Source organism: Zingiber officinale, chromosome 6A (assembly GCF_018446385.1).
Source record: "Zingiber officinale cultivar Zhangliang chromosome 6A, Zo_v1.1, whole genome shotgun sequence".
Classification (NCBI taxonomy): Eukaryota; Viridiplantae; Streptophyta; class Magnoliopsida; order Zingiberales; family Zingiberaceae; genus Zingiber; species Zingiber officinale.
In genome coordinates, this window is record NC_055997.1 from 150,420,719 (window position 1) to 150,490,637 (window position 69,919).

At 41.5% G+C, this 69,919-nt stretch overlaps 7 protein-coding genes and 1 long non-coding RNA gene across 8 annotated transcripts in view; 4 read left to right on the forward strand and 4 right to left on the reverse strand.

Moving 5' to 3' along the window:
- The first annotated feature begins 1,861 nt into the window (after window positions 1–1,861).
- Window positions 1,862–3,877, forward strand: LOC121998775 (60S ribosomal protein L37a-1). Its single transcript, XM_042553826.1, has 5 exons — window positions 1,862–2,003; window positions 2,461–2,500; window positions 2,607–2,695; window positions 3,188–3,270; window positions 3,608–3,877. The coding sequence occupies exons 1-5, from the start codon at window positions 2,001–2,003 to the stop codon at window positions 3,669–3,671; spliced, it is 279 nt and encodes a 92-aa protein (XP_042409760.1). The 5' UTR covers window positions 1,862–2,000; the 3' UTR covers window positions 3,672–3,877.
- Window positions 3,878–5,639: 1,762 nt separating this feature from the next.
- LOC121998773 (glycosyltransferase-like At2g41451) lies at window positions 5,640–12,132 on the forward strand. The gene is made up of 11 exons (XM_042553824.1): window positions 5,640–6,133; window positions 6,443–6,592; window positions 6,721–6,773; window positions 7,584–7,692; window positions 7,882–8,016; window positions 8,093–8,137; window positions 8,637–8,824; window positions 9,024–9,165; window positions 10,158–10,204; window positions 11,464–11,551; window positions 11,665–12,132. The coding sequence occupies exons 1-11, from the start codon at window positions 5,801–5,803 to the stop codon at window positions 11,908–11,910; spliced, it is 1,536 nt and encodes a 511-aa protein (XP_042409758.1). The 5' UTR covers window positions 5,640–5,800; the 3' UTR covers window positions 11,911–12,132.
- A 146-nt stretch (window positions 12,133–12,278) lies between these two features.
- On the reverse strand, window positions 12,279–14,138 carry LOC121998774. Its single transcript, XM_042553825.1, has 4 exons — window positions 13,816–14,138; window positions 13,306–13,425; window positions 13,153–13,223; window positions 12,279–12,748 (listed from the first exon to the last, which is right to left on the reverse strand). The coding sequence occupies exons 1-4, from the start codon at window positions 14,011–14,013 to the stop codon at window positions 12,517–12,519; spliced, it is 621 nt and encodes a 206-aa protein (XP_042409759.1). The 5' UTR covers window positions 14,014–14,138; the 3' UTR covers window positions 12,279–12,516.
- A 115-nt stretch (window positions 14,139–14,253) lies between these two features.
- On the reverse strand, window positions 14,254–16,033 carry LOC121998772 (sugar transport protein 14-like). The gene is made up of 2 exons (XM_042553822.1): window positions 15,895–16,033; window positions 14,254–15,792 (listed from the first exon to the last, which is right to left on the reverse strand). The coding sequence occupies exons 1-2, from the start codon at window positions 16,031–16,033 to the stop codon at window positions 14,366–14,368; spliced, it is 1,566 nt and encodes a 521-aa protein (XP_042409756.1). The 3' UTR covers window positions 14,254–14,365.
- A 15,565-nt stretch (window positions 16,034–31,598) lies between these two features.
- LOC121994569 lies at window positions 31,599–32,352 on the forward strand. The gene is made up of 4 exons (XR_006115782.1): window positions 31,599–31,638; window positions 31,729–31,791; window positions 31,941–32,003; window positions 32,219–32,352. It is a non-coding gene; the product is annotated as an uncharacterized LOC121994569 (long non-coding RNA).
- Window positions 32,353–61,887: 29,535 nt separating this feature from the next.
- LOC121998781 (rop guanine nucleotide exchange factor 9-like) lies at window positions 61,888–63,799 on the reverse strand. The gene is made up of 5 exons (XM_042553831.1): window positions 63,718–63,799; window positions 63,496–63,650; window positions 63,358–63,432; window positions 63,012–63,278; window positions 61,888–62,695 (listed from the first exon to the last, which is right to left on the reverse strand). The coding sequence occupies exons 1-5, from the start codon at window positions 63,782–63,784 to the stop codon at window positions 61,922–61,924; spliced, it is 1,338 nt and encodes a 445-aa protein (XP_042409765.1). The 5' UTR covers window positions 63,785–63,799; the 3' UTR covers window positions 61,888–61,921.
- A 702-nt stretch (window positions 63,800–64,501) lies between these two features.
- Window positions 64,502–67,349, forward strand: LOC121998776. Its single transcript, XM_042553827.1, has 4 exons — window positions 64,502–64,708; window positions 64,836–65,776; window positions 65,879–66,008; window positions 66,710–67,349. The coding sequence occupies exons 2-4, from the start codon at window positions 64,856–64,858 to the stop codon at window positions 67,318–67,320; spliced, it is 1,662 nt and encodes a 553-aa protein (XP_042409761.1). The 5' UTR covers window positions 64,502–64,708; window positions 64,836–64,855; the 3' UTR covers window positions 67,321–67,349.
- Window positions 67,350–67,624: 275 nt separating this feature from the next.
- Window positions 67,625–69,919, reverse strand: part of LOC121998779 (shaggy-related protein kinase eta-like) — a 6,417-nt gene continuing 4,122 nt past the window's right edge. The window contains exons 10-12 of the mRNA XM_042553830.1: window positions 69,576–69,659; window positions 69,365–69,466; window positions 67,625–68,132 (exon numbers count right to left, since the gene is read on the reverse strand). Of these exons, the coding sequence (XP_042409764.1) occupies window positions 68,037–68,132; window positions 69,365–69,466; window positions 69,576–69,659 (282 nt within the window). The 3' untranslated portion in view covers window positions 67,625–68,036. The remainder of the gene's footprint in view (window positions 68,133–69,364; window positions 69,467–69,575; window positions 69,660–69,919) is intronic.

Genomic DNA, 69,919 nt, shown 5'->3' on the forward strand with positions numbered 1-69,919 from the left:
AGTTAGTTGTCTGATGTATGCCATGGTTTGCACGAGACCAGATTTAGTGAAAGCAGTTAGTATGGTGAGTAAATTTTTCTCAAATCTTGGTCGACCACATTGCGATGCAGTGAAGTGGATTTTTAGATACTTGAGAAATACAACTGATTATGACATCATAATTAGTAGACAATTGGAAGATCCTTTAGTTGATGGATACGTAGATGTAGACTATGCAGGAGATTTAAATGACAGGAAGTCTACTATAGGATACATGTTCACTGTGGCAGGAGGACCTATCTATTGGAAATCTATGATACAATCTATTATTGCATTGTCTACTATGGAGTCAGAGTACATTGCAGCAGTTGAAGTAGCGAAGGAAGATTTATGTATTACAGGGTTGGTCAGAGAATTGGGCGTTGAATAAGGTGAAGTCAAGTTATTATGCGATAGTCAGAATGCAATCTATTTAGCAAAGAATGAAGTTAGGGATGTAAATGAACCAAACGGTTCGCGAGTTATTCGAAGCTCAGTTCGTTAAAAAGCTCGTTCGAGTTCGTTCGTTTATCTTATTGAGACGAGCTTGAGCTCGACAGTTTTATCGAGTCGAGCTCGAGCTTAAGGATATTCGATCTGTGAACATGTTCGTTTGTAGGCTCACGAGCCAAAAAAATGAGCCTTAAATCAAGCCAAAAAATGAGCTCTAAAACAAGCTAAAAAATGAGTTTTAAAATGAACCTTAAAACGAGCTTTAAAACGAGCTTAAAACGAGCCAAAAAATGAGCTCTAAAATGAGCCCAAAAACGAGCCCGAGCTCGCTTAACAAATTGAGCTCGTTAACTATGATAATCGAGCTAATAACAAGCCAAGCTCGAACTGTTCGCGAGCTTGATAATTCCAAAACGAGCCGAGCTCGAGCCTTGTAATAAAAGTTCAATTCGAACTCGAGCCGAGCTCGAGCCCGAATATAACTTAAATGAGTCGAGCTCGAGCCTAATAATGTTCGGCTCAGTTCGGCTCGTTTACATCCCTAAATGAGGTGTATTACGTGAGAACCAAGCACATTGATGTGAGGTTTTACAAGCAAAGAGCTGATTGCTTTTGGGGAAATTCAACTTGAGAAGGTTCAAACTGCAGACAATGCTGTAGACATACTAACAAAGCAGTGACTACAGAGAAGTTCAAGCATTGCTTGAACTTAATCCATATCTCTAGATGCTAGAGGAAGGAAGCCCAGACCAGAGATTTAGGTGGAGTTTTATTCTGATACTCGTATTCTTTGAAGGGGTGAATATTCGTCAAGGTGGAGATTATTGACATGTGACTCATATTTGGATGAAGGCCAATGCAATGGATGTCATGAAAGAAAATTTGTTAAGATTTTTCATAATAAAATTCTGTTATAATTTTACAGGGTTTAGGGTTTATATAATATTTTGTAAACTTATTGTATAATCACAAAATTAAGTAATATGATTTAATTGTGTAGAGAGAATATTAATAAAGTTTCAGTCGTTTTTTAGATTAGACATGCTGTCGAATAATGGTAACTCTTTTTCTTTCTTTCATCTTCTTTTCCTACCTGTTTGTTCCTTTCTTGTATATATTTGTCTCGTTGCTCCACATGATCTTTTTCTCTCTTCTTCTTCCACATTAGAGGTTGAGAGATGTTGTCTCTTCTTTACACAATATTTTTAAAATAAAATTTATTATTAAAAGTTACATATATATATATATATATATATATATAATTTTTTTTTTTTAAAAAAATTGTTGTTAGGCTTTCTATGGCCTCTATGGAAGTTTTAAAACGGATCTCCATAGAAATGGGGTCCTGAGAAATATCCAACGGTAATGATCTATGGATCCGCATGCTGCGAGTACATCTCCGTTGTACAAATTAGGGTTTACCTATAAAGGCGGATCTATGGCGGTCTGTGTAGGCTTCCACTCTTGAGGATTCTCGCTCGGCGTGCAGATCCTCTGGGTGACGCCGCATCTAGCCGCTGCTTGGGAAGATGGTAAGTTCATACCTGTAAGAAGTTGTTTTGGTATGGATTGATTCTCGAAATAGAAGGAAGCGGTCATCGCTTGAAATTTTCTGGTTATCATTTCTTCATCACGCGACTATTCGAAGTTCTTGTTAAAAAAAATAAAAAATGATCTTTTAGTCTTATTGATGTGTATCCTGTAAAACGAACCTGTTTAAGGATGGTAATTTTGAGTATTTTAGTATTCTAATTTTTTCTAAAATTTTCAGGAAAAAATGTGTTTTTCTACAAGATTATTACGTTCGATTTGCAGCATGATAGTTGAATTTTAAGATTCTGTTTGATTCATTGTAAAATTAGTGCAGGAGATGTCTTTTCTGCTAGGTGTTTAACATTCCATGTGAAACTATTTGTTAGATGCAAAATGTTGGTATGAATTACTTGACTGAAATTTATATATTAACTGTCTCCCCTTACTCTGATCCAGACGAAGCGCACCAAGAAGGCTGGAATTGTTGGGAAATATGGTAATTCAATGGTTCAATATTTTCTGTAACTCGTTTTGATGCTGATGCAAGATCCATCATCATATTTGCAGTTACTTGATCTGATCATGCCTTCTATCTGCTTCAGGTACCAGATACGGTGCAAGTTTGCGGAAGCAAATCAAGAAGATGGAGGTTTCGCAGCATGCAAAGTACTTTTGTGAATTCTGTGGAAAGGTATAACTTCTTTTACATCCAGGCTTCTTTTATTGGGAAATTCCCTTGATTTGTATTAAATTAGACTTATTTCTTTTTGATTGGTTACAATGTAGAAAAATTGTAGTAGTACTATGTTATGAAAGTACTTTTGAAAGTTGAAACCAGATTGGTTGGGTAAATTGTCCAGTCTGCCATGCTGTGACTTCCTGAAAATATATATATATACAAATGAACAAACTGGAACTGAGATATGGAGTTGTTCCTCTTCAAATTGGTCAGTCTAGTTTAGTGATTTAGTTCTCATATCTATGTGATGAATGCTTATTTTTTCAGCTAAGTTTTGTTTCTGTGTGAGTATTTCTCTGATTCCACACTTTGATTTCTTGGTTAGATATTCATTATTTAGGGCGATCTGTCCTTTAGTTTTCTTCTGATAAGAAAACTCACAGAAAAGACAATTCTTGTTATTTTCCTCTTAGCTCATCCATTCATTTCTTATTGGTTATACAGTTTGCAGTGAAAAGAAAAGCAGTTGGGATTTGGGGTTGCAAGGACTGCGGCAAGGTCAAGGCCGGTGGTGCTTATACATTGAAGTAAGTCTGTAAAATTCAAGGAATTCTCTGTATGTATTCAAGGTTTTAAAAATTATTCCCTGCCATCATCATCCAACTCACAGTTGGCACAGTAGAGATTTTGCATGAGGCTTGTGTACTATTTTGCTGTTACATGATGTGGTATTTGCTTGTTGGAATTTGATTGACGAGGTTACAACCCATCGGAACTTTCACAACGAGGCTTTGCAACCTCTTCTCTTCGCCCTTCTTCTTTTCTCCTTGATTTCTTCCTCCTTTTTGATCATTCTAGAACCTTGCATGATTTACAATTACATCTCTTTTTCCTACACTTATCGAGATGCCTATTGTTCGACAGCACTGCTAGTGCGGTGACAGTAAGGAGCACTATTCGTCGCCTGAGAGAGCAAACTGAAAGCTAAGGAGAAGTGAGGGACACAATGCAAACAATCAAGCAATTCCAGAGCAGACTAGTTTGTTTTTTTACAAGGCATTGTATTCTAAGTTCTAACCCCCATGTTCTTATGCTACCCGCTGAATATTTTCTTGGCTTTGCATTGACAAAGAATTAAGTTTGGTTTCTTCAGAATTTGTCTTAATATCGTGGATACGCATTGTTTAGCTTCTATTGCTGGTGCTATGGAAGTGGTTTTAGATGTTTCTTCTCTTGATGGAAATAAAATTTTAGATGATCTCTCTTGGGTTAAAAAAAAAGAGACAGAAATTGATGGTTTTATTTATTTGTTTTCATTTTTTATCCTGTTTCGATGGAAAGGAGGGATTGCAAAGGTAAATCACTTTTGTTAGTTGATGTCTGCAATTTAAAGAAAATGAAGATGTAATGTATTGTCATCAAATCAAATGTTGTCCAAGTGTTTTTTGCATTATTGTTGTGGAAATCTTTTTCCCAATGATGTGATCGGCAACTTGTCATTGTTTATTAAGTATCATTTTATGTTTTTTGATTTATAGTAAGCCTTTGTCTACTTGAGCAGAAGGAAAGGGGCCTCTTGCCTTGAGATTTGAGGTGATAATTTGTAGGGATGTAAATAAGTCGAATTGAATTGAATAGTATTAAGCTTGAGTTTGGTTCATTTAAGTTATATTTGGACTTTAGCTCGGCTTGAGTTCGAATTGAATTTTCATCATAGAGCTCGGCTCATTTTGGATTTATTAAGTTCGTGAAGAATTTGAGCTCGGCTTGTATAGTTAACGAGTCAAACTCGTTAAGGCTCGTTTTATAGCTTGAGCCTTTCAAACGAGCTGAGCTTGGGCTCGAGCTCGCGAGCTTATAAATGAATGTATTCGTAAGCTCATGAACTGAGTATCCTTAAGTTCGAGCTTAGTTCGATAAAACTGTCGAGCTCAGCTCGATAAGTTAAACAAACGAACTCGAACAATTTTTTTATCGAATCAAGCTCAGAATAGTTCGTTAGATTTATTTATATCCCTAATAATTTGGATAGATTTGGATCGAATTAAGAATATTCTTTTAAAAAAAATATAATTTGAAAATCTTAAATTTGAACCGAGCTCAGATAACTGATCAACTTGAATAAATTTATTTTTTATTATTATTATTTTTCTATAATTGTTATTTTTATCTAAATATTTTATTAATGTTATACAAACATTCTGTTATGCATGTGCATAAAACATAATAGTTTTAAAAATAAAATTTAATTTAACTTTAAAAAATTATAAATTCAGATCAGTTCCAACCTGCCCAAATGGTGTAGAAAGGTCAATTGAAGGGATGGTTTCCATGCATTGAGGATTTGCTTCTCGTGCAGGGTAATACTATACTTGCACTCCAACTACTAAAACATTAAGGGGTGTTTAATTTATGAGTTTGGAGGTGTTTGATTTATGAATTTAAGAATGAGTAAATGAAATGATAATAAAAAATAATGTTTGGATTGTTAGTTTGGAAATGATATTTTGGGAATGATTACTAGATTTATGAAAATCAATCAAATTCATAAGTTTAAATTGTGAATTATTTTTATTCCTATTCTCATTCCATCCTACTATTAAACTTATACCCATAATTATTATCATCATTTAATCAAACATCTCCTTAATCAATTATGCGAGCCATTTACGTTTTCGAATTTATCTGAATAGGAAGAAGACCTCGTAATATTAAATAATAACTCTAAAGAAAAAAAATTATTATTTTAAATATTTTTTTAATATTATTTTTGAATTTTTTTATATATTAAAATTTGTATATACTTTGACATTTTTTAAATTTGTTATAAGGTGAACGATGTGAAAAAAATGTAATGTAACGTAAAAAATGAAGTATTTCTTTTAATTTTAAGATTAAAATTTTTGTTTATATTTTGTTTTCCGATGACTTGATATTTAAACCCTAAAATTTCCATAGTCACTATTTTTCTTCCATCTAATCGTGACCTTTTTGTCAGTACTGTTATCGTCCGTCGTCGCCGGCGATGTTATAAAGTCTTCCGGCGATCACCACGAAGCAATAATTTCTCCTCGATTTCGTCTCCTAAATCTTCCTCCTCTCGGTTCGATCGCCCCAATGGCAGGCCTCGACGCGGTCCATCGGAACCAGGCCTTCTCCTCTCGCCTCCTCCTTTTCCTCACGACGCTCTCCATGACGCTCGCGGCCTTGGCTTTCGTCCTCCAGTGGCGCGGCGGCGTCGACGACCCCGCGTCGCGATGGCTCGCAGCCGACGCCCACGGGTTCCCGGGGATGGACAACAGCCCTCTAAGCTCGTTGGACTCGTCTACGCCTTCCGTAGTCTCGCGCTCCTCCTCGGACTGCGCGAGCATCCTCGGCTCGAGCTCGTCACCCTCCTTCCCTTACTTCCGCGGTTGGAAGTTCGATTTCGACAAGGATCTGAAGCCAAAGGTGAGATCTTGCGCGTTTCTGAATCATTCTTCGGTTGAGTTTAACTTTGTACGTGCACAGAAAACGGGAATCCGGATCCGGGTAGAGATTTCGTAACCATGTTGTTTCATTTGCGATTCCATCGTTGAGCAAAGGGATACATTAAACTTGGAAGAATGACTACTAGTTAACATTTCAAGGAGGAGAAGGGTTTAATTATGTTAGCCTTCAACTGATTTGTTCGCCAACTGGAAATTGGGCCTTTTTGTTTTACGCTTGAATCAGAAATTTTATACCGTTTAACTATTGGAGATTCTTATCGTTCTGCAGATATGCATAACAGCGAGCACCTCAGCCGGTTTAGAACAGATTGTACCTTGGTTATTTTATCACAAGGTCATCGGCGTGTCACATTTTTTTCTGTTTGTTGAAGGGAAGGCTGCAAAACCTCATGTTTCGGTTGTTCTCGAATCTATATCTGTAAGTTAACCACCAGTCTTTCTTTTTGGAGATCATAAGATGAATATTATTACTGATTGAAATGATCTAGTTAATTTTAATTTTTGTGAGATTCTTTGATTCTATTCTTTTGATTTATATTTTGGCAGGGTGTCAAAGTCATATACAGAACTAAAGAACTTGAGGAGAAACAGGCAAAAAGGTCAGTTCATTCATTTATTATGTCTTCTTAAGTTCTTCATTCTTGAAAAAACACAAAATCAGTTAAAACTCACTATTTCCTTTGTCCTACACAACGATAATCAAAATTATTCTTGTGGGTGGAAGTATAACTGGTTCATTTCACCTAATATCTGAAACTAAAAACATAGAAATGAATATTTCCATCCATCAGTGGGAATTATCTAGCATCACTTATGCATACTCATTTAGAAGCTAGCCTTGCATCGTGATTTTGAAGCTCTGATGTTTTGTAATACAGTCGCATGCGCTCATGAAAATTATCCAGCCAGTCGGAACTTCATGAGCTGTAACTTTCAGACAACCTTTTAAGTTGAAATTCAGAAGATTTTTCTTTCAAATCTTTTAAGCTTTCGCAGAGTTGGCACAATAAACATACATCTTTTAACAATGGCAAACACAAAATGTAGCATCATGATATATTCTGAATGTGCTTTACTTGAAATCTTAGGATCAAATTAAATGCAGTAGAAACTCATCAGCAAATGTAATAGTATGTTTTTTTTTTTTTGTATCCACTAGTCTCTGACCTTTAGGCACATGTTTACATGATGTAAACTATAACATTTTTTAAGTATGAAGGTACCCCATCAAAGATTTTTGACATTTTTGGATGAATTATCTTTTCCTTGGATTTTCACACACCTAATAGAAACATCAATACCTGCTTCTTAAACTATCAACAGTTTGTGTCTTAGCAAATGTTCGCTTCACATGTTTTCTTAATGTGTGGTAAAATGTTGGATAAAATGCCTTTCGCTTCATTATGCAGCCGAATCTGGCACGAAACTTGGTTGGCAAACTTCTTTTACAAGCCTTGTAATTATGAACTCTTTGTCAAGCAATCACTCAACATGGAAATGGCAATACCAATGGCACGGGTATGAGAGCTTCTGTTGCTATTTCAACATTTTGCAGAATTGCATGACCAGGCATTAATTATTTATGTGCCAAAATTTGTTGTGTTTGTTTAACAATTATATTTTTGGAAGGACTTGAACTTCTTTTAATTATATAGATAACTAAATTTTGCCCCTTTCTATCACTAACTTGATTAATTCTTCATGAAGGATGCTGGTATGGATTGGATTATTCATCTCGACACAGATGAGTTAATGCATCCAGCAGGTGCAAAGGAATACTCTCTTACTCAATTGCTTTCTGATGTTCCTGCCAATGTTGACATGGTTATCTTTCCAAATTATGTATGTAAACTTTTGTACTTGTAATAGAATATGATGTTTTATTGCATGTTTGATACCCTTTTTTTTTTTGCTCCAGGAAAGCAGTGTTGAGAGGAATGACATCAAAGATCCTTTCAGTGAGGTATATGACTTATTGTCCTTTACTTCTTCCTTTAAACCAAGGAGCATAACATATCACATAGTGTGCACTCCAATATCAGTCTATACTTGTTAAACAATCTCCTTATCAATACCTATCAATTCTTCTGGATTAAATCTATGTATTTACACCATTAATTTTCAGAACTTCCCCTAGTTTATAGACCAGATTTCTATTATCCATTACTAGGAGAACCACTCTTCATTTTCTACTCTCCTATTCATCACTATACCATTTAACAGCCCTTTATGCTCAAGATTTTTCCAAGCTTCATAAAAGCTTTCTTGATGAAACAATATCAAGGAGGGTATTAATTTTGATTCTTATGGTCTGGTGTGGTCTTTCTATTAAAATACAGTTTGGGATGATTCCCTAGTTATCTGATGATGCCTCTAATGGTTTTCTCAGCTAAAACTTCATCTATTGCAAATGAAAAAACTTCAGGAACCATACCAGTTCATACTGTGTTCTTTCTCCACAGGTATCTATGTTCAAAAAGAATTATGATCATCTACCAAAAGAGACTTACTTTGGTATGTATAAAGAGGCCACACGTGGTAATCCCAATTACTTCCTTACATATGGAAATGGGAAATCAGCTGCACGGATTCAAGACAATCTTCGGCCAAATGGTGCACATAGATGGCATAATTACATGAAGCCCCCAACGTAAGATGACGTTTCCTTGCATACGATCGCACAACACTCTTGCTTTTGCTGTCGTATATGTTTAGATCAGATAATGGACCATAATATTTCCCAAAACATTCAGGACTTTATTGACAATCTATGTTTTGTACTCTTTTTTTTTTTTTTTCCTTTTTGGCAATCCAAACAGTAACCCTCATAAAGATCCCTTTCCTTATAGTGAGATCAAATTAGAGGAGGCTGCTGTACTGCATTACACATATTCCAAGTTCTCTGATTTGACATCCCGACATGATCGGTGTGGTTGTAAGCCAACCAAGGAGGATGTCAAGAGATGCTTCATGTTAGATTTTGATAGAGCGGTATGTGTTTACCATTGCATTTACTTCTTTAATCGTAAGAGGTGATTATGAGAATGCTCACGTATTGCGAGAAATTACTTTGCTTGTTCCTTTTCCTTTTTTGTTGATGAAGAATGCTGGTTTTTGCAAGATCATTGGCCACTCTACTTCATTTATCTGTAGACAGCTTATTTGTAGTTTTAGTTTCTTTTGTTTTCTTTTGATTGTTAACCAACAGGTTATAATAACCATAACTTGTATATCCTTGCTCATTACTTTATCTTTGTAAATTTCTCGAGCAGTTGTAAACCATTTATGATATATCTAGCTCACTTGGTTTCCATATACCAAGGGCTTCGGTACTTCCCACCAAATCATGTTTACAAAAATTGTAATTACAATGGAAGAGCATGCATTTCCTGTATATTAGATTTTTATATTAAAAAATGTGATAATTGTTTTTATATTTTGGAACAATGATTTGTAAAGATTATCAATCAAGATCTGGGTAACTAAAATGAAGTGACTAAAGAGGTTATATGGTATGACTGTATGCCTTTTATAAATTTATATCAGAAGTTAAACATGTAAAGAGTTTGTTTCATGGTAGTGGATAGCTCCAGAAAGAATATTCAAACTGGTAGTCTGATGGTTACTGATTATTTGAGGATTTATTGAAAAATGAATAAAAAATTGTGTTTCATGCATTATAAGTTGTTGGACAAAATGATAAGAGAAAATAGGTTAAGATAGTATGGAAATGTCAAAGATAATCATTAGGTTTTATAATTATATACATTGGAGATGAAGGTGCAAGGAGTAGAAAAGGAATTTAAAACCAAGTGATTTAAGAGGTTGAATATTATTAGTGGGATAAAGGCTTGATTGTTGTTGCTTGTTGTTGTAATATTGTTAATGATTTACCCTCGCATAAAGTTCCACAACTGCTTTATTTGTCTATACAAGTATTTTTGCAAATTGAACTAAGTAGCAGCCATCCTGTTTTCATTCAGGCTTTCATCATTGCATCAACTGCTACCGAAGAAGAAATGTTGCATTGGTAAGTTTCTTAGCTTTCAAACTGAGTTTTATAAGAATGTATGAAAATAATCAATTTGTTAGTGACCCAAATCTCAAAACCTATTACAACTTTAGATGATATAATGGAGAAAATAAATTATGAATTGTACAGAAGCTGTTCAATGATGTTTTATAAATTTTGTAGTCAACTAGTTGAATCAATCAAGTTAAAGGGTGTGAGACTACTTATGATAATTAAAAGAGATCTGAGTGGAGTGAGCATGATATTTGTCGACATACATTGTAGTCAAGGTGAACGTGCAACCTTTTCTTACAAGCGGGGAAACATGAGTTGTTTTTGTTGTATAACCCACTAATTGATCATTGCAGTGCTAATTCTAGCATCTACCCTAGGATAAATTGCTTATGGATTAATTGATATTTGAGTTTTGAAGCGAGATAATCGAGCTGAAACCACCCCATCCTGTATGAAAGTGTAGAGAGTGATCAATTTATGTTCATTGTCTGAAACTCCATTCTCCAATTGTCTTGATCAACTATCGATTGGATTAGTTAGTGCACGTTAAGATTATCCTAGCATGAAGACCAAAATGTAGAAACCGAAAGCAATGGGCACATACTTGCTAGGAAATGAACTCATTGTCATGCTGGAATGCACTAATGGTCTGAGCTAATAGACAGTATCGAGTGCAGAATGTGTGCCTTTTAACTTTCTTATTTTTGCTAATATTTTGCAATATTCCTGTATCAATCCTTTCTTAGGATCAGGTGCAAGCAGATTGATGAAAAAAAATGTTTGAATAAGAATAATTCTGAAATGCATTGATTAATGTTCAATAATCTTTTTTTTTTTGTACATAGTTCACATGATTCAATGTTTGTTTTGCACTTGTCCCCCGGGGCTTGGCCTGATGATAAGTGGACAAACGAGTTTCCCAAGCAATGAGGATTCAATTTCCACACCGTGCAACTAAACAAACGCCTGCGGCGCTTGAACCACTCGTGGTGCCGAGTCATTCCCCGTGGCCCATTTGCACTTCCCGGATTAACCCGATGACCTGTGGGAAAATTCTATAGGACCGGGCCGGCCACTTCTAGGTGAATGAAAGGTAGAAATACCTGGACACCTGGGCATATAGAATGTTTGTTTTGCACTTTCTTGGCTTATGTAAACCTATTTGGTAGGGAGATGGATACTTTTTACTAGTGCATTTGCCAAGATAAGATTCGAAGCTTCATCTCTTTGCAGTAAAATGTGAAATCATTTGTTTTTTGTAGGTACGATGAACACGTTGTATGGACTGACAAGCAGCTAAATCTGAAACTCCTCAGGAAGGGCATCTTGACACGCATATATGCACCAATGGTAACTGACTACATTCTGTATCGTTTATGGTGTTAGTCACTAAATTCCTAATGAATATCTGCTCGGTCGCTAAGTTTTTCCTCACCCACGCCAAATTTCTCGTGTGTTTGAAGGCCATCATCCAATCTCTGAGGGAGAATGGTGTTTTGAGTTCTGCAATTGCATCTTCTAAACAAAAACTCAACTCAACTGCCGGTATTCCTCAAGGCAAATCCGATGCTCTTCCAGATTCAATTGACAGTCCATCTAAATTTCAAGCAACTGCAAGGAAGATGATGGAGATCTCTGGTGGCGGCATGGAGAGTGCAATCCCACCACAGTCGCCCCCGTGCCTGGATGATTTTATCGCAAAAACATGAAATGACATCGGACTCCATTGCTTTCTCCGGTTCATATGTTTCAAGAACTTGGAAATCCTTTAGAGTTTAGTGAAGCTAGGAATTCAATAGAGAAGAATATTTTGAGGCTGTGACTCTTTAACCTTTTTTTTTTCTTTTGGTTTTCATATACATGTAGAACAGTTGGTAGATTTAGAAGATCAGTAATATTACCTTCTACGCTTGTTAGATTTAACAAGTTTTTATTATGTATTATCGAATCCATCGAGTTACTTATTTTTTTGTATAGAAATTATTGCCATTGTATCTCAATGATCCAAATAATATCATAAAAACCAAATTTATTAGCCAATTGATATCAAGATATTGTTACTCTTAAGCATCTCACATGATCCACAACAACAGCACATCATTAATTATTATCTGACATGAATATGGGAATACAATTTAAAGAGAAAAATGCCCAAATTTTTAATCATCCCTGTCAACAACGAGAATAATGAACTAATCTAAATCGCCATTCCCCTTCACTTTTTGAGTTTCTGGTACTGGATCTTCTACTAATCTCATCTGCCAGGAACTATGGCATTGCCTGACTCTACAATTGGATTATGTACTCTCTATTTGTTAGATCTTGGCCTTCTTTTGTTTGACAGGGAAATCATCGTCATCACTATCAACTCTTCTTCTTGCTTTAGCATCTCCATTCTTGGATTGAGGTAGAGGTTTCTTGGAGCTCTCTGGTCTGTCCTGCTTGGGTTTAATAGGTGTACCCAATCTCTGCTGTGACTGCCTCTTCAACTTCCTATCGTATGCCTTTTTCGCTCTTTCAGGGGACAACAAGCCATGTTCCATCATCCTGTAAGTTGGAGATGAATTGGAGAATTACAACAATTAAAACTGCATACTGACATTAAACCCACTTCTAACTAGTAATAAAGTAAGAGAAAAAAACAGATTGAGGATGATATGGATGACTTCTAAACTATACTAGAACAAAAGATGTAACATGAATATGCTCAAGTTTTATGTAAAAGTGAGTAGTAGATGCAGCCGAATATTGGATAAAACAATGCACAAAATGATAAGTGTAGAAACATATTACTAAACAAAAACAATTGTATTGCGTCTCAGATGTTTGATTAAAGAATACATGAAGTTGCATGGGATATCTATCACCACTTATGCAAAAAGTTGGTGTACTACTGAAGAAAGGAGCTCAGAAGCAAATAAACAGGCATAGTAACGGGAGAAGAATCTTACCAGAATTGTGCCATTTCACTTGATGGAATTTGTTTCGACAGTGATTCGTAGAATATCCTCAAGGGTTCTCTCTGTATGAAAAAATACCGAAGGAAATATTCAGCCGACTGCAAGTTACGACAAAGCATAATTGGATGTTTCCAAATCACAAACCTCTTCAGGAGGATCATACTTCTGGCCAGGCAAAGAATATACTTTCTTCTCGGTTTTGGCTCTGGTTTTGGTTTTCGTCACAGTTTTGGAGGCACTGGATGCGGTTGTTGCTATTTTGACCTACACATTGGTTGAAATCAAATATTTAACAAATTAAATAGAGAAGAAACTCTGTATAGCGGATAGGAATGGAGAAGCTTGTGGAGTTGAAATCAATAAATTCCGATGAATCAAACTGAAGGGAAACAAAGGGAAGAAACAGATCTGAAGATAAGCCAAGATCTGGATCGCGGTCACCCAATTGAACACTTTGCTTTATGAACTTATACCTCGATCGAAGAATAAAACCAACGAGGTGAAAGGAGATGAGATCTTCGACAGAATCCAAATCCAAATCCAAAACCAAAACCAGACTAATTAGGCAATCGCAATTAAGCAAATCAAACTCGAGATCATACGAACTCCCACAGCCGATCCCAATCTCCCGTTGAAAAAAAGAGAGATCTGTACCTCGGACTTCACAGCCACCGTCGCAGATTTCGGCCTGACGACCGTAGTCGTTTTCCCCGAAGCTTCGATCTTCTTCTTCGTATCCAACGCCGAGACGCCTTTCCCCTCACCTCCGCCGCTCTCTTTCTTGACCTTCCCGGCCAAAGGCTTGGCCGCACCGGCCCTCCCCCCTCCGGTCGTTGCCACCGCCGAAGACATAATTAACCGGATCGTCCAATCCAGCACCCAAACTTCACCAACTATCCCTTTTGTGCCCGATCAAAGAATCCGGAACCAGGAATTTCTCCAATCCCCTTCTCCCTCTGCCGCAGCCGCCGTCGCTTTGGCGGAGTCGAGTGAGTATAAATAGAGGAAAGAATCTTCCTACTCCCCTCGTGGCATTTTCGTCATTTCACCTCTCCGTAAATTTCTAACAGATTCCGTTAAAAACTATCAAAATATATAAAATAATGTATTGAATAATATTATAAATTAACTAAAACAAAGAAATAGATCTATTATTATTATTATTATTATTATTAAATCTGCAGCTAATTAATTAATTAATTAATTATAAATCTTCTTGTGGCCTTCCCTGCTCCAGGCTCAGGCTCTGGTTCTCCTTCCTCTTCGGGTCCTTAAGAACAATGCGCTTCCAGTACCAATGCCTCTCCCAGAGCTCCGCCATCTCCTCGATCGGCACCTGCTTCGTCTCGGGGAGAAGCAAGATGATGAAGAGGGACATGATGATGATGAGAGCAGCAAAGAGGACGAAGACGCCCCATCGGAGGCGGCAGAGCATGGCGAGGAAGCACTGGGCGATGGCGGCAGTGAAGAACATGTTGACGCACACCACGATGCTTTGGCCTGCCGACCTCGTCTCCAAGGGAAATATTTCACTGGGGACCAGCCACCCGAGGGGCCCCCACGACCAACCGTAGGCCACCACGAAGGCGCAGATGGCGATGACTAGGACGATCGCCAGGTCTCTGGGGAGCATCGCGCCGTCGCCGAGCTTCAGAACAAGGATGGCGGCGACCACCACCATGCAGGAAATCATCTGTATTCCGGCTTCGATGAACAGGAATCTCCTCCCCAGGCGATCCACCAGGAGCATCGACACCAGGGCCCCCAGCACGAGCATCGACCCGCTGAGGATGTTGGAGTAGAGGGAAGCGCTGGAGCCCATGCCCAAGCTCTGGAACATCACCGGCGCGTAGAACAAGATCGAGTTCTGACCGGAGAGCTGCTGGAACGCCGGGATGCAGAGCGCGCCGATCACCAGCTGCGGCCGGTTCCGCGGCTTGAGGAGGTTGCGGAACGGGTGCTTCACCGCCCGCGCCGCCTCGCTCGCCTCCCTCAGATCCTCGAACTCCGCGTCCACCTTGGAGGTCCCCCTCACCTTCTCCAGAACCCGCCTCGCCTCCTCCAGTCTGCCCTGCTCGACGAGGCTGTTGGGGGTTTCCGGGAGGAAGAGGCCGCCGAGGAACATCAGCGTCGCGGGGAGCGTGGCGAGGCCGAGGGAGAGGCGCCACCCCCAAGGGTGGATCTTTTCGGTAAAGTAGTTGATGAAATCGGCGACGAGGACGCCGAGGCAGGTGGTGAGCTGGAAGAGCTGGTTGACGGCGCCGCGGATCTTGGGGGGCGCGATCTCGGAGAGGTAAAGGGGGACGGCCTGATTGCCGAAGCCGATGCCGACCCCGAGAAGGATGCGGCCGGCGATGAGCATGGGGATGTTGACTGCGGCGGCGTTGATGGAGCCGCCGAGGAAGAAGCTGACGGATCCGAAGAGGATGGAGGCAGTGCGGCCGCGGCGGCGGGTGAGGAAGGAAGCTGCGAAGGTGGAGAAAAGGGCGGCGATGTACAAGGCCGAGGTGAAGAGGGTGAGCACCTGGTCGTCGTACTTGCAGTAGTCCGTCTCGTGGAGGTGCTCCTGCTTCCGGCGGTACACCGCCGGGAAGAACACCACCAAGAAATCGTCCATCGACGTCACTCCACCTGATCAAATTCAAATTCAAATCCAAATCAATCGATAAAACAAATCTTCTTTAATTTCAAATTATATAAACATTCATTTACAAAATTTAATTAATTACTTACTTGAGACGCCAAGATCATATCCAAATAGAGATCCTCCAAGAGAGCCAATCACACAAGCCAATAAAAAATAGCTTGTGATCCTTCCCTCGTATAACTCAGCTCTCTTCCCTACTCCCCCTCCCACCATCCCTCCACCCATTGCTTCTCACTCTCTACTTTCACTCTCCTAATTCCTTCCTTCCACATTTATAAAAATTATTTTGGATGCCTTTTTTTTGAAGAAAATATAATTACGTAAATAGGCAGTCAAACCCATTGGGACGGGGTGGTTTTGACCTATTAATTTGGAGAAGATAACGAAATGTTGACTAATTGATATGTCAATAATATCAACCAAAGTTAGCATTAAATTAAAACCAACCAAACTAATAATTTCCACCAATTTTTACTTATAAAACTGAACAAATCAAATTTTACTTACCCCTATTATTTTACTTTGATCTCCAACTACTCATCCTTGTTGTTTTTGTGTCGTTTAATTAATTATATGATCTGATGACAAGGTTGGGTCCCGCCTCACAGGAGGTCAATATCACGTGAAAAGTTAAAGTCAAGGCGGTTAATGCCTCCAGGCTAGCATTTGATCGGGCGGCCCCATCAACCGGTCGGACTAAGGAATGACCGGTCCGATGTTATTACAGCTCGGTCTCGCATCAAGCTTCCGACGTTCGAAGACTATCACCAGAGCAGGCGCCGACCGACAAGTCATGTGTTGAGTGACTGGGCATGTGCCGGGCGGACATTCGGATTGACCACAGAATCAGATCACGGCCAGCGAAACTTAGACAATGGAAATAGCCGAGCGGCCTCCCCGCTCGGCCCAGACAACAGAATTAACTAAGCGATCATCCGCTCGGCCCACTAGCAGACAAAAGTTGGCCAAGCGACCCACCCGCTCGACCCACTAACAGACAAAGGCAGGATCGACTGGTATCCTCCTCGAGACTCATGCCGCAAACAGACAGCATGGTTGGCGGCATGATCAGATAGAGAATCGTACGACGGAAGCTTCCACTGTCTTGTCAGGATATACTCGGGCTGTCGAGGTATGGTGTCAGGTATACTTTTTTGACACGTCCTATCAGAGAAAGCTTTGAGATGCGTGCACGTCTCGAGGAGCATGCACGGGTACCTCTGGGAGCTCTATATAAAGGACCCCAAGTTTTGACGAAGATATGTTCATTCTACTGTAACTACAGTTATGCTGTCACTTTCATTTCTTTGCTCGCATGCTGCTTTGGTCGGAGGGCTATCGCCGGGGAATCACTCCCTGACTTGGCATTAACGCTTTTGTGTTTACAGGCTAGTCTCATCGGAGGTCCATGTGTAATAACTGTAATAGAACTAATTATGCTAAAACAGTAATATTTAATTGCACTAATAAACGACGAGCATGCAATAAACTTTAATAACAGCAAAGGGTTAAGAAATTGTGTATCTCCGGTCGAAGCGTCGGACGTGCCGACTGTCTTTAGAGAATTGATTGCCGCCCACGGTGCAAAGGCTCTCCGGCAAAATCCTCCCAAGATCCGACAACCGCTCGCGTCGCTCGTAGGTGCACTCCAAAACGAGCACCGCACTCGGACTCAACCTCAAATCGCAACCCAAGCCTCAGAACTTCGGAACAAGGGGAGAGAAGAAGAAGCAGAAGGCAGAAGAAATGCTTTGCTTCGGTGTGTTTTCAGAAGGAACGGAGGAAGTGTATTTATACACTTCGAAACAGCGCACGCACCAAAGTGTACGTCGCTTTGCTCCTTCACGCGAACAGAATCGCGTCTCTTCGTTCACGCGGACAGAAACAGTGCGTCGCGCTGTTTTGATTCCTCACGCGGAGCGGAAAAGAACCGAACCGGAATCAGGCAACAAAACCCAATGGAGTGAACCAAACCGGACTGGCAAAAACAGACCGGGCCGCCCGTAAGCGAGAGGCCCACGAGCTGGGGATTTGCACCCCCCCTGCGCGCGATAATCGCGTACGTGACGCCCGGTTTATGGATTTCCGGCTCGAACCCCCCAAATCCATTCGATTTGGGCTTGGCCCGCGCATGCGTGTAGGCCCCCTTATCATTGCTAAGCAAGGATGGAAGGGTTCCATATATAAGGCCTTCCAAAGTTCTTAGCTTGGCAATGTGGGACTAAAAACTAAAGGGAAGGGAATAGTTTGAATTACAATTCAACAATCCCCCACTAATTCAAATTATTTTAGAAGAAAAGAAAGATATGTTCTGAGGCTTGGTTGCAATGAGCTTTCAGTGAAAATACCTTCCGGTTTGAATTTTCACCTAAGTATACCAATCTTATTCACATAGGTTTGAAGAGAACAGAGTCTTGATCTTAAACCTTTTATATGTGAAGATCAATTGGTAACAACTCATCACTGGCGACGGTTGAATCCTTCTGGGTTGGTGCATTACGGCCATGCCACCGAATCTTGTTTCATAAGTGCTAAGGAGAGTTGCCTAGACCCCCCACACTGCGGCCTCACAGTTACACTTACATAGGTGAGTTCTCCAAGGATGTACTGCAAGTATCCTGTCATTAAGACCTTGAACTCATTAAGAGCTCTTAAGCTCATCCTTACTAGCAGTCAAGCATCTATCCAGGGAAGAGACTATGAGATTATATCTCAATTAATTTGATGCTTACGTTTCACCCTTATAGCTTGTTTGTACCACATTGAACCTACTTTTTGGGATCTCCAATCAGATAGGTTGGGTTGCTGCTATAGATGAAACCAGGACAGGCCTCAGTCCCATTCCCTTACTGGATCTCTTGATTTTCTCAGAATCAAGTCCTTTAGTGAGTGGGTCAGCAATATTGTCTTTTGAACTTACAAAGTCCAATGACACCACTCCAAGAGACACTAGCTCACGAATAGACTTTAATCTTATTCGTACATGTCTCTTCTGTTTCTGGTTATACTTGGAGCTTCTAATCTGAGCTATTGTTGTTTGATTGTCACAGTGTACTGAAATAGAAGGTATTGGCTTCATCATCAAGGGAATTTTAGAAAGAAGACCCTTAAGCCAATCAGCTTCAGTTACTGTGGTATCCAAAGCACACAATTCTGCCTCAGATGTAGACCGGGTTATAATCGTCTGTTTAACAGACCTCCAAGCAACTGTACCGCCTCCAAGTGTAAAGACATAACCAGTAACGCCTTTACACTCAGCAGCGTCAGCTATTCAACTGGCATCACTATATCCCTCCAGGACTGCAGGGAATCTCCCATACCACAAGCCCAAGGATATAGTGCCTTTCAGATATCTGAGTACTCTATCTAATGCATCCCAATGCGTTCTGTCTGGACAGCTGGTAAACCTGCTCAATTTCGATATAGCAAAAGAAATATCAGGTCTAGAACAATTAGCTAAATACATTAAACTACCTATTATTTGTGAGTATCTTAATTGAGACACTGCCACACCACTATTATTCTTGTGGAGAGTTTTTGAAGGGTCATATGGTGTGACAACAGATTTAACTTGGCTATAGCCATATTTCTCTAATACTCTCTCAACATAGAGTGATTGAGAAATTGCTATTCCATCAGTTGATCGAGTCAACTTCAGCCCTAAAATCATATCAGCACAACCCATATCCTTCATATCAAACTTACCACTTAAGAGGGCCTTAGTCTCATTAATAATTGAAAGATTAGTTCCAAATAGTAGAATATCATCTACATATAAACATAGGATAATACAATTATCACCTTTCATTTTAGCATACACACATTTATCAGAGTCATTTACTTCAAAGCCAAACGATAGCATAGCTCTATCAAATTTTTCGTACCACTGGTTTGGGGCTTGCTTCAAACCATAAAGAGATTTGACTAACCTACAGACTTTATTCTCATTTCCAGAGACTACATATCCCTCAGGCTGATCCATATATATCTCTTCTTCTAGATCTCCATTTAGGAATGCCGTTTTGACATCCATTTGATGGACCTCAAGATGATATATGGATGCTAATGCAATTAACACTCGGATTGTAGTAATTCTAGTAACAGGAGAATAAGTATCAAAATAGTCAATCCCTTCTTTTTGTTTGAATCCCTTAGCAACTAGGCGGGCTTTGAATTTATCTACTGACCCATCAGGCTTTAGTTTTCTCTTAAACACCCATTTACATCCTATAGTGGTACACCCAGGAGGTAAATCTACCAACTCCCAAGTGGCATTAGAGATAATAGAGTCCATTTCACTTTTAATGGCCTCTTTCCAGTGCTTAGCTTCAGGAGAAGCCATAGCATCTCTATATGTCACAGGGTCACCTTCTATATTATAGGTGATAAAGTCCTGGCCTAAATCCGTAGACACATGTTGCCTCTTGCTCCTTCTCGGTTCTGTACACTCACTAGATTCATGTAGTCTAGAGTGACTCGAGGAAGGTGTACCCACTACGGATAATGGGACCTCTACAGAAGAAGGCTCATTTCTAGTAGGAATACTAGATTGAGGTGTTCTCGTCTTCATAGGAAATATATCCTCAAAAAATGTAGCATCGCGAAGTGCTACAATAGTATTTGCATCTAGTCCAGAAATATCAGATTAACTAACCAGAAACCTATATCCCATACTCTTTTTAGCATAACCCACAAAAAAACCATCTACGATCTTTTGACCAAGTTTTTTCCTTCTGTGTTCAGGTACTAGTACCTTTGCCAGGCACCCCCACACTTTAAGGTATTTCAAACTTGTCCTTCTACCTTTCCAAAGCTCATATGGGGTTTTATCCCTTGACTTCATTGGGACTCTATTTAGCACATGGCATGCAGTGTATAGAGCCTCCCCCCACATAAAGTTGGGTAACCCAGAACTACCTAACATGGAATTAATCATATCTTCAAGGGTTCGATTTTTTCGTTCTGCTATACCGTTGGATTGAGGACTATATGGAGCAGTTACCTCATGGATTATACCTGTATCTTGACAAAATTTTTGAAACAGGTTCGAGGTAAATTCTCCACCCCTATCCGACCTTAACCTCTTAATAGTTTTATCGGTTTGATTCTCAGCTTCAGATTTAAAAATCACAAATTTATCTAAAGCTTCATCCTTGGTTTTTAGCAAATAAACATAACAATAACGAGAGTGGTCATCAATGAAGGTAATGAAATACCTTTTATGGTCTCTCGTTATTACACCGTTAAACTCACAACAGTCAGTATGAATCAATTCTAAAATATCAGAATTTCTATCAACTGATTTGAAGGGTTTACGAGGTTGTTTAAATTACACACAAATTTCATATTTTTTCTTATCATTTATAGCATGCTTAGGGATCATGTCAAGATTCATCATCCTTTTTACGGTATTAAAATTGACATGTCCTAATCTGTCATGCCACATATCATAAGACTCAATGTTATATGAACAACCAATATTAGAAGTTTTATTTAAAATAGCATTTTCTACATTGAGTTTAAATAAACCTTCATTAAGGTAACCTTTTCCAATAAAGGTTCCTAAATGTAATATTACAACTTTATTACATTTGAAGTTCAACTCATAACCAGCACGAACTAACTTTGATCCGCTAATCAAATTCCGACGAACCGCTGGAACATGATGCACCTCATGCAGTGACAGGACTTTTCCAGAGGTGAACCTCAGGTCAACTTGTCCTATCCCAAACACACTGGCTGCAGAATGGTTCCCCATGGTTACGGAAGTGCCTTCAATTACCTGATAAGTAAGGAAGGCAGAGCGATCAGCACAACAGTGTACATTAGCACCTGTATCAACTAACCATTCATTGGGTTGATAGATCAAGTTTAGTTCAGGTTTGAAGGTAACAAACCTATCGCTGGTGTCGTCATTAGCAGTCACGACATTTACTTGTGCCTTGGTGATGGACGTATTGCTTTGGTTCTTGTCCTTTCGCTTAGGGCGGAATTTGGCATAATGTCCAACCTGTCCACATGCCCAAGAAGGCTTAGGTTTAGTTCCAGTTTTCTTTTGAACCTTTGGGTTGGGTTTCATCTTGTTCTTCATTTTCTGATTTTTGAATTTTTTCTTGTCGGATGAGACTACTACGTTTGCCTTTGGAATAAAATCCATGGGCATTCTTTTATCATCATCTTTATGTTGCTTCCGATGTTCTTCTTCGATATTTAAGGCAATCATCAAATCTTCTAGAGAGATTTTATCTCTTCTATGTTTAAGAGTCATGCCAAAATCTTCCCAACTCGGAGGTAATTTTTCGATGATAGATAAGACCTGAAATTTTTCGGGTAATGACATATCTCCTTCAGCAAGACCATGAATTTGAACTTGGAATTCATGTGTCTGCTCAACCACAGATTTGCCTTCAACCATTTTGAAGTTTAGGAATTTTGCTACAGTGTACTTTTCTAAACCAGAATCTTCAGAATTATATTTTTTATCCAAAGATTTCCATAGTTCTTTAGCCGAAGTCGTTGAACAATACACATCAAATAGTGCGTATGAGAGGGCAGACAGGATCCTCCCATGACAGAGATAATCCCTTTGCTTAAACCTCTGTAAGGCAGCACTATAGGCAAGTTCCTCGTCATTAGGTGAAGGAGGATCTGTTTCTATAACGGAGAATAGCCCTAGCGTAGTAAGCCAAAATTTCATCCGTTGTTACCAACGTCATCAGTCTGAACCAAACCAGCAAATCAGACCGGGCCGCCCGTATCGCAACGCCCACATGTTGATCCACAATCAATTCTCTAAAATTGTAATAACTGTAATAGAACTAATTATGCTAAAACAGTAATATTTAATTGCACTAATATACGACGAGCATGCAATAAACTTTAATAACAGCAAAGGGTTAAGAAATTGTGTATCTCCGGTCGAAGCGTCGGACGTGCCGACTGTCTTTAGAGAATTGATCGTCGCCCACGGTGCAGAGGCTCTCCGGCAAAATCCTCCCAAGATCCGACAACCGCTCGCGTCGCTCGTAGGTGCACTCCAAAACGAGCACCGCACTCGGACTCAACCTCAAATCGCAACCCAAGCCTCAGAACTTCGGAACAAGGGGAGAGAAGAAGAAGCAGAAGGCAGAAGAAATGCTTTGCTTCGGTGTGATTTCAGAAGGAACGGAGGAAGTGTATTTATACACTTCGAAACAGCGCACGCACCAAAGTGTACGTCGCTTTGCTCCTTCACGCGAACAGAATCGCGTCTCTTCGTTCACGCGGACAGAAACAGTGCGTCGCGCTGTTTTGATTCCTCACGCGGAGCGGAAAAGAACCGAACCGGAATCAGGCAACAAAACCCACGAGCTGGGGATTTGTACCCCCCCTGCCCGCGACCATCGCGTACGCGAAGCCCGGTTCACGGATTTCCGGCTCGAACCCCCCAAATCCATTCGATTTGGGCTTGGCCCGCGCATGCGTGTAGGCCCCCTTATCATTGCTAAGCAAGGATGGAAGGGTTCCATATATAAGGCCTTCCAAAGTTCTTAGCTTGACAATGTGGGACTAAAAATTAAAGGGAAGGGAATAGTTTGAATTACAATTCAACACCATCCTCAACTAATGTCATATCTTAGGATTTTATTAGTCTGGGATTATTATATATATATATATATATATATATATATATATATATATATATATATATATATATATATATATATATATATATATATATATATATATATATGTATGTGTGATATATACTTTATTTCCCTTAGCATGCAGTTAAATTAAGCCAACTAATTACTCCCTCCCCGTCGAAGGAAAGCATAGGCGCAGACCTCACTTTCTAAGCTCCACCCAAGCAAGGAATATACGCGATCGATCGATCGATCATCCATTAATTGCGACAGCTTATAGGTTCAACAATTGCCCATCGATCAGATCGCAACCATGGCCTGCGTTGGTTTCCTTGCCTGTAAGCACAGCCACCGGACTGCCGGAAGCTACTTCTTGTTGGCCCTGACGATAGTCGGCATCCTCCTCGGCCTCAGGATTCTGCTTTACGTCGTCACTGCGTGTTTGCAGAGGCAGCAAAGCCACACGACGACGACGGAGGATGACATCGAAGAGATTGAGATGCAGGTCCGAAGCATACAGGCCATGCAACAGTTCTACCAGCAGCAGCGGTGGAGGCGATCGGTGGCGCCGCCTCGCGTGCCTGCTGCTTCCCCTCCCGACGAGTGGCAGAGCAAGCTGGTGATTGCCGCAGGCTGCGACCATGTCTCCTTCATAGCTCAACCTTGTCCTCTCCAAACCAGATACAATTTGTAGTATATAACTTGATACATTTAGCTATAAGTCTTTCAATTACATTTAATTTTCTTTTTAATACTCGAAATTATATATAACTCACTGCTTGATCTTGTTGTTGGTGGATCAATGTTGATTGTTGAAGCTGCCAAAACTTATTACACGATGCTGAGGGTCCCAAAACACCAACTTCTCCAAATAGTAAACATTCTTATGGTTAATATTTTTAGAAGCTGAGCAACTTAATTCCTCCACCGTAGAGCGGCTCCATATTCCAGAAACTTCCGAAAGGATTTTTGGAGAGACACAATACCACGCTATTGATAAGAGGGTTCAGACACGACACCGCAAGCAACATTAATATGTTACTAAGAGGACTCAAACTTCTCCAACATATGTCTCCATGCTTGCCACTAGGAGAGAGAGGCACTTTGGCTAGTTGTATTCGATCTTGCCACTAGGACATAGACCCTTGAAATTGTCCAAGCAGCCGTGGATTATTATAAGACCAAACGATCGATCGAGACCAAGTATCATATTAATCCAAATTAAATTAACGCGGCCTATATGGAAAATCATTAATTCTTTTACGATGAGCATGACGTGAGCTTCCGAAGGGCCAGAATGCTCATGCAAAAATCTTTTCGTTGTTGAGTGACCATTATCTATGAACGTAACGACATGCATGCATGTCTGAAATTAAGTCTCAATGGTTAGCAAGAAGATTAGCGAGGAACTAATCGATAGATCAATTATGATTCCATGATTAATTAATTGCCTCAATGCATTTGTCATCGTTAGTAGTTTGTTGAGAGGCGATAAATTCCACAATGTAATCGGCGACTAATAAAAATCAATCTACATCTTTTCTCCACCTTGCTAGGGTGAATAGCCCTGGTACAAATCAAGTAAAACAAACTTTCTTCATATTTATAATTAAATTAAACTAAACATTTGCATAAATAAAATAAGAGATAAACTAAAAAGACGAGGCACAAAGATTTACTTGGTTACAACCGGTGAGGTTGTTAATCCAAGAAAATTAAAGCGTACTAAAATTCTCCTTCAGGCGGTGAAGTCTCTTTACAGCAATGGAAGCACAGAAATAGAAAATTAAAATAAAACAGTGGATGTGTACAAGTGTTGTTTCACAATTTCTTGTTATTTTTTAGCTTTGGGAGCAAGGTTTCTTATATAGCCCTACTCGAGGCGCTTGGAAGGGTTCCAGGCGCTTGGAGGGGGATAAAATTTTATCCCCTTCGCAACGGATCGCGATCAAACGTGATCCGGATAAAATCCTATTTCGGGCGCCCGGACTGAGTCCGGGCCTTCCGCTCTGGTTCCTCTTGCTCGGGTGATCTCGACCATCTAGAATAGGGTTCACCCGAACCCAACTTTCGGCCTGCTCGAGCAAGCTTCTGCTCTTGGCTTCTCATCTCTCGGAAACTCCGCGCGCCTCATTCTCGTCCACCCGCGTACTCTTCTGCAGCACCTCATCTCTCAGACGCACCGAGCCCGTTGGCTTTCTCCCGTGTCGTCCTTCTCGCTAGCTGCGTCTTTTGTTCGGCATCCTGTGCTCTTAAGTTCCTAGACACTTAGACACATGATTAAACACAACAGGACCTAACCTAACTTATTTGATCACATCAAAATAACCTTGGGGTACCAACAATCTTCCCCTTTTGATGTGAGCAACCCAAGTTAAGTTAAGATAAACTAACATAAAGTAAAAGAAATAAATTTGTAATTTAAAGTGCAAAAATTTAAGACAATTTAAACTACCTCCCCCTAGACTTAATCTTCCCTTCTCCTCCTTTGATCACATAAAAAATGTGGTACCAAAAGAAATCTAAGGGTATTTAAAAAAAACTCTAATTTTCCAACAATTTTTTTTAAAAAACTTTGAAAATAATTTTGATAGCACTTAAACAAATTTGCAATAATTTTAGAAAATTTTAATTTTTGTAAAAAAAAATTAAGTAAAAAAATAATTTAGTAATTATTTTAAAGCATTAATTTTAATTAAATACTTTGTCAGTTAGTCAATTAAATATTTTATTTTATTAATTGACTTCCAGGCTGTGGTGAGACACTAGGTTTTCTTGGTTGTTGAAGCAACAACCACTTTCTAGACAAAGTCTCTTAAGGAAATCAAACATTTAATCTACTCTCTGAAAGCCCTAAGTCCGATTAAACCTTTTAATTTATATAAATTTTTGGAACTCAATATAGGTTCCTTCCTACAGAATTAATCAGAAATTTTGAGGGCACATAACTTTTGGAAATTTTTCTAATTTGACCCCTATGAAATCTAAGATACCAGCTTAGTCTTTTAAAATTTTGAGTTTGAACGGTTAAACATGTATGATTTTTTAAGTTTTCTACTTGTCTTCAGTTTATCATTTTCCAATTTTAATTTTTCAAAATATTCTAATAAGCAAGATTTGGCTAGAATTAATTTTAATTCTTTATTTTCTTTTTCTAATTTGCAATAGTCTTTAGATAATAACTTAACAAATTTAAATAACTTATCGGGAGGAAGAGATTGTACCTGACTTACCTTGTCGATCTCGTTATCCGTAGCTCCCCCTGAATTGTTGCTTTCTTCGAATGTCGCTCCCCCTTCATTGATGCTCTCGATGCTCATTTTGGACGAGCTTGCTTCGTTTTCGTCGTCTTGATGACTTGCCATTAACGCAAGTCCGGAGAAAACCTCAATCTCTGATTCGGACGATGTTTCGTCCCACGTCGTCTTCTGGTTTTATGCTTGTTCATTTGGACAGGCTTCTTGTTCTTACCCTTGCCCTTGTTCTTCAATTTAGGACAGTTGTCTTTAACGTGCTTTTTTTCATTGCAGTGGTAGCATCTAATTGTTCTTTTGTTTCTACCCTGCAGATGGTTAGTTTTTCTAGATTTAAATAATTTTTTAAATTGTCTTACCATCATTACCATTTCGTCGTCGTCGAGAGAAGATTCTGAATCCTGTTCATCCATCTTTGCCTTAAGGGCAATGTTGTGCTTCGGCTCCTTCTTCATATCTGTACATATCGTTTCATGGACTTCAAATGTTGAAAATATTTCTTCTAAGGTAACAGATTCTAAATCTTTAGATATATAGTAAGCATCTACTAATGATGTTCACTTGGTAGTTCTAGGAAATGCATTAAGTGCGTTAGCGAATCCCGATTGCTTATCTTTTTTAGATTTGTGAGTCCGATGATTAGTTCCTTTATTCTTGAATGAAGATGTGCAACGGTTTCTTCTACTTCCAGTTTATATTCCTTAACTGATTCCTTAGCAAATCCCATCTCGCGAGCTTGGCTTCGGGCGTCCCTTCGTGTAGCTCAAGGAACTTCTCCCAAAGCTCCTTTGCTGAGTCGTAGGCGTCGATCCGGTTGACTTCTTGTGGCAATAAGACGCTCAGCAGATGGAACTCTGCTTTGCCGTTTGCCATGAAGTCGACCTACTCCTTCTTCATCCACTGGTATTCTTCCTTACCTTCGGGTGCTACAAAATCAAATTTCATTATTAAAAGCGATTCAAAATCGGTTTTAAAAAATACATCCATTTTCTTTTTTCAGCTCGCGAATTCCCCCTCGAACTTCGGTGGATAGATGCTCGGTCCGACCATCTCATGTGCTTCATTCAGCGGTTAGTCCTCCTGAAGCGTCCTTGCTCTGATACCACTTGTTAGGACCCTCGGAGGCCGGCTAGAGGGGAGGTGAATAGCCCCCCTGCACAAATCAAGCAAAACAAATCTTCTTCGGACTTATAACTTAATTAAACTAAATACTTGCATAAACAAAATAAGAGATAAACTAAAAAGACAAGGTTCACAGATTTACTTGGTTACAACCGGGGAGGTTGTTAATCCAAGAAAGTCAAAGCGCACTAAAATTCTCCTTCAGGTGGAGAAGCCTCTTTACAGCAATGGAAGCGTAGAAATAGAAAGATAAAATAGAACAGTGGATGTGTACAAGTGTTGTTTCATAATTTCTTATTATTTTTTAGCTTTGGGAGCAAGGCTGCTTATATAGCCCTGCTCGGGGGTGCTTGGAAGAATTCTAGGCGCCTAGAGGGGGATAAAACATTATCCCCATCGTAATGGATCACGATCAAACGTGATCTGGATAAAATTTTATTCCGGGCGCCTGAACCAGGAAAGTCAACCAAGTTGACTTTTTCCAGTCCTGACCTTCCACTCCGGTTTCGCTCGCCTCAGTCTGGGTCTTCCACTCCTGTTCCTCTTGCTTGGGTGATCTCAGCCATCCGGAATAGGGCTCACCCGAACCCATCTTCCGGCCTTCTCGAGCAAACTTCCGCTCCTGGCTTCTCGTCCCTCAGAAATGTCGTGCGCCTTGTTCTCGTCCGCCGCGTACTATTCCGCAGCACCTCATCCCTAAGATGCACCAAACCCGTCGGCTCTCTCCTGTGTCGCGCTTCTCGCTAGCTGTGTTTTTTGCTCGACATCCTGTGTTTCTAAGTTCCTGCACACTTAGACACAGGATTAAACACAATAGGACCTAACCTAACTTATTTGATCACATCAAAATAACCTTGGGGTACCAACACAAATTATTAAGAATAAATTCAGCATCAATTGCTCTACTGGAGTCATATATATGTTAGATACTCTTCATCTTTTTCACAATTAGACTATTTGGATCGTTACTTTCTGACTGAGTATCAACTTGTTGGTGGTGATGATACTTCTTCACTCTCTCCTTGCTTGTCTTTCTTCTCTTCATAACTTTCTTCAAATGTGATTTGCTTTATGTCGTTATTATTGTTGTTGTTGTTCCAATTCCATACACTACAACAAAATCCTCATTCAACAACACTGAAATGACAACGGTTTTATGCCAAATCGTTGTTATTTTGACTTTTAACAATGGCTTTAACAAAAACCGTTGTCTTTTAGCAGTTTTTTTGGCCTACGACAACTGTTTTTAAAAATTGTTGTCTATTTATGTTTTTTTTGGGCTACGACAACGGTTTTTAAAGGCTACGACAACAGTTTTTGAAAACTGTTGTCTATGTGCGCTTTTTTGGAGTTACGACAACGGTTTTTGAAAACTGTTGTCTATTAAGTGATGTTGAATACCGGTGTTTTTTTTCCTTCGCCGTTTTTTCCCCTTCGCCGTTTTTCCCTTTCGCCATTTTTTACCGCCGCTTTTTTTCTTTCCCTCTCCCCGAAATTTTTTTGCCGCCGCATTCCCCCCTTACCTTCTCTATCCCTAAGCATTTTCGTTCCTCTTTTCTCACAATCTCTCGCTCACTGGAGCTGCGTAGGAGCAGCATTAGCCGGGAAGAGCGATCACATTTGTCCCCTCCCTCTCTCTCCGCCTTTCTCTGCTCCTCCACTACGGCCATCGTGGTGCCACCAGTGGCGGAGCACTAGACGCGTCAGCCTTTTCCGACGATTCGGATCCACATCCCCATTGCCGACGGTATCGTCGCTCTCGTTCTGATCGCTTATTGCGCTGCCGGCGATGTTGACGTACGCGACCCTGGGGAGGTGTAGGCGGCGCTGGGGCGGAGTCTGACCTTCGCCGAGGACATCTGGTTCCGCTACACCGCACGGATGCCCGACTACCTCCTATTTTACCACAACATCATCTTCCTCTTCGTCATTTTCTCCCTCGCGCCGCTCCCGCTCGCCCTCATCGAACTCGGCTTCCCTGCCTCCATCTCCTCTTTCAAGATCCAGCCCAAGATCCGCATCCCGCCGACCTCCTTCTTCCAGTGCTATAAGGGCGTCATGCGGGTGTTCCTCCTTGTCGTCGGCCCGCTTCAACTCTCCTCCTACCCCCACCATCAAGGTCCCTTCTTGATTCCTTAGGGTTGCACTGTAGTTTGATCTATTTTCTGGGGAGAAAAAACCTCTTTATTAGTTCAATAACAAGTACCTCACTTTTTTTTTTGCATTATTCAATTTGTAATATTTTCTGTTGATCTACTTTTTAATTACATAGCCGGATAAAAGCATCATTGTTTTCTTTCAACCCACTTTCTTGAAGATTTTTGTTCTATCTTTACTAAAAGAGTTATTTGTAGTTTGTGGGAATAAGGAATGGGCTTCCCCTTCCCTCACTGTGGGAAGTGGCTTTGCAACTCTTGGTTTACTTCGTGGTGGAGGACTATGGCAACTACTGGATTCACCGACTAATGCACTGCAAATGGGGGTACGAGAAGATACACCGTGTCCACCATGAATTCACAACGACTATTGGCTTTGCAGCACCCTATGCTCATATTCTTACAGCCATGAACTTGTACATATAACAACAACCAAGCCTTTTCCCACTAAGTGGGGTTGACACAACCATGAACTTGTGCATCGTTTTTAGAAAATAGGCATAGAAATAATGCAACTTTCTCATATTCTATTTTTAATTGACTGTGAAAGGTCCTTTTCTTGTCTGCTACATATTCTGAAAGATTCTTTATATGCTTCCTGTACATATCAACAGATATAGTGATGCTGTATTATTTCCAATCACACGGCTGTAACTTTTCACCGTTGGCCCTTGTAGCTTCAAAAGACAAACGATGAGCAATACGGTAGAATTCAAAAAACTGAGCATGCTGTTCGGGTGGCAGAGGTTTGTGCTATAAACAACTATTCTTGAAAATACATTGTTACACAGGCTTATATTTATATAAATCATGGAACCTTCTTTAGGAGGAGCTTCTAAGAGTACAATTGGAAGCAATAGCTAAGTCAAAGGAATTATCACAAGTAAGAAGTCTTAGTAAATCGTAGCAGAGTTAATTCTCAGCATTTGTTTTGCTTACTAGTCTGGCTACATGATGAGTTCAATCAACAAGCTTCTTAACCTACAATTTGCACATGATCTCATCTTTCTTTCTATTGGAATATTTGACACAATGACTTATATTGTTAAGAATATTTTGCTTGAGGGAGATGTCTTCCTGCATGACTAATTGAAAGTTCAGTCGGGGCTGGATAATATGATTTTGAAATATGTTAAACTACTGCTAGATATGATGTCAAGAGTGGATCTTGTACAAGCTCATTGAGTTTGAAGATTGATTGATATCCTGCGAACATATGTGCAAAACCTCTTTCATAATAATGTTAATTCTTGACAAGACTTCATCTGGGGGTTAATATTATCCTATATTGTTTATTTTTTGTCTCTCCAATTTACCTTTGCATGATAATTCACTTAAATGGAAAAGTGGTCAGCTTTGAGTCTATTCAGATGAAATTTGATTTGGGTTCTTGTGTCAAAAACTGGACATATTTTTTTTATTATTGGTTTTGTGGCTTATCATTGATGTACTACTTGTGCAAGTATGCATTCTGTGGTACACTGCCATGTCTCACATAAGGCATGGGTTTGGCATTCAGTTATTTAACATTTGTAACTTCTTTTTAGTCAATTTATTCTATATAATAACAAAATGTTATAATTGAGCTGGAGTCAAAATTTTGTGTTTCTTGTTTTTAGGCTCATGATGCATGGTTTCCTCCTTGGCTTGGTACTCACGCCAATTACTATAAGGTGATTATCTTAGAAATTTAGATGGAGTGTTAGAGAGATACCATATACATGTTAAGAGACTCCAATATGTCTTTGATATGTGCCTTTCAGGAACTTGCAACAACTCACTGGAAGGAGCATGGACAACCTGTACTAGATGTCTTACCTCAAAAGGTGCTAATTTTTCACCTGTACTATTTTTTTTCTATTGAATTTGTTTGTCAGTTCTTGCTTTATCACCATGAATGCATGTCACATATTATCTTACAATTTTAGTTTAATCTTGCATTGTATTTATCAATTTTGTGAAAACGTTTCTCAAGGTATCAGAGAAATCGATTCAAGCACAACAATTTATGGAACCACATTTTGAATCTTCCAAAGCTGTAAGTGGCCAACCAATGACTATTTTCAGTATATTTCAGTGTTGCTTGATTGGCAATCCATAAGCAAATTATATAAATTTGGTTTAATTTGCATTTGGCTTTGGTTTGGATTATATATCAGTTTACTACTTTATCGACTTTCTTTTAAGGTAGTTGATATTTTATGCAGGATTTATTATGTTTCTAAATTATTTCGTTTCCTTTAATTTCTGAAGAAATGGATGTTTCTTGTGTCAAGCACTGAACCTTATGTGCAAACTGTGTCAAGTAAAGCAGTGGAAGTTTATAACACATCTAAGAGTGCCATGTCCAGCCACATAGCCAATGTACAAGAAATTTCAGATCCTTATTTCCAGGTACTCATGGTATTATTTCAACCAGGATGCATATATAGACATGCCTCTGTATCAATTTGTCATTACATGTTCTATTTTTTTGTTTGTTAATACACCGTGCTATGCAAATTTCCATACCTTGTATCAGGCTGCCAAGAGATTTTCTCAATCATATGTAAAATAATTTGCTACTATTACCAAACCACATGTTGAAAAGGGGCGAGTTGCTTTTAGTCCCTATAGTGACTGTGTGATTCATGCTTATGGAAAATTTCTCAAATCAGCCGCAACTTACCACTAGCAGGTAATTTCTGCTGACAACAATTCATACTATTTTATTTAATTTGTTGTCGTTAAAAAAATGACTGCTTACCAAAAAAAGGTAATCTTATTTGCTTAGCACAGACACATTCGCATTCCGTAAAATGGGCTATAATGAACTGAAATTGCAATTTTGTTTATATATTTGCTTGTTTGTGTGGTTTATAGTGTCTTAATCATAATTTAAGCTTAATTTAACCTAGATACTGGGGTTTTCTTTCTACTAATCAGCTTATTAAATTAGCAATAATTTATGAGAATAAGAGTTATAAGACGAGCAAACAAGTACCTTAACAGGATAATGTTCCTTCTCACTTACCCAAGGGCATTTCCAATATCTGGGATCTTTCATGATCTATTTATTTTATATACTTCATTTAGTGCAATAGGGGATAAAATGAGTTTATTTGTTGAATGTACCCATGGCCATAATCACCACCAATTCCATGTTTTTTAATCATATATATTGTAAGGCAATATCATATTAGATGATGAATCAAATTATTCTCTTCTTGAAACCTCTCTTCTTTTCATGTTATATGTTCTCTTCTATTTTTTTTTGGTGCTTTGCTCACATACTTTGCTTCACAAAAATCTAGAATGTTGGAAAAGGTTGACATGGAAGAATCAGCAAGTGAGAAAGAGGAGTCCAATGAAATTTTACAAGTTGAAGATTTTGATGGGGCTTGAGTTGACAATAATTACTTGCAATCCTACATGGCATGAACCACCATCACAAGTTTCTAATCTTTTGACAATTGTTCATTAGTTGTAAATAAAGTTTATTTGTTTATTTGTATTGGGATAAATTTTATTTGAATATTAGACATGTTTTTTCTTTTGTGATTGCAATATAATTCTTGTATAAGTAACATTTTGAATGACATTGATATGAGAAATATTCTTTCTTTTGTGATTATGATTCTTTATTATATATTTATATTGAAATATGATATATTGGTATTAAAAGATAATAATTTAAAAGACAATGATCTAAAACCGTTGTTGTTGTCTATCACCCTCAAAGACAACGGTTAAAAACCGTTGTCGTAGCCCCAAAAACGGTTGTAAACTAGCAGTGTTAATAAAAAATGCTCTAAACAACAACGGTTTTAAACCGTTGTCTTTTCATTCAAAGACAACGGTTTAAAACCGTTGCAAAACTGTTGTCTTTTCATTCAAAGACAACGGTTTAAAATCGTTGTCGTAGCTCCCACTTTTAACAACACTGCCAATTACAATGGTTTTAAAGGGCCTACGACAACGGTTTTTAACCGTTGTCTTTTAATGTTTTTGTTGTAGTGATACTCGTTCTTCATCAAATTCCACATCTCTTGATACCACAAACTTTTAAGTTATGGGATTGTACAGCTTATACCCGCTAGCATTCTCACAATAGCCCAAGAGGATACACTTCTGCCTTTTATTTTTAAGTTTTGTTCGCTTCTCTTCTTGTACTTTTGTATATGCTACGCTTCCAAAAATACGAAGATGATCTACCTTTGGTTTGTGTAAACTCCAAGCTTCCTCCGGGGTGATGTCTCCAATTCTTTTAGTGGAAAACCTGTTCAATAAATATACAGCACAAGCAACAACATCTCCCCAAAATTCTTTTGGAATATTTTTCTCTTTCAACATACATTGAACCATATTTAGAATAGTTCAATTTTTTTTCTTTCCGAAATACCATTTTGTTGTGGTGTTTGAGGTAAAAATTTTCTTTGCAAAAAACTTTAACGAGGTGTACTCACCTCCTCGGTCAGTTCACAGCTATTTTATCTGATATCGACTTTATTTTTCAACCAAAATTTTAAATTGCTTAAATTTGGTGAAAACTTCCATTTTCTCTTTCAGCATATATACCCAAGTTTTTTCATTATAATCATTATTGAATGTAAAAAATACCTGTTTCCACCAGAAGAGATAGGTTTGATAGGTCCACAAACATCAGAGTACGCAAGCTCAAGTTGTGAAGATGCTCATCTTTGATTGTACTTTTTTAATGGCTTCCTTTGCTGCTTGCCTACAACATATATTTCACATAGATGGTTGAAACTTTTAATCTTTGGCAATCCAAATACCATGCTATTTATTGAAAGTAGCTTTAATGCTTCAAAGTTTAGATGCTCATATCGAAGATGCCAAAGAGTGGAACTATCCATAGTGCTGGCCTTGAAGCAATTCTTTTCATTAATGCTTAAGTTCAATGGGAACATTCTGTTCTTGGTCATTGTGACATGAGTAATAAGATTATTACTTTTATCAAGAATACTAAGAGTTAAGTCCTTCATTTGTATATCATATCATTTCTCCAATAATTGACCAATGCTTAAAAGATTATTTTTTATATCAGGAACATAATAAATATCTAAGATGTATACCTTCTTTTCATTTTGCAATTCAAACAAAATGTCACCTTTTCCTTTAATTGGCCTTTGTGATAGATCTCTAAAGGTGATATTGCCAATTGACCTCTCATAAAACTTTGTGAACAACTCCTTTCTCCCACACATGTGGTTTGATGCTCCTGTGTCTAGGAACTATGTAATAGGTTGGATAGATTCTAGCCCATCGTATGACATCAACAATACTGGTCCTTCATTGTCCACCTCCTTATTAACAGGATTCACATGTTCTTTTCCATTGTTAGTGTTATACCAACATTCATTATAGCGATGACCATACTTTTTGCAAATACGACAATGATATTTACTTTTATCATACATCCATCCAGTGTTTCTATCTCGCCCATGACCTTGATTTCGACTTCCACCATGACCTCTTCCATGTCCATGTCCTTCATTTCCATCATTTTGATTTTAAGTGTGCCAATTGGAGTTAGAAGTATGACCATCTCTTCCTTTCCATGTAGAAGCTCTTCCTTATTGAGGACTGTTAGGACCTTCGGATAGCGGCTAGAGAGGGGGGGTGTGAATAGCCGACCCCAAATTCGCGTTTCTTTCTACAAATCAAGTTAGCGCAGCGGAAAAATAACAACAGAAACGTAAATGGAGAAATCAAACCTCAAGCACAGCGATGTAACAAGGTTCGGAGATGAAACTCCTACTCCTCGGCGTGTCCGTAAGGTGGACGAATCCTCTCAATCCGTCGGTGGATGAGACCCCGGAAAATCGGCTAATAAACACTCCTTCTGGGTGGAGAAACCTCGCCACAATCTCTTGCAACAGCAAGATAGGAGTACAAGAAAGAAGGCAAGAAACAAAAAGCAATACGAATGTAAAAAACACTTTGCCTTCTCGTCGACGGGAGTCCGTTGATGAAGCAACAACTTCACGGATGCCTAACAGCAGCTAAACCAGCCGAAGGAAGCTCACTCGAAGCTTCAAGAAGTATGAGCTCAGCAAAGCTCAGTAAGAGCAGAAGGAACCAAGAAGAAGAAGAAATACCACTGTAGAAGCCCTCGACCTCTTTATAACCTGCACCTGCTCACCTGGCGACAGAGTTCTGCGAAGGAGACGGAGATAGCCGTTGTGACTCAACGGCTATGCTTGGACCGATCACCTGATCGGTCCACAGACCGATCAGGCTAAGCCTGGACCGATCAGACCATATCCTGATCGGTCCAGGAGGGATCTGATCGGTACCTGGACCGATCAGTCCTTTCTCTCCTTTTCCTTTGTGTTGCTTCCTGATCGGTCTCCAGACCGATCAGATAACTCCACCACTTGGTTCGATCGGTGCACCGATCGGTAGTATCGTGGATCGGTCACGGGACCGATCCGGTTTAAACTCGGCCCTAACCCTACCGGTCACGAGAATGAGCACCGAGGCCCTCTCGACCTAGTCCGAGAACGAGCTGAGCCCTCTCCGACGTCCGGTCCAGAGCGAGCCACCGAGCCCTTTCTTACCTAGTCAGGAGGCGAGCTCAGCCCTTTCGACCTGGATTCTGGCGGGCGCTCTCGTCTGGGCGGCCTGGATCATGCCGAGCTTGCGCCCCATGGTGGCGGGGACGCAGGCCCTCTGAGCCTCTCATCCACGTCCGGTCCAGAGAACGAGCTCCCGAGCCCTCTCTGACCTAGTCCGGAGAACGAGCTACCAAGCCCTCTCCGACTTCCCATGCCAAGTCTCCATACTTGGACTTTTCCCGTGCCAAGCTCCCTGCTTGGACTTTTCCGTTCCAAGTCTCCATACTTGGACTTTTCCGTGCCAAGTGTTGGTGCAACCTTAGGTCAAGGTTGACCTGGTTGACCCGACTCGAGTTGACCTGACTCGAGTTGTATTTTGATGTTTGACAAGAATAAAAGAGTTGTATTTTGATGGGAGATTGTTGGTGCAACCTTAGGTCAAGGTTGACCTGGTTGACCTGACTCGAATTGACCTGACTCAAGTTGTATCTTGATGTTTGACAAGAACAGAAACTTGGGAGGTTGTGGGTGCAACCCTTGGTCAAGGTTGACCTGGTTGACCCGAGGTGAGTTGACCTGACTCGGAAAAGTCCAAGCCGGAAGCTTGGCACGGGAAAAGTCCAAGCAGGGAGCTTGGCACGGGAGAAAGTCCAAGTATGGAGACTTGGCACGGAGAAGTCCAAGTATGGGAACTTGGCAAGTGGAAGTCGGAGAGGGCTCGATAGCTCGTTCTCCGGACTAGGTCAGAGAGGGCTCGGTAGCTCGTTCTCTGGACCGGAAGTGGAAGTCAGAGAGGGCTCGGTAGCTCGTTCTCCGGACTAGGTCAGAGAGGGCTCGGGAGCTCGTTCTCTGGACCGGATAAGTCCGAGAGGGCTCGGTGGCTCGTTCTCCGAACTAGGTCGAGAGGGCTCGGTAGCTCGCTCTGAACCGATGTGGAGTCAGTGAAGGCAGGGGGATAAGTCCTGGTGAGTGAAGCCGGTGAAAACCCTAGTGAGTGAAGCTAGGTGAAAGTCTTGGTGAGTGAAGCCGCAAGGAAAAATCTAGATGGATCGAGGATGATCGGACATCGGTGTTGAGAAGGTCAAGTGGGTCAAAGGATTAACCGGACACTTGGTGGGGAGTCTTAGCAGGTCAAGGGTGGACCGGATGCTAAGCATGATGTACCAACGAGTTAAGGTTGAACGGATGTTGGTTTGGAAGGTTTGAGACTTGGTTTGGGCAAAACCAAGCTCGGATTGATCGATGATACATGGGTATCGGATCGATGCGGTGACCGATCAAGAACCAAACAGTAGCTCGAGTGTTATCGATCGGTGCGGACCGATCAGAAACAACGATCATAAGGCAAGAAGTTCGGGAGAAAGGGTGCGATCGGTCCACGGACCGATCGAGGAGCTTCGATCGGTCCGGGACCTATCGTGGCCGCAGAGTTGGCAACTCAGAGCGTTCGATCGGTCGGGACCGATCGGATTGATCGGTCCCCATGACCGATCAGGACGATCGGTGGAGCCTGATCGGTCCAGGTATAGCCGTTGTGAGTGACAACGGCTATCTCCGTCTTCTTCGCTGTCTTCTTTGCGCAGGTTATAAAAGGAGATCGAGGGCTTTCTACAGTTCTCTCTCTCTCTGAAGCTTCTCCTTTTTCTTCTTCACTGCTGTGATTTGAGCTTTGCTGAGCTCGCTCCTTCTTGAAGCTTCGGGTGAACTTTCCTTGACTGATCAGCTACTGCTGTGAGTTTCCTGAAGTTGCTGCTTCGGATTCCAGTCGACAAGAACAGTAGGCAAGCTTTGTTTTGTACATTCATATTATCTTCTGTTTTGTACTGTATTTTTGTACACCTTTCTTGGTGTTGCAAGAAGTTTCTGTGGCGAGGTTTCTCCACCCAGAAGGAGTGTTCTTATTAGCCAGTTTTCCGGGGACTCATCCACCGACGGATTGATAGGGTTTGTCCACCTTACGGACACGCTGAGGAGTAGGAGTATCATCTCCGAACCTCGTTACATCTTCGTGTTGAGGTTTGCTTCTCCTTTATCGTTTCTATTGTTTATTTCCGCTGCACTAACCCTAATCGTAGGAAGAAACGAAAGAATTTGGGGTCGGCTATTCACACCCCCCCTCTCTAGCCGCGACCATCGATCCTAACAAGTGGTATCAGAGCAAGGTCGCTCTTCGTTGGATTAACATCCGAGGGAGCACAAGCTAGAGATGGATCAACTCGGAGAAGACATCACCATTCCACCTTTCTATGATCGCGACGACTTTGCGTTTTGGAAGATAAGAATGAAGTACTTTCTTATGACTAACCTTGAAAATTGGAGTTGTGTTCAATTAGGTTTCAAGCCTCCGATGGACAAGAAAGGAGAAACCCTAGAGAAGAAGGAGTGGACCAAGGAACAAGTCCATCAATCCCTAGTCAACGATGAGGTATTGAAAATTTTTGAATTTTCTTTACCTAATGATGTTTTGTGTAGGATAGGTGGATATAACGATGCCAAGGAGTTGTGGAACAACTTGGCAAAGTTCCATGAGGAGAACTCCACTTCAAGCCATGAAGAGGAGTCAAGCGAGCCAAGGAGTTCACATCATGGAGGGATGGATTTAGAAGTTGAGGGCTACTCAACATCTAAAGAAGAAGAGGAGGAGAGTTCTTCTTCAAGTTCGGAGCAAGAAGAAGAAGCGTCTACCTCCGGAAGGGATGAAGGAGAGAGCGTTCATCCATCCTCAACTCTAGGTAACTCAAGCCATTTAGTTTCTAGCAAATTACACATAATGTGCTTTGAGTGTAGGGAATTTGGACATTACAAGAGTAAATGTCCAAAGAGGGTTAGAAAGACTCCACCGGCACCAAAGGTCAAGGAAGCCGGAGTCCCAACACGCAAGGGCAAGGAGCACGTGGTGTGCTTCCAATGCAAGCGAAGGGGACACTATAGGAGCCAATGTCCGAGGGGGAGGCAACCTCACAAGGACAAGAGATCGAGCACATGGATAGGGGGAGCCAAGGCAAACCCTAAGGTACCTTTTAAGGCACATTCTTGCAATTCTAGTAGGATGCATGCTAGTAGCCTTATTGCTATTGTCAAGAATGATAAGCATGTTAATTATAGGAATCAATATACATGCTTAGGTGCCAAACATGTGAGCCTAGATAAGGATAACACTAGGAAAGCCAACCCTAAAATTAACCCATCTAAGGTTAAGGAAAACCTAGGTAGGAATCCCAAATCAACTAGACATATGCCTAGGAGTACCTCAAAGAACAATGACAAATTAAAACTTGAGGTATTAGAAAAGGAGAATCAAGTCTTGAGGTCAAGACTTGACACTTTAGAAAAGACCCTTAGAAATTTAGAGAAGTCAACTCTAGGGTCTAAGGGTCAAAAACCCAAGTCCAAGGACATGAAAGGTTTGGGTCACAAACCTAAGTCCCAAGTGGTCAAGCCCACTTATCATAATGTTCCATTTGATTATGGAACAAGACCTAGGGCTAGAAAGACCATCACCAAGGTCACAAGGGGAGTCACCCCTAGAGTTGATCTTGATGAGTCCCAAATGACCAAGGCTTCAAAGCCTAGGAGGGTCATTAGAAGGGTTGCTAGGGAAGTCATCCCTAGTGAATACTTAGTGAACCCAATGAGCTCCAATAGGTATTGGGTTCCTAGGAGCGTGATTTCATCACGCTAGATTAGTTAGGGTGTGTCAACCTTACTTGAATAGGTAGTTAACCTAATCATGGCAAAAGGTGACACTTTAGGATTTTTCAAGGTATAATCAAGCCTTGAAAATGAAATGGAAAGTTATTCCTAAGGTGATTAGGATGTGCCAATCACATTTGAGGAGTTCTCTAGAGTCAATTGGCACATAGTGATCTAAAAATCCTTGGTATATGATTTTAGGTCTATTACTCTTAGGAATATAGAACCTATGGCAAAATGATCAAAACTATCAAAAATGGCAACTAAGGCTAGAATTAGGTATTTCCTATACCTTTACATGTTATTTGCCATATATTGTTTGTCATATGCCATGTCATGACATCATATTTATTTTATGATCATTTAAAATGTCATGATAATGCTTAGGTTGTTTAAATGTTATGCTTTATTTAAGTTTCATACTTTATGCCATGACATCATGACACTGGCACATGTTATTATGTATGATATCATTTTATGTCATGTCATCTTCTCTTGCATTTATAATCAATGAAATTGATTTAAGGTTAAAAACACAATTTGATATGGAAATCAAATTGATGTTTAGAAAATGCATGAGACCTTAGCCTAAGATAACCTAAACCCATATCTCACATCAAAATTGACTTGGATGTGTTTGATACACCTTAGATGTGTGTGAGATATTAGGATGATGAGTTAGGAACAAGGTGCATAGTTCTTGTACTTAGATGAGCCTAATTCAAAATTGGGGATCATAGGGAAAGCTTATGTACAAGTCATGTACATTTAGCCCAAAGATTGTGGTCCTAAATTAAATGGTTTAAAATCATTTCAAAATTGATTTGAGAAACCTTGATGAAGCTTTTCTAGTGATAGCATTCATCATTGAGCAAAGTGATACAAAATGAGTTAACTTTGAGCTATTTCAAAGACTTTTGAACTTTGTATCAAGATTTGAAAATGGAAGTTATTTTCATAGAAAACTATTTTTCCATGATAGTATATGTTATGAGGAGTGTATCCTCAAAATTTTACAATTTTTAGAATTTTCTGTGATTTTCTAGAGGTTTCTGAATTTCGGGAGAAGAAATCAGAAATCAGAAATCAGAGTTGTGGATCGATCAGAGGGGATTCTGATCGGTCCAGGGGTGCCTGGATCGGTCACCGTGACCGATCCAGGGAATCCCTGATCGGTCTGGTGACCGATCAGGGTGTGCTAAGTTGCTGAAATTCGACTGGTTGCCTGAAATTTCAGCTCGGGAATTGGTGTTTTAGAGTTCTAAAGGTTTGAAACTCTCTGGGAGATTGTTGGTGCAATGGTCAAGGGGGAGTTGACCTTTAGGGGGAGTTTTACCTATTAGTCAAGGGGGAGTTGACTTTTAGGGGGAGTTTTTACTCCTAAAAGACTTAAGTGATATGGGATTATCACTAAGTTGATTGTTGACCTTAGTATCAAGGGGGAAATTAAGAGTTTCAATGAAAGGTATGAGACTTTCATTAGGAAGAAACTCTTGACCTTGATTCACTCCTTTTGATGTGTGTCAAAAAGGGGAAGAATGTCTAGAGAATGTTCAAGGAAGAACATTGGAGTTAGTGGGAGAGTTTGTTGATCACGACGAGTGAAGTTGTGAACAACGATAACTTACTCTTCAGGGGGAGAGTTTGTTGATGTGTGCCAATAGGGGGAGAATAAAGGGTTTAAGTTAGGCCTTCATTATCTAAGAAGGAGGTTGCCTTCTTAGAAGGAGAATGTAAGGTTGTAACTTATGTTTCATTACTTAGTGGCATGAGGAAAGTTGAGGCTATTGGATTAGCCTAACTTAAAGGTATTGTCAAACATCAAAAAGGGGAGATTGTTGGTGCAACCTTAGGTCAAGGTTGGCCTGTTTGACCCGACTCGATTTGACCTGACTCGAGTTGTATTTTGATGTTTGACAAGAATAAAAGAGTTGTATTTTGATGGGAGATTGTTGGTGCAACCTTAGGTCAAGGTTGACCTGGTTGACCTGACTCGAATTAACCTGACTCAAGTTGTATCTTGATGTTTGACAAGAACAGAAACTTGGGAGGTTGTGGGTGTAACCCTTGGTCAAGGTTGACCTGGTTGACCTGAGGTGAGTTGACCTGACTCGGAAAAGTCCAAGCAGGGAGCTTGGCACGGGAAAAGTCCAAGCAGGGAGCTTGGCACGGGAGAAAGTCCAAGTATGGAGACTTGGCACGGAGAAGTCCAAGTATGGGAACTTGGCAAGTGGAAGTCGGAGAGGGCTCGGTAGCTCGTTCTCCGGACTAGGTCAGAGATGGCTCGGTAGCTCGTTCTCTGGACCGGAAGTGGAAGTCGGAGAGGGCTCGATAGCTCGTTCTCCGGACTAGGTCAGAGAGGGCTCGGGAGCTCGTTCTCTGGACCGGAAGGAAGTCAGAGAGGGCTCGGTAGCTCATTCTCCGAACTGTGGTCAGAGAGGGCTCGGTAGCTCGTTCTCTGGACCGGATGTGGAAAGTCCTGGTGAGTGAAGCCAGGCAGACGGATAAGTCCTGGTGAGTGAAGCCAGGTGAAAACCCTAGTGAGTGAAGCTAGGTGAAAGTCCTGGTCAGTGAAGCCGGGCAAGGAAAAATCTAGATGGATCAAGGATGATAGGGCATCTGGTGTTGAGAAGGTCAAGTGGGTCAAAGGGATTGACCGGACACTTGGTGGGAAGTCTTAGCAGGTCAAGGGAGTGACCGGATGCTAAGCATGATGTACCAACATGTCAAGGTTGACCGGATGTTGGTTTGGAAGTCTTGGGACTTGGTTTGGGCAAAAACCAAGCTCTGGATCGATCAGTGGATCGATCCAGTGATACACTGGGTATCTGGATCGGTCTGGTGACTGATCAGTAACCAAACAGTAGCTACTGAGTGTTATCTGATCGGTCTGCAGACCGATCAGGAAACAATGATCAGAAGGCAAGAAGTTCGGGAGAAAAGGGTGCTGATCGGTCCCTGGACCGATCAGAGGGATCTCTGATCGGTCCCTGGGACCTATCAGGGTACGCACAGAGAGTTGGCAACTCTGTAAGCGTTCTGATCGGTCTGGGGACTGATCAGCATAGAGCATGATCGGTCCCCATGACCGATCAGCAGCACCCTGGACCGATCAGGGTGGAGCCTGATCGGTCCAGGTATAGCCGTTGTGAGTGACAACGGCTATCTCCGTCTTCTTCGCTGTCTTCTTTGCGCAGGTTATAAAAGGAGATCGAGGGTTTCTACAGTTCTCTCTCTCTCTGAAGCTTCTTCTTTTTCTTCTTCACTGCTGTGATTTGAGCTTTGCTGAGCTCGCTCCTTCTTGAAGCTTCGGGTGAGCTTTCCTCGACTGATCAGCTGCTGCTGTGAGTTTCCTGAAGTTGCTGCTTCGGATTCCAGTCGACAAGAACAGTAGGCAAGCTTTGTTTTGTACATTCATATTATCTTCTGTTTTGTGCTGTATTTTTGTACACCTTTCTTGCTGTTGCAAGAAGTTTCTGTGGTGAGGTTTCTCCACCCAGAAGGAGTGTTCTTATTAGCCGGTTTTTCGGGGACTCATCCACCGACGGATTGATAGGCTTCGTCCACCTTACGGACACGCCGAGGAGTAGGAGTATCATCTCCGAACCTCGTTACATCTTCGTGTTGAGGTTTGCTTCTCCTTTATCGTTTCTATTGTTTATTTCCGCTGCACTAACCCTAATCATAGGAAGAAACGAAAGAATTTGGGGTCGGCTATTCACACCCCCCCCTCTCTAGCCGCGACCATCGATCCTAACACCAAGTCTCCATACTTGGACTTTTCCGTGCCAAGTCTCTCTGCTTGGACTTTTCCGTGCCAAGTCTCCATACTTGGACTTTTCTCGTGCCAAGCTCCCTGCTTGGACTTTTCCGTGCCAAGTCTCCATACTTGGACTTTTCTCGTGCCAAGCTCCCTGCTTGGACTTTTCACCAGATGTCTGGTCAACCTTGACCTATCTGGATTTCCCTTGCCTGGCTTCACTCACCAGAACTTTCCAACTGCCTGGCTTCACTCACCAGGACTTTCCCTTGCCTGGCTTCACTCACCAGGACTTTCACCTGGCTTCACTCACCAGGATTTCCCGAATCAGGTCGACTCACCTTGGGTCAACTAGGTCAACCTTGACCAAAGATTGCACCCACAATCTCCCAAGTTTGTATTCTGTCAAACATCAGAATACAACTTTTCTACTCTCGTCAAAAATCAGAATAGAACTTTTCTATTCTCGTCAAGCATCAAAATACAACTCGAGTCAGGTCAACTAGGTCAACCTTGACCTAAGGTTGCACCAACAATCTCCCCCTTTTTGATGTTTGACAAAAACCATAACCAAGTTAGGTTAACCCGATAACCTAACTTAGGTTTTCCAATGTTCTTTCTTGAACATTCTAGAATTGTCCTTACCTAGGCTAACATGTTTGGCACCTAAGGACATGTATCGGATTCTATGGTTATCATGCTTATCATCATTGGCAATTGCAATAAAGCTACTAACATATTTCTCATTAGAATTGCAATAACGTGCCTTAAAAGATACCTTAGGGTTTGCCTTAGCTCCCCCCATAGATGTGCTTGGTCTCTTGTCCTTGTGAGGTTGCCTCCCCCTCGGACATTGGCTCATATAATGTCCCCTTTGCTTGCATTGGAAGCACACCACGTGCTCCTTGCCCTTGCGTATCGGGACTCCGGCTTCCTTGACCTTTGGCGCCGGTGGAGTCTTCCTAATCCTCTTTGGACATTTACTCTTGTAATGCCCAAATTCCCTACACTCAAAGCACATTATATGTAATTTACTTGAAAGTAAATTGCTTGAGTTACCTAGGGTTGAGGATGGTTGTATGCTTTCTTCTTCATCCCTTCCGGAAGTAGAGGCTTCATCTTCTTGCTCCAATCTTGAAGAAGAACTCTCCTCCTCCTCTTCCTTAGATGTTGAGTAGCCCTCAACTTCTAATTCCTTTCCTCCATGATGTGAGCTACTTGGCTCACTTGACTCCTCTTCATGACTTGAAGTGGAGCTCTCCTCATGGAACTTAGCCAAGTTGTTCCATAATTCCTTGGCATTGTTGTATCCACCTATCTTGCACAACATATCATTAGGTAATGAAAAATCAAGAATTTTCGTTACCTCATCATTGATCGTGGATTGGTGGATTTGTTCCTTCGTCCACTTCTTCTTCTCGAGAGGTTCTCCCTTCTTAACCACCGGAGGAGTAAAACCTACTTGGACACAACTCCAATTAACTAGATTAGTCATAAGAAAATACTTCATTCTTACCTTCCAATATGCGAAGTCGTCGCGATCGTAGAAGGGTGGAATCGTGATGTCTTCTCCAAATTGATCCATTCTCTAGCTTGTGCTCCCTCGGGTGTTAATTCGACGAAGAGCAACCTTGCTCTGATACCACTTATTAGGACCTTCGGATAGCGGCTAGAGAGGGGGGGTGTGAATAGCCGACCCCAAATTCGCGTTTCTTTCTACAAATCAAGTTAGCGCAGCGGAAAAATAACAACAGAAACGTAAATGGAGAAATCAAATCTCAAGCACAGCGATGTAACGAGGTTCGGAGATGAAACTCCTACTCCTCGGCGTGTCCGTAAGGTGGACGAATCCTCTCAATCCGTCGGTGGATGAGACCCCGGAAAACCGGCTAATAAACACTCCTTCTGGGTGGAGAAACCTCGCCACAATCTCTTGCAACAGCAAGATAGGAGTACAAGAAAGAAGGCAAGAAACAAAAAGCAATACGAATGTAAAAAACACTTTGCCTTCTCGTCGACGGGAGTCCGTTGATGAAGCAACAACTTCACGGATGCCTAACAGCAGCTAAACCAACCGAAGGAAGCTCACTCGAAGCTTCAAGAAGTATGAGCTCAGCAAAGCTCAGTAAGAGCATAAGGAACCAAGAAGAAGAAGAAATACCACTGTAGAAGCCCTCGACCTCTTTATAACCTGCACCTGCTCACCTGGCGACAGAGTTCTGCGAAGGAGACGGAGATAGCCGTTGTGACTCAACGGCTATGCCTGGACCGATCACCTGATCGGTCCAGGAGATCCCTGATCGGTCCACAGACCGATCAGGCTACGCCTGGACCGATCAGACCATATCCTGATCGGTCCAGGAGGGATCTGATCGGTCCCTAGACCGATCAGTCCTTTCTCTCCTTTTCCTTTGTGTTGCTTCCTGATCGGTCTCCAGACCGATCAGATAACTCACAGTACCACACTGACTGGTTACTGATCGGTCTGCAGACCGATCAGCCGTATCATTGGATCAGTCACCAGACCGATCCAGGTTTAGAGCTCCCAGCCCTAACCCTACCTGGTCCTGAGAACGAGCTACCGAGCCCTCTCTGACCTAGTCCGGAGAACGAGCTACCGAGCCCTCTCCGACTTCGTCTGGTCCAGAGAACGAGCTACCGAGCCCTTTCTGACCTAGTCCGGAGAACGAGCTACCGAGCCCTCTCCGACTTCGTCCGGTCCAGAGAACGAGCTACCGAGCCCTCTCTGACATAGTCCGGAGAACGAGCTACCGAGCCCTCTCCGACTTCCACGTCCGGTCCAGAGAACGAGCTCCCGAGCCCTCTCTGACCTAGTCCGGAGAACGAGCTACCAAGCCCTCTCCGACTTCCCATGCTTGGACTTTTCCCGTGCCAAGCTCCCTGCTTGGACTTTTCCGTTCCAAGTCTCCATACTTGGACTTTTCCGTGCCAAGTCTCCATACTTGAACTTTTCCGTGCCAAGTCTCCCTGCTTGGACTTTTCCGTGCCAAGTCTCTGTTGGGATCTTAGATGGCTAGAGGAGGGGTGAATAGCTCCTTTAAAAACTTAAACGAAAACTTCTACACAGATAATCGTTAGCACAGGGGAATTAGACAACTAAAAGAGAGAAAAACATAAGCACACTAACACTAGGATTTACGAGGTTCGGGGATAACTTGCCCCTACTCCTCGGCGTGTCCGTAAGGTGGACGACTCCTTGATCTTCGGTAGATCGCACCCCGGATAAATTCCGGCTAAAGATCCTCCTTCTCGGTGGAGTAACCTCTCCACAAAGATCACAAGAGTAGCTTTGAGAGTGAAGCACAATTACTTACAGAGTGTGGCTAAAGGATTTAACAGTTTAACTTACAGCCACGAAGCAGAAAAACAACGACAGGACGAATCAGCCAAGAGCTCAACGAAAACGCATAGCCTCTTGCTTGAACGACAGAGAGAGTTTTTCCAGAGTGTATTTCATCCTCTCCTCTTCCTCCTTCTTATTTCTCTGCTTTCTTCACTGCGTTTGCCTGCATCGAATCACTGCAAACCAGTAGCGTATCACTGTCGCCAAACCAGGCGTCGCCAATCACGCTTCTTCCTCATCTGAACTCACACCAATACCATCCTTGGTCTTCACTGGTGTCTCTGAGCTCGAACCAATAAGGAAGAGTCAAGCTGATCGCAGCCAGTGAGCCAACTGAACAAGCCAGTGAACGTTGACGCTTCTTTTGCACAATTTACAGCGATAACCAGTAGAAAAACCATTTTGTTTTATTCCTTTGATAGTCATTGATTTGAATTCAAACATCACCATGGTACCTGTAGCCTGTAACTCAAAAAGCTCACAAGCATATGTTAGATCAGATGCATCAGAAACGAGTCAGAAATCTCGGAGAAGTAGCAGGACATGCGACAGCTGGATCGGTCGGACCGATCCATAGCTTCAGATCGACATCGGTCCGGAAGATCCTGATCGATGCGTGGACCGATCATACTATGTGGATCGGTCCACGACCGTTCCACGCTTTCTCGGCGTTCGATCACTTCTTTCGATCGGTGCATCGATCGGATAACCCATGTACGTCAGGTTCTTGATCGGTCCACGCATCGATCGGTTAACCCACTGAAGTTACCGATCGGTCCACGCCGATCGGTTAACCTGAATGTTTAGGATCCCGATCGGTCACCGATCGATCGGAATGGTCAAATCGGTAGGTTCGATCGGTCACCCGACCGATCGGTGATCTTGAGTATCCTTTGGATCGGTGCACCGATCCAGACGACAAATATCCGGATCGATGCGTAGACCGATCCAATGCTACCGAGTGAGTTTTGCAGCTTTCTAGCCCGAAACCCGAGGTCTTCCCGGTCCCAGACCGAGCTACCGAGCCCTCTCGACCTAGTCCGGAACGAGCCACCGAGCCCTCTCCGACCTCATCCGGTCCGAGAACGAGCACCGAGCCCTCTCGACCATTCCGTGCCAAGTCACCATACTTGGACTTTTCGTGCCAAGCTCCTGCTTGGACTTTTACCGATGTTCCGTCAACCTTGACCCATCTGGATTTCCCCTGCCTCACTTCACAGGACTTTCCCTCCCAACCGATCAACCTCGATCAGTAGTCATTCTGAGTTAAATTAATATCGATACAAACTTAAATCGTGTCAACATCAAAACAACAGCGAGAGATCGTATCAACAATCTCCCTTTTTGTTGTTTGACAACACGATTTAAGTTTAGATCAGAATTGTTCAAATTTTCATAATTTTAGGGGAATCAAGATCCTCCCCCTAAGACAGATAAAGTGCCATGTAAGAATAGGAGAATCATCCCCCTAAGATAGATACAGTACCATGTAAGAATAGGAGACTCATGATTCTCCCCCTAACTCAAACTTTCATTTAATTCTAAACTTAGTTACCTTCTCCCCCTTTGTCAAACACCGAAAAGGTGCGAACCAAGTAAGAAAATGTTAAAAGACTCCCCCTTAACCCATACTGTTTTCTTTCTTAATCCCCCAAAATGCCTCTAAGTGTATTACGAGACAGTGATAAAGAGATAAAGGACAAACAGGACATGCAAGTGAACAGCATATTAATATCCAATAGAAAATGAAGCATAATAAAGAGCAAGCAAAAAGAAAACGGAGTAGCATAAATACAGGAGTAGCATCAGAAGTGCAAACATCCAGGTCAGTCATAAAGACTAATAAATAACATCCAAAATACAGACAGCCAACAAACAAACTATATCAATCAACATCCTCACACTGAGGAATATCACCATCATCGGCAGGAGGGGTGAAATCCTGAGGCGGCATGCCGGAGGATGAATAGCCTGGGTAAGACTGCGGAGGCGGGTAGCGTGCCATCCATCCGAGTAGCAACTGCTGTGTCACCACCTGATGACTGCGCATATCATCGAAGCACTGGTCAATATGCCCGCGCAGGTCATCGTAGCGCTGGTCAATCCGTATGCGTAGTCCATCGAACTCAGCAGCCACCATCTCCTCGTGACGATCAAATCGGCTCTCCAACTCAGCGATCTGCCAGCGCAGGTCTGGATCCGCCTCGCCAATGTCAGCAGGAGGAGCAGCAACAGGAGCAGCTGCAACCTGTCGTGGAGGTCCCCGTGGTAACTCACCTAAAGCTCTCCCATCCTTCCACTGAACATCCCCATTTTGCCCTATGATTTCAGACTTGGAAAATGCCCGTTTCCCAAGTCGGCAATCCTTCCTGACCATTTTGATTATTCTACCCTTAGAGACATCAACCTAAAGGGTCTCAAGCCAATCAGTAATTATATGCCCATAAGGCATATAAATAGTGAAGCCGCTAGGCTGAGAATATGATATGATCGAGGAGTAGATGCTCGACATGATATCAAAATCGAGACGCCGACGCAAACCATAAAGCATAAGACAATGATATGATCGGATCTCAGATAATGGTTTAGATGTGATAGGTAGAAGGCAGTTCGTGACAATTTTAAAAAGAATGTAATCTTGAGGAGATAATCTCAAGGCTGCAAAAGTAGGGAAGTCAACATCTAGCTCATCTAGCCCTTGTCTAGGCTGTCTGAAGAAGTACTCATATATATCGTCAGGTGAGATATCAAACGGTGGAGGTAACTGATCTGGTAAGTCAGGAAATATCGAAAAGACATCACCGGAACACCTCCGACAATTGAGATACTCAAAGAAAGATGAGATACTGAAATCAAGAGTCCGCTTAGCAACTCTTGTTTTAAAACCTTGATCATTAGTCTCATGAAGGTTGTTATAGAACTCAGAGACCAAGTCATAGTTGATATCCCGTTCCAAGTAGACTAGTGAATCGAGTTTGTAGTATGCTATGATTTCGGACACTTGTGGGCAAAATTCGTCCATGAATTTTCTATCCACGGACCTACAAGGGAGTAATTTGAATGTCCTTTGTTGAAAAGCTTGCTCAGACTGGCGGTTTGGGAATCTATTGGAACTAGCTGGTTGGGGTCGAGAGGGAGCAGGAGACTTGGTTTTCTCAGCTGGGGACTTAGAAGAACCCTCACCGACTGCTTTCTTCCTAGATAGATAAGGATTTGGACACGGTCGGGGCAAATGGGAGTCCACGGGAGCCACATAGAGAGAACCGAGACCACACAGAGAGAACCGAGACAACACACATAGAGAAAATGTGAAAAGAAGCTAAACAGCTAAGAATGAACAAATCTCGGGAGGAAGAAGAGTTACCTGGGCGCCATTGTAACCTTCGGCTTTTAGAAGATGATGGGTCGAGAAGACGGGAGGAAAAGAGGGGCGTCGGCTAGGTTATGAGTTGGTCGGCTAGGGTTTTGGAAAAGGAAGAAGATCGGGAAGAGAGGAGGTCGGGAGGATTTAATGAGGGGATAGTGCACAGTGAGATCTGATCGGACGGTCGTCCGATCAGTATCGATTTTAACGCCCAAAGAGGTCTGATCGGTCCCCCGGACCGATCAGGAAACCCTCTGATCGGTCGTGGAGACCGATCAGGTAGCCTTCCTGCGAACCATAGAACTGACCGAAGAGTTATGGATTCGTTCTGGATCGGTCGACAGACCGACCCAGTATCTCCTGATCGGTCCCCGGACCGATCAGAGGTGGATGCGTGCCAGAGCCTCCTGATCGGTCGTGGAGACCGATCAGGGAACCTCCTGATCGGTCCCCGGACCGATCAGAGGTCGATCAGTAGCTAGCGATACGTTTCAGAACCCCTGATCGGTCTGCAGACCGATCAGATATCGAATGAACTCTACTGATCGGTCGTAGGGACCGATCAGATATCGGCCTGATCGGTCCCTGGACCGATCAGTGTCTGATAATCCTGAAATTCTGATTTCAGTAACTGAAATTTTTGAGCCGTTGTTGATCGAGAATTCTGAAAAGTTCAACAACCAAGAATTCAGAACCTCCCAAATTCATAACCTAAAACCTAAGGATCAACACCCACAATTGTGTTCAAAAACTGAACTCTTATGGCCTGAGCTTGTTTAGAGCCCGAAAGTTTCAGACTTCAAAACCCAAAAACTCAGACATTTGGAATCTTAGAGTTCCAATCTTAGAGAACCTTATAAAACTATTACCTATAGTGAACCAAGGTATTAGTTAAGACCTAGGATTGCTATGATCAGTTTCAAGTTTGTCAAAATATAAACAACTTGTCCTAATTTTCAATCAAGGCATGTTAAGTATCAATCAAAAATATCAATCAACAAATCAACCATCAACTATAATTGGATAACTTCTAGGCAAAAATCCAACCAAGATTCCTTGATTGGAATATATGAGTAAGATCAAGGAACCAATTACACATGAATTATGTAATGGTGTTCCCCATACTCAATTAATGTCTCTTCAACCTAATTATTCAAGGGATGCATGATACATTTTGAATAATTTGGTTGTTCCTAGCATCTCACCCCATTTCTAGCAAACAAAAATATTTTGTTAAACCTTATAGTTTGTGTGAGATGTTCCCAAGTTGCCCAAAATCATTCCCAATTTCTCTTGTCATTTTTAATTTTTCCTTATTGATCATGATGAGGTCCTAAGGACCTAAGGAGCCAAACACATTCCCAATTCCCTCCTTAAATGACTAAATTCATTCTCCGGAAGGGGTTTGGTGAAAATGTCGGCTAGGTTTGACTTTGACTCCACATATGTGAGCACAATGTCACCCCTAGCTACGTGATCTCTAATGAAGTGATGACGCACTTCAATGTGCTTGGTCCTTGAATGATGGACTGGATTTTTAGTTAGGTTGATCGTGCTAATGTTGTCACATAGCACTTGTACACCCTTATAAGAAAGTCCATAATCCTCTAGAGTGTGAATCATCCACAACAATTGTGATACACTCTCTCCCATGGCAATGTATTCAGCCTCGGTCGTGGAGAGAGCCACACAATGTTGCTTCCGACTTGACCAACTAACTAATGATGAACCTAAAAATTGGCAACCCCCACTAGTGCTTTTCCGATCCAGTTTGCACCCAGCATAATCGGAATCGGTATAGCCTATCAAGTCAAAAGACTCTGTACGAGGGTACCATAGACCTACTCGAATTGTGCCCTTAAGGTATCTCAATATTCTCTTAACTGTAATTAAATGAGATTCCTTGGCACAGACTTGATATCTAGCACACATGCCCACAGCAAAAAGTATGTCTGGTCGACTAGCTGTGAGATATAGAAGACTACCAATCATGCTTCTATATTGTGTTAGATCAATTGGTTTTCCACTCTCATCATTGTCAAGGCGAGTGCTTGTCGCCATTGGAGTGGACATTTCCTTAGAGTCACTCATATTGAATTTTCTAAGCATCTCTTGAGTGTATTTTGTCTGATGGACATAAATTCCATCTCGAGTTTGTTTGATTTCAAGTCCGAGGAAGAATGTCAACTCTCCTACTAGACTCATCTCAAACTCACTTTCCATGTGAGAAATGAATTCATTTAAATAGACCTTGTTATTTGAGCCACAAATTATGTCATCGACATACACTTGGGCTACGAAAATATTTTCACCATCTCTACGCAGAAATAGTGTTGGGTCTATTTGGCCTCTTACAAAGCCCTTTTCTAGTAAATAAGTTGACAGCCTTTCGTACCAAGCTCGAGGTGCTTGTTTAAGCCCATAAAGAGCTTTCTTGAGCTTGTATACGTGGTTTGGAGCTTTGGTACTCACAAACCCCGGGGGTTGTTCAACATAGACCTCTTCTTTAATGAAGCCATTTAAGAAGGCAGATTTAACATCCATTTGATAGAGCTTGAAACCTCTATGTGCAGCAAAAGCTAGCATCAAACGAATGGACTCTAATCGGGCCACGGGAGCATAAGTCTCATCATAATCGAGACCTTCGACTTGACTATAGCCCTTGGCTACAAGTCTTGCCTTGTTTCTTACAACTTCTCCCTTTTGATTTAACTTATTTTTGAAGACCCATTTAGTTCCAATAATGGTGGTCTTCTTAGGTCTAGGAACTAAGTCCCACACTTGGCTCCTTTCAAATTGACCTAACTCATCTTGCATAGCTATGATCCAATCAGGATCGCGCAATGCCTCATCAACTAATTTTGGTTCAATCTCTGAAATCAATGCGACTTCATTAGACTCATTTCTAAAGAATGACCTAGTCCTAACCCCTTGTTGGATATCTCCCACAATTTGGTCTTGGGGATGACTAGTGGTTATCCTAGATTGTCTTGGTGTTGGTGGTGCCTCATGAATGGTCTCACTAGGCACAGGCAAGGACTCAATATCAGGCAAGGGATCAACCGGAGCCCTTTGTTGCCTTTGCTCATCGTCATCAGAGTCAACCTCGACTCTTTCTTCATTTTGATCATTCAAACTTAGATTTCTAAGTTCAAGTTGAATTTCTCCTACATCCCTTGATTGATCATTTGATTTAGGGATTTCTTCAAAAGCTACATCAGAGGACTCTTTAATCAATTTAGTCCTATTGTTGTAGACTCGATAGGCTTTGCTGGTGAGCGAGTAACCGACCAGTATCCCTTCATCAGCCTTGGCCGAAAATTTTCCAAGATGGTCCTTGGTGTTCAAAATAAACACCTTACAACCAAACACCCTAAGATGTTTAATTGTAGGTGGTTTCCCAAACCAAAGTTCATGAGGAGTCTTTCCTAAAAACCTATGTATCAGGATTCGGTTTTGCACATAGCAAGCTGTATTCACAGCTTCAGCCCACAAGTAACTCGGTAGTGAGTACTCATTGAGCATGCTTCGTGCAGCCTCTTGTAAGACTCGATTCTTTCTCTCCACAACCCCATTTTGCTGTGGAGTCCTTGGAGTTGAGAACTCATGTCTATACCCTTTTGCTTGACAAAATTCTAAGAACCTATGGTTTTGAAATTCACCACCATGATCACTTCTAATGGTTTTAATTGTTGTTGATTTTTCATTTTCAGTTCTTCTACAAAAGAAATAAAAATATCTATGGTTTGATCCTTAGTTTTCAAAAAGAAAGTCCATGTATATCTAGTAAAATCATCAATAATTACTAAACAATATCTACTACCATTCAATGAAATAACATTGTTACAATCAAACAAGTCCATATGTAATAAGTCTAAGGCAGTAGATGTACTCACAATGCTTTTACCTTTATGAGATGCTTTTGTTTGCTTACCCATTTGACATGCATCACATAGTTTGTTCTTTTGGTACTTGATGCTTGGTAAGCCTCGTACTAGTCCTTTGTTGGCCAACTTCCGAATGTTCTTCATGTTTACATGTGCCAACCTTCTATGCCAAAGCCAAGACTCTTCTTCTTTTGACATGAAACACTTAATCAAAGCATTAGTAGCACTTTTAAACGATACTTGATAAATATTATCAACCCTTGTGCCTACTAGTACCGTGTCAAGTGTGTCAATGTGTTTAACCAAACATTGACTTGAATGAAATTCAATTGTGTAACCCGTATCACACAATTGACTGACACTTAGGAGATTAAAAGTCATCCCCTTGACTAGAAGAACATTCTTGATGTGGAGACATTCGGATATATGAATGTCTCCAACCCTATAACCTTAAGACTACCATTATTGCCAAAAGACACATTACCTCTATTTTTATTTTGTATGGTAGAGAATAGTGACTTGTCCCCTGTCATGTGCTTGGAGCATCCACTATCAACAAACCAAGTTGATAGACGCTCCCCCTCGACCAATGCCTACAAGACACGAAAGACGGATGTTTTAGGTACCCAAATTCTGGGACCTAATGCATCTACAATGAGAGACTTAGGCACCCATGCCTTAGTCACCTTCTTCCTAGTCTCATGAACCCTAGAAACATGTGTTCTATGAAATTGGGTTCTTGACACTAAAGAAATAAAGCTAGACTCCTTAGGTTGGTATCCTAATCCAACCTTGTTGTAAACCGCCCTTTGGGCATTTAGAATCATGTCTAAGGTCTTAGAGCTGGTTGAGAATTTCTCAAGCATTTTCTTGAGCTTCTCAATTTCACCCTTCAAGGTTTTGTTTTCATCCTCTAGGGCCTCTTGATAAAGGTCATCGACCTCATCTTCCCTAAGGGCCCTTAATTTCTCTATTTCATCTTTTAGCAGTTTAGTTTCTGTTTTTGATTTTTTAAGGGAAGTAGACAAATGTGCAATTGTTTTATAACACTTTTCTAAATGGGGAGAGGTTACCTCTTCATCATCCGAAGATGATGAAGTCGCGGCTGAAGAGCTTGAGTCCTCACTCTCGGACTCGGACTCCTCTCTTGCCATGAGGGCTAACTGCCGTGTACTCTTCTCCCTCTTCTCTTCCTCAGATAAACTTGAAGAAGACTCATCCCATGTAGCTTTTAGAGCCTTCTTCTTCTTGACTCTTTCCTCCTTCTTTTTGGCTCGTTCCTCCTTCCTTTTTAATTTCGGACACTCGCTCCGATAGTGTCCCTTTTTGCTGCACTCATAACATGTAACATTAGTTTTGTCAATATTTTGTTCACTAGGTTTACCTTTCCTTTGTATCTTCTGCTCCTTCTCATGATTCTTCTCACGAAGTTGGCCATCTCGCTTGATGATGATTCACCTTCATCATCGGACTCGGAGGAGGATGAAGATGAAACAATTTCTTTCTCCTTCTTCTTTTCTTTCTTTCTTCTTCCCTCCTTGCTCTTTTCTTCTGCAACCAAAGCAATACCTTTCTCTTTTTGCCCTTTGTTAGCAAGTTCATGTAATTCCATTTCACAAAAAAATTCATCTAACTTAACAATGGAAAGATCCTTGGATACCTTGTAGGCATCCACCATGGATGACCACAAGGCATTCCTAGGAAAAGCTTTTAGAGCATACCTTACGAGGTCACGGTTTTCTACTCGTTCATCCACCGAATGGAGACCATTGATGATCTCCTTGAACCTTCCATGTATCTCACTTACAGTTTCATTTTCCTTCATGACAAGGTTCTGTAGTTGGTTTAGGAACAAATCCCTCTTGGCGATCCGAGAGTCTCGAGTTCCTTCTTGGAGCTCGATGAGCTTGTTCCATAGATCCTTCGCACTTTTGAAAGGACCAACCTTGACAAGTTGATCCTTGGCTATCCCACATTGCAAAGTGACAACTGCCTTGGCATCGGCTTGTCCCTTGCGAGTTTGCTCGGTTGACCATCTCGATGAGTCAAGTTCCTTACCTTCTTCGTCCTTTGGAGGTGAGAATCCCTCCTTGACGGAGAACCACATGGAGATATCGGTCTTGAGGTAATACTCCATGCGGCTTTTCCAGTATTGAAAATCTGCTCCATCGAAATAGGGTGGACGGTTGGTGCTGAGTCCCTCCTTCATGGCCATTGTTTAGCTCTTTGGGTTGTTAAGCCGAAATGAAGAGCACCAGGCTCTGATACCACTTGTTAGGATCTTAGATGGCTAGAGGGGGGATGAATAGCTCCTTTAAAAACTTAAACGAAAACTTCTACACAGATAATCGTTAGCACAGCGGAATTAGACAACTAAAAGAGAGAAAAACATAAGCACACTAACACTAGGATTTACGAGGTTCGGGGATAACTTGCCCCTACTCCTCGGCGTGTCCGTAAGGTGGACGACTCCTTGATCTTCGGTAGATCGCACCCCGGATAAATTCCGGCTAAAGATCCTCCTTCTCGGTGGAGTAACCTCTCCACAAAGATCACAAGAGTAGCTTTGAGAGTGAAGCACAATTACTTACAGAGTGTGGCTAAAGGATTTAACAGTTTAACTTACAGCCACGAAGCAGAAAAACAACGACAGGAGGAATCAGCCAAGAGCTCAACGAAAACGCACAGCCTCTTGCTTGAATGACAGAGAGAGTTTTTCCAGAGTGTATTTCATCCTCTCCTCTTCCTCCTTCTTATTTCTCTGCTTTCTTCACTGCGTTTGCCTGCATCAAATCACTGCAAACCAGTAGCGTATCACTGTCGCCAAACCAGGCGTCGCCAATCACGCTTCTTCCTCATTTGAACTCACACCAATACCATCCTTGGTCTTCACTGGTGTCTCTGAGCTCGAACCAATAAGGAAGAGTCAAGCTGATCGCAGCCAGTGAGCCAACTGAACAAGCCAGTGAACGTTGACGCTTCTTTTGCACAATTTACAGCGATAACCAGTAGAAAAACCATTTTGTTTTATTCCTTTGATAGTCATTGATTTGAATTCAAACATCACCATGGTACTGCGACTGTAACTCAAAAAGCTCCTGGCGGATGTTAGATCGGATGCATCGTAAAGCAGTCGAAATCTCAAAAGTAGCGGAGACATGCGACATCGCGTGGATCGGTCGAGACCGATCCATATTCTGACCGATCGGAGATCGGTCCGGAAGATCTGATCGATCCGTGGACCGATCATACTATGTGGATCGGTCCACGCGTTCCACGCTTTCTCGCGTTCGATCACTTCTTTCGATCGGCGATCGATAACCTGAGAATGTACGTGTGGTTCGATCGGTCCACGATCGGTTAACCTGAAATACTTACGTAGTTCTTGATCGATCCGACCGTCGGTTAACCACGAATGTTTACGTGTGGATCTGATCGGTCACCGACCGATCGATAGCCCAGAAAGTGGTTACTGATCGGTCACCCGACCGATCAGTGATCTTGGAGTATCACTGGATCGGTCTGCAGACCGATCCAGACGACCAAGGTATCACTGGATCGGTCTGTAGACCGATCCAATGCTACCGAGTGAGTTTTGCAGCTTTCCAGCCCGAAACCCTGAGGTCTTCCTGGTCCCGAGACCGAGCTACCGAGCCCTCTCTGACCTAGTCCGGAGAACGAGCTACCGAGCCCTCTCCGACCTCATCCGGTCCAGAGAACGAGCTACCGAGCCCTCTCTGACCATTCCGTGCCAAGTCACCATACTTGGACTTTTCCCGTGCCAAGCTCCCTGCTTGGACTTTTTACCAGATGTCTGGTCAACCTTGACCCATCTGGATTTCCCTTGCCTGGCTTCACTCACCAGGACTTTCCCTCCCAACTGATCAACCTCGATCAGTAGTCATTCTAAGTTAAATTAATATCTGATACAAACTTAAATCAGTGTCAACATCAAAACAACAGCCAGGTCAGACTGTATCAACAGTCTCCATACTTGGACTTTTCTCGTGCCAAGCTCCCTGCTTGGACTTTTCCGTGCCAAGTCTCCATACTTGGACTTTTCTCGTGCCAAGCTCCCTGCTTGGACTTTTCACCAGATGTCTGGTCAACCTTGACCTATATGGATTTCCCTTGCCTGGCTTCACTCACCAAAACTTTCCAACTGCCTGGCTTCACTCACCAAGACTTTCCCTTGCCTGGCTTCACTCACCAGGACTTTCACCTGGCTTCACTCACTAGGATTTCCCGAATCAGGTCGACTCACCTTGGGTCAACTAGGTCAACCTTGACCAAAGATTGCACCCACAATCTCCCAAGTTTGTATTCTGTCAAACATCAGAATACAACCTTTCTACTCTCGTCAAACATCAGAATAGAACTTTTCTATTCTCGTCAAACATCAAAATACAACTCGAGTCAGGTCAACTAGGTCAACCTTGACCTAAGGTTGCACCAACAAGGACCTCCTCTTAATGATTTATTTTGCTTGAATGATAGTTTAGTTTGGAGTGCTTTCTCCAAAGTTCTTCCTTCACTTTTCTTCAATATTCTTTGTTCAAATGCTTGAAGGGACTCCATAAGCTCTTCCACAACCATCACTTCCAAATTTTTTGATTCCTCGATCGCCACACCTATAAAAAACTTTGAGTCTAAAGACCTTAAGATCTTTTCAACGACTCAAACATCTTTTAGCTCCTTGTCATTTCTTCTCATTTGATGAACAATAGAGATAACTTGGGAGAAATAATTAGAAATTATTTCTGAAGCCTCTTGTTGTAGTGCTTCAAATTGAACTCGTAGGACTTGTAGGCTAATCTTCTTTACTTTATCTACTCCATCATATGCTGTCTTCAATATCTCCCAAGCCTCTTGTGACATTGTTGCTAGAGCAATCAACTCAAAAGCGACTTCATCTACTCCTTGATAGATAGTGAATAAAGCTTTTTTTTCCTCTTTTCTTCATCGCCTTAAGAGTTTGCTCATTCCCATCGCTTGTTTCAGCTATAGTATAGTCGATTTGCTGGTGCGGGAAGCACCAGAAGATCGAACCTGTATTTTGATAATGACAAAGGGTTCAAAGTTAAGTTAACCATATTTATCATTATTTTTATATTTATTATTGCCATAGGTATCATAATATGTTACCATATATATCATGATACTTTTTCATATAATTATTTGATTATCTATATAAATAATTTTGTTAGCCTATGATAATATCAATGAGAAAGTGATTATTTCTTTTCTCTTTTGTTTATTATATACTTATCACAATCTACAAAAAGAAAGGAAGTTTCGACTCCGTTACTCGACTCTCTGCAAAACTCCTCCTCTTCCCTTATGGAATCAGGAATTTGAGAATCAAAGAGGAGAAAAAGTTGTGCAAATGGTGAAAATTTCTATGGCTCCAACATCTGAGTTGGGTCGGGAGCCTTCCGAGACGGATCGTTATAGCACATACTACCAATTGAAGACTCACTCTACTCGGGAGTACCAATAGTATACGAGAGAATTGCAATGCATGGCTGATCAACAAAGAGATATATAGTTGAGGTCGAACAAGAAAAAGAAGATCTCCTGAGCCTTTTAGGCATCATCGTCATCCCAACCGTGATGCCTATATTGATCGTCATTCGGATCGACAATCTCACTCTCCCCCCGGGAGCCCTAAGGTTCCTCTCGATGTGGTTGGGAGGCAGATCAAGAGAAGGACAAGGATAGAAAAGGCAAGATTGATTCCCGATGCACTGTAAGCTAAGCATGATTTCGAGAGGCCCAATTAACGAAGATTTCACTCGAATCTAAAAATTTCATAGTAGAAGACTAGAAAATTATGTAGTCAGCACCAACCGACGAAAAAGGAAGGGCCCTTCAATTAGCTTTGGGCTTGAGGATCTAGAAGGGATAAAACCTCTTATGATGATGCTTTGGTGGTCAAGGCTTTCATCACCAGCTACAGGGTGAAATGAGTGTTCATAGATATGGGCAACATTGTTAATATCATTTTCAAAAAAAGGTCTTCAACAAAATACAATTGAACGAGGAGTAACTTCATTCTACATACCTCCTTATATGGATTCACAAGGAATGAAATGTAATCATTCGGTCAAATTGACCTCTCCCTTTCCTTGGGGGAAGAATTATTGATGATGAATAGGCGGGCGCCCTCCATTGTCGTGAACACAGCTTTCGCTTATTACATTATACTTGGTAGGCCTACGTTAAGTGATTTACAAGTAGTAATCTCCACTTTTTATTAAAAAATTAAGTTTTTAGTGGGAAGCGAGGTCGGGAAAGTGAAAGGGGACCAGTCATTAATAAGAAAATACTATGTTGATATAATCTAATCCGACTCACGAAATGCTCGTCGAACTCAGGATATGGCAGTACAAGTCGTCCAAAAGGCGTCGATACCCCGATCGATAGAAGACCACCACAAAGACGTGCAAATACATCCCGACCGACCGGAAGGGACCACCTAAGTAGTTGTAGACCTTCACTCAAGGTTCAAGCAAGACTTGGTTATGCGTCTATCGCATAACCATAATGTTTTCACCTGGTCATCAAAGAAGTCACAGGTACTTTTCTGACTATGATAGCTCATCAGCTGAATACACTTTCATATGTTTGGTTGGTCCGGTAGAAGAAATGGAGATTTTTGCCCAAGCAGAATCAAGTAATTCAAGCAAAAATCGACAAGTTGATGGAAGTTGGGCACATACGAAAGGTATAATTCTCAACTTGGCTCCTCAAAAGAGTACCAGTGTCTAATCCGAGGGGCACGACATGCAAGGGTCTCCATTGATTTCCGAAATCTAATCAAAGTCTTCCCAAAGGATTATTTTCCTCTCTCCTACATCGATTAGTTGGCAGAAAACAAACTTGACTCAAGCATAAATCGACAGAATTTTTGCCCTAGCATAATCAATTGATTCAAGCATGAATCGATAAGTTGATGGAAGCTGGGCACATTTGAAAGGTATAGTTTCCAACTTGACTCTTTAACGTGGTGCTAGTGTCCAATCTAATGGATAAGTGAAGAATTTACAACGACTTCTGAGATTTCAACAATGTCTGCCTAAAGAATTGATATCCCCTGCATCGATGAGTTAGTAAAAATCAAATAGTAGTCTTTCAATTACATTTAATTTTCTTTTTAATACTCAATGATATACATAACTTAAAAAGAATTAATACATATCTTCAATACAAAACATCTACAATGAATCTTGTTTAGTTATATATATAACAGTTGGTATATCTTATATTACTCATAAGTTGATCTCGTTGTTGATCGATCGATGTTGATTGTTGAAAGCTGCCAAAACTTATGATTGATGTTGAGGCTCCCAATACACCAACTTCTCCAAATAGTAAAACTTCTTATTGTTAGCTGAAACATTTGGGGATTTCTTGGCCGACTTTGATTCCTCTAAGCTCGCCATTTTATCTGCGTTCCCTGCAGGGTCTTCCTCCTCTGCCAGTGTATCTTTGTCGAACTGCCAGTCCATGAAATCCGACAGCGTCATGGAGTCATTCGACTGTATTTTCAGGAGCTGAGCGACTTCCTCCACGTCCGCCGTCGCCGGCTCTGAGTCCGCCTCCGGAGGCTTATTCTTCATCGAACCATCGCGAGACAGATTTCGAGCGCAGGAGTCCGCTCGAAGGACGTCTTCAATGCGCGACATCACAGTGAATGCCAAGCTCTCCAAGACTCTGGAGTAGCTTTCGAGGATGGCATAGCCCACATCCTTGTTGTATTCGATCTTGCTTATATCCAGGTTTGATTGAGGAATGCCGGGGAATCGGTGCTTCAGAATGAGCAGAATGGTCTCTGCTCTGTCTTCGAACAAGCCTCGCTTCTCCCAACTGATGCCCGAAACTACATTCGTGACGCCCCCCGTCACCGTGGCCCACGACGACTTCACTTCCTTGTTGTTCATCTTCCTCTTCCAGATGACGACGGATGCTTCGATGCGATTTTTCAGGTCGGCGATCTTGTGCTCGGTGGATAAGTCGATGGTCTCGAGGAACGCCTCTGCGTCGAACCCTTCGTCTGTTATGTACTTGTAGAGTGAGTCTCCGAGGCTTGATCTTCCATTCTGTGTAATTAAATAAATCCAACAATGTTCATTGTGGCAAAAAAAAAAAAAAGTGAATCCGTGCCCTCATAGTCCCCTCAATTCATCCCAGGGTCAATACGGAGGAGGTAAATCACGGGTGGCCACTAACCTTTAGAATAGTGACTAGCACATGAGGAAGGTATTTACCTCGGTTTTACCGAGATTCGAACCCCTGACCTCATTATAGCAGCACCTCATGTGCTAGTCACTAGACTCATCCGAGAGGACAAATCCAACCACGTTCATGTTGAGATTGAGAATGAAATGAAATGATCGAAGGTAAAGTGTTGCATGCCTTGGGGAGGTTTTCGATATAGTCGTCAGGGATCTCCATTTCCATGAGGACATTGGCGTTGATAGCTTGGGCGGCTTTGAGCACCTGGCCGACGAGCTCTTTCTGATGCTGAATCCATTTCCGGGATTCCTCCGACAATCCGTTCTCAGGGACTTTCACAGTCGGAAGCCACCACTTATCGTCTGCTCTCTGTCCCTTTTCAGAATCCTTGGCATCTCTCGACAAGTACCAAAACTCTTTTGGACCCTTGAAGTTGTCCAAGTAGCCCTGGATTATTATAATTAAGACCGATCAGATTAATCCAAATTTGAATATATATGAAAAATCATTAAATTAAATCTCTTACGATGAGCATGGCGTCGAGCTTCCGAAGGGCCGGGATGCTCATGCGAAGGTCTTTTCGCTGTTGAGTGACCATTATCTGCGAACGACATGCATGTGTGAAACTAGATCAAATGCAATTTATGAGTAATTAATTAAGTACCTCCATATGTTTGCCGTCGTCGGTAGTCTGTTGAGTGGCGACGAATTCCACAATGTAATCGGTGACTGATAAGAGCCAGTCTACTTCTTTTCTCCACCTCGCTTTCCGTTCATCCGACATCGGTTCCACGCGCCATTGTTCTCCGAAAACGGAAGCTGAACAAGTAGTATTTCAAAAATTAGCTTTGAAATGGAAATGGAAATGTGAAGAAGTTAATCGAACCTGCGAGATTAGTAATGGCATTGGAGAGAGCCAGAGCTGAGGAAACTCCTGTGCCTGCGCCAGACATGTCTTCGCCGAGCAGGAGCTTGGCGAACTTCTCCTTTATCAACTCCACGTCCGGAGGTGGTCCAGTTCTTGATTTCGGGGCGGCGGTTGGTTGTGGTGCTTCCGTTAAGGGCTCACTGCTCAAGGTCTTTGAGCTTTGGCACTTGAGCGACGACACATTGTTGTCCTCTGTCAACGCCGCCAACGTCGACGCCCCATCTTCTCCTATGCTTCCCAAGTCGACGCTCTGTGCACGACGGCCGGAGATCTCAACCGCGCCTTCTCGCGTCATTGGTACAAACTAATAAATCAATGAAGAATCAAACAAATCGAACGTAACAATTGCTACATTTCCATTTGGCAGGACGTAGAGATTGAAGTGATCATGCATGAATGCATGCAAATAGAGATTGATATATCGATCGATCAAAGCTTAATTAATGTTGCTAGCTAGAAGAGAGGAACAAATGATGAGAGATGAAGAGATGCACGTTTTAATTTAGAGAGGAAGAGGAGAATTAAGGAAGGAGAAGAAAATAGGAGGTTAATTTGGTGAGGCAAAGTGGAGAAGATCCGAAAATTGTGGATGTTCATTAAATAATTAATGACATCCGTAAATATCCATATTAAGTATTATATATATATATATATATGGTTAATTCTTTATTTATTTATTTATAATATTTATGTATTTATTTATCATTAGAGCATTTACAGAACGACTGTATGCATTGTCCCTACCAGCATTACTCACATTGAATGAGCTGTGAGAGCGAGGAGAGAGACCAGCAGGAGCAGCATCTTGCAGCAACCTTGCAACAATTGCTTCGTCCAATCAACACACACGCACACAGCTCATGCAATTTCTCTCACCCTCCCGGCATTTGTCAAAGCTCTTCCCCTAATTGTCACTCCATTTCCACTCTCCTCGACTTTCTGACTTGAGGTGATCAATCAAAATCTTCCCTTTTCTCTTCATTAATTAGTTTCTTTGAAATTTGTTTGAGGGAAATGGTTTCGGAAGATTGAAGAGGTTAGTTAATTGTTTTGTTTGTTTGTTTGTTTGTTGCAAGATTGTTGAGGAGTGAGGAGGATGAGCAGCGACATGCAGCTGCTGGAGATTTCCCGGCGAGCTCGAAAACTTGCCCAGATGATCAACTCATTGTTCAAGGTGCAGAATTTCGATGGGAGAAGCAAGCGCGTCCCCAGCGGCGTCCTTCTGGAGGATTCTTTGAGCGTGACGGCCAACGCGAAGGAGGAGGAGGAGAAGTTGGGGAGAAAGCTCGGAGCAGAGGAAGGTGAGCAATTCGGGAGCTGCTCCTGGAGGAGCTGCTGCCATGAAGAGGAGGAGGTCAAGAAGGTGATCAGAGAGAGCTTGCTGTTGAGCTCTCGCGAAGACGACAAAGCATCTTCTAGCAGATCGTTACGGTCGTACATCAGAAGCGGCGAATTCGGCTCGTCGTTCCGAGAGGAGGTGGAGGAGGAGGAGGAGGAGGCGATAGGGATCAAGAATCCAGAGAAGAATTTACGACGACCTCAAGGAAAGATGGCAATCCCCAATTTGACCGCAAGGCTCATGGGCCTGGAAGAGCTCCCTGCAAGAGAAACCGCCACCGCCACCGCCGCCGCCGCCGCCGCCGCCACAACCAAGGTCAAGCCCGAGAGGGAGAGTCCAAGCGTGTCTCGCGACGGTGCGCTAGAGAGAGTGACTCTGCTGAGCATCATCGAGCGAGAGAAGGCTGCGAAGCGCGATGGCTCCAGTTTCTCAGATGCCAATTTCTGTGCGATAGCGATGCAAAAACCAACTTGGGGCCGCGAAGAAGAGGAACAAGAGCCCTTAAACTCCTCCAGTAGATTGAAGAAGGACAATATCGAGCACCAACCATTGCCTCAGGCGAAGAAAACTACAGCGACGTCGAGTGCAAAGAGCAGTATGTACCACTCTGTAACAAGTCCTGGAAAGAAATTAGCTACTGGAGTAAAACCAGCACAGAAGATTAATGCCAAACTCAAGGTTAAATTTTTCTTATTTTTGCTCTGTTTGGTGTGTTGTTGGGAGTCTTAAACCATACAAATTGTGGCATGGATGGTTGATATCTGGCCTCTGTTTTCCTAGACTTCCGGCGAGAAAGTTGAAGGAACGAGTAAGGGAGAAGATGATGCGTCAGTAATGGTAATGGATATTTCACCTGCTCCTGATGAACCTGCTCAGAATAACAAAGACAGCTCGCGATCTTCCAATAATGGTACGCCATCCCATCATGCTTTCTTTAGGAAAATTATGCTACTTTTGATTCATGTCATGTAAGTAGCTAGACAGTTATTCTCTGTGAATTAATTAGCATTGAAACAAGCATTATTATCGCAAACAAATAATTGAGAATATTTCTTTGCTAATGAATTTAGGAATAGTTGTCTTTGTGTGTGTCTTTGTGTGTGTGTATATATATATATATATATATATATATATATAAAATAAGTGAGAAAGCCGACAGCATTAGTTGGTTAGTTGGTCTATTGAGCTCAGCGAACTGATGGCCGATTGACAAGGAGGGCACTTTGGTCAAACAGATAAGTGGGTCATATGACCTTATCAAATCAATTGCTAAATTAAATTAGATGAACCAATTGGAAATTAATCAAATTGAGTGGGCTAATAGGATCCAGTGGTTCTAGCACATGAGTCAAATCGGTTAAGTCGTACCTTGATCAAGTTATTCTAGAAGAGATGGTTCAAAATGGTTTAATCAGGTCTATAATGCAAAGTCAGTCAGATGAACTAGTCAGACATGCCAATCAAACTTATGGGTTAAATGGGTCGAATAGATCAAGTGGATTCAAATGGGTTAGTCGGACAAATTAGAAGAGTCAAATCACACAATTTATGTGACACCCAAACTTATAAACTTAAATGATCATTAACTCTTTCTCCTACAATCGGTAACAGAGCATTCCGATAAAGATGGGAAGATCGACTGCGAAATCAGGGCCAAAACCAGCCAATTTGTTGGAGCAAGTCGCCGCCCTTCGGATTCCATCAACAACCGCCTTGGCAACGCTAATAAAAGAGTTGCAGGCGAGGTGAAGAAGCATCTTGACAACTCGCTCCTCGAAGCTTGCCAGCTGAGCACTATTTATGATTATGAAGCGACGAGCACCACCGCAGAAACCACCGACTTGTACCTGGGCTGCGCACGCGAGTTGTTACAGCGCAGAAGACGATATCAGGAGCTGCGGGCGCACCATCCTCGGTTCGCGACTAGCTCGTCTGGGCGTGGATCGTCGACGCATGATCTGGCAGGGGAGATCTGCAAGGGAATCAGGAAGCTAATTGGGGAGTACAGTGTGGTCATTGGACATGGACATGGCAGTGAGAGGGATGGTCTTTACGTGAAGCTGGAGAGGGACCTGGAGTGCAAAGATGTGGCTCTGAATGCCGTGTGGGACGATGGGTGGAGGGACGGCCTGGGAGGGGAGGCAGCGGCGGAGGTGGTTGGCCAGCTCGAAGAGATGGTGGTGGCTGAGTTGATGGAGGAGATGGCCTGGCCATGGGGTTGAATGTATGCATGTATGATTATTCCGAGAACTAATTAAGGTGGAAGAATGAATGTACCTTTGTAATTGGAGAGGTAGTCGCTCAGGTACTTTTCCAGGAGTCCGATCATGCTCGAATTCTTCGCCATCCATGTTCATCAATATTTATTTCTCAAAACATAGAATTAACTTTCTAACGCCTTTAAATTTAATTTATTAAAGGCGAACGATATCACAATAATAATTTCATAAATAAGTGCAAAGTGAAAATACTCGATAGCAAATTCAAGATTCAAATAATCTACAGTCCAACAACGACACCTGCGGGAAGGAAAAACAATAGAAGTACAAACTATGTATTACTTAAACATTACATAGATTTGCAAGTTCCAGCTCGATCCAAAATAACTCCGGATGAGGTAGGTAGCACATTGGCTATGATGTAGAAACAAAGAAAAAAGAGGCTACTGCATGGAACACAGCAATGCGACGTTCAATAACAGACAAACAACATTGGAAAAACAAACCTGCACCCATAACCGCTAGTCATGCATCCACTGCTTGGAATCATCAGTTTGATTAGCATGACGATCCCAAGTAAATCATGGTTTGTAAAGCTTGAATAAAAGCTAGGATAAGACTCCTCCAAACAGTCTGGAAGCTCGTCCTCGTCCTAAGCTTTCTCTCCTATGTGCTAACTATTGATGTGTTCTAGGAATAAGAGTTTTGAGACTTCAAGCTTATGTGCCGGCTGAATGCAGGAAATTAAGACCAGATTGTCGCCTCATGTGTTCTGGAATCAGTCTGTTTATGAGTTCTGGCGATGCTCCGGCTAACTGCATAAAAGACCAAGCATCATGAGACTAACCAATAAGTTTTTCGATCAAATTTATAGATAAATTCATATGCCTAATTAATGTATACATGGTAAATTGTTGGAACGGGTCTAACTTGCCCAAACTGGTAGAAGTTTGGCTAGGGCTTGGGGTGGTCCAGTCAAGTCAATTGCAACTCAGCTGGAGTGGAATAGATGGGATATAGGGAACAGATGGGTTAAGGTGGTTCCAATATCACCTAGTTCCAAGGTAGGATTTGATTGTAGGAAACGAAGTTTCAATTATTTGAAATCGAGTCAAAGCTCTTGATAGCTCCCCACAGTAGATCAGCCTTCTCTTCCAGTTCCATATTCACAGACTTGGCCTCCCTATTATGTCTCTTAGAGAATGCCGCCAAGCCAATAGGATGTCATATGGCAGAGTTTTGAGAGTGAACAACTCACTCCTCGTAAGAGTTTCTCCAGGCTGATGAGAAATCTGTCAACCTCCATTTGGCTAATACTATAGCACACAGATACATGTTGCTACGTTCTTCAAATGTCACGCACCTAACCATTGATGTTACTAATTGGTACTTTTACCTAGAATAATAAGAATATTTATACTTGAAAATATTAAGAAAAAGAAGAATAGGGAACAACACCTGACAAGGCTTGCGGAACTTCTCAATGGTACATCATTGCCATGGATCAACTTTCATTTATTGAGAACAAATGCCTCTTGAAAGCATCCATGGAATCAAATTTTGTGGTTTTTCAATCATAAACAATTTGGAATTAAAAAATAATTATACTTTTAATTGATTTTCTCACTCTTTTTTTGAAAAAAAAAAACACATTTAATAATCAGCACCCTGAATCTATCATCAGTTTTACCATTCAATTAGTTAAAAAAAAAAAATCACCAGTCAGCATGGATAGTCTCAGAATACAATTCTTATGATTTTCTAATACAAACAAACATTCGATCTAGCAAGATATCTGGTATATGATTTTTAGCATAACTGATTCAAGTTAGAAATTATCAATTATTTATAACATGATGCAAGTCATCTGTCTCCATATAGAAAACTTGCCATTGCAGTTGTGAGTACTAGCAGGTAAGATGAAATACATGATGCAGGTGCAGCATGGCACCGACAACTCAGGGTAATATATGCAAAGAGGATAAAATAGTCAATCAAGATAGAAAACCAAAGCACTGACTGAGTTAAGATAGAAAAATTTGCATACTTCTTGTTTGAAGTTAAAAAGAGGAGGAAGAGGACGCCCATTTGGCAATCGCATATTGGGTTCTCGTAGCTCATTGAAAAATGGATGGGCACATGCTTCAAGCTGGACAGAATAGGTTGACGAAAGTCAAGGGAAATAGCACATGAGAATCAACATATGCAAGAATTATTTTTTATAATCAGTAGTCTGAAAAATAGAGGAAAGAACTTACTGCAGAGCACCGAAAATCTGGGGAGTATTGGAGTAGGCGTGAAATGAGATCAATAGCTTCAGGAGGCATTCTCTTATGGAAAATCTGCAAATCATAATTTGTTACATATTTTATCCTTGAAAAAAGGTTCATTATGCATAATATTGACAATATCCATTTCCATTGAAACTTTTAAATTATAGAAATATATTTGACAACTATTATCCAGTCTTAGTAAAAAAAAAAGTGTGGCACTAGATAGTCCCTGTTGCAGAATAGCGAACTTTTCAAGCAGGTAAAAATCACATTTTTAGGGTTAAAATAATGGCATGGTGCGGTAAGCAGTCACACAATCAAATTTGACT

Bases quoted from the DNA above. Each gene is read 5' to 3' on its own strand.
- LOC121998775 (XM_042553826.1), top strand. The intron at 2,696-3,187 runs GTATAACTTCTT...TTGGTTATACAG, and splicing joins TTTGTGAATTCTGTGGAAAG to TTTGCAGTGAAAAGAAAAGC. The intron at 3,271-3,607 runs GTAAGTCTGTAA...ATTGTTCGACAG, and splicing joins GGTGGTGCTTATACATTGAA to CACTGCTAGTGCGGTGACAG.
- LOC121998773 (XM_042553824.1), top strand. From the start codon at position 5,801: ATGGCAGGCCTCGACGCGGTCCATCGGAACCAGGCCTTCTCCTCTCGC. The intron at 6,593-6,720 runs GTAAGTTAACCA...ATATTTTGGCAG, and splicing joins TTGTTCTCGAATCTATATCT to GGTGTCAAAGTCATATACAG. The intron at 10,205-11,463 runs GTAAGTTTCTTA...TGTTTTTTGTAG, and splicing joins GAAGAAGAAATGTTGCATTG to GTACGATGAACACGTTGTAT.
- LOC121998774 (XM_042553825.1), bottom strand. From the start codon at position 14,013: ATGTCTTCGGCGGTGGCAACGACCGGAGGGGGGAGGGCCGGTGCGGCC. The intron at 13,426-13,815 runs GTACAGATCTCT...ACCAATGTGTAG, and splicing joins CGGTGGCTGTGAAGTCCGAG to GTCAAAATAGCAACAACCGC. The intron at 13,224-13,305 runs GTTTGTGATTTG...TTTTTCATACAG, and splicing joins AGTATGATCCTCCTGAAGAG to AGAGAACCCTTGAGGATATT.
- LOC121998772 (XM_042553822.1), bottom strand. From the start codon at position 16,033: ATGGGTGGAGGGATGGTGGGAGGGGGAGTAGGGAAGAGAGCTGAGTTA. The intron at 15,793-15,894 runs GTAAGTAATTAA...GAATTTGATCAG, and splicing joins ATATGATCTTGGCGTCTCAA to GTGGAGTGACGTCGATGGAC.
- LOC121998781 (XM_042553831.1), bottom strand. From the start codon at position 63,784: ATGTCTGGCGCAGGCACAGGAGTTTCCTCAGCTCTGGCTCTCTCCAAT. The intron at 63,279-63,357 runs GTAAGAGATTTA...ATAATAATCCAG, and splicing joins AGCTCGACGCCATGCTCATC to GGCTACTTGGACAACTTCAA. The intron at 62,696-63,011 runs GCATGCAACACT...TTAATTACACAG, and splicing joins ATATCGAAAACCTCCCCAAG to AATGGAAGATCAAGCCTCGG.
- LOC121998776 (XM_042553827.1), top strand. From the start codon at position 64,856: ATGAGCAGCGACATGCAGCTGCTGGAGATTTCCCGGCGAGCTCGAAAA. The intron at 65,777-65,878 runs GTTAAATTTTTC...CTGTTTTCCTAG, and splicing joins AGATTAATGCCAAACTCAAG to ACTTCCGGCGAGAAAGTTGA. The intron at 66,009-66,709 runs GTACGCCATCCC...AATCGGTAACAG, and splicing joins CTCGCGATCTTCCAATAATG to AGCATTCCGATAAAGATGGG.